Source organism: Leucopleurus acutus (assembly GCF_964270905.1).
Source record: "Leucopleurus acutus genome assembly, chromosome: 19".
NCBI classification, from domain to species: domain Eukaryota; kingdom Metazoa; phylum Chordata; class Mammalia; order Artiodactyla; family Delphinidae; genus Leucopleurus; species Leucopleurus acutus.
Window position 1 is genome coordinate 2436240 of NC_139161.1, and position 72089 is coordinate 2508328.

General features: G+C 43.1%; 1 protein-coding gene across 1 annotated transcript; it reads left to right on the plus strand.

The window, feature by feature from the left end:
• Positions 1-1632: 1632 nt before the first annotated feature.
• On the plus strand, positions 1633-35280 carry MAP2K6 (mitogen-activated protein kinase kinase 6). Its single transcript, XM_082861810.1, has 11 exons — positions 1633-1697; positions 12092-12140; positions 12719-12832; positions 14182-14301; positions 15110-15226; positions 15897-15948; positions 18687-18814; positions 19962-20039; positions 21468-21607; positions 29014-29059; positions 35194-35280. The coding sequence occupies exons 3-11, from the start codon at positions 12794-12796 to the stop codon at positions 35269-35271; spliced, it is 798 nt and encodes a 265-aa protein (XP_082717936.1). The 5' UTR covers positions 1633-1697; positions 12092-12140; positions 12719-12793; the 3' UTR covers positions 35272-35280.
• Positions 35281-72089: the final 36809 nt, after the last annotated feature.

Genomic DNA, 72089 nt, shown 5'->3' on the forward strand with positions numbered 1-72089 from the left:
TTCTTTTATGAGACTGTGCAGCTTGTTTTTTTAAAATGATTATAATTTCATTGCTCTTTCATATGTGTTATCCCATGGTTCTCACATCAGTCCGATATGGTAGGCATTGATGTTACTACACCGTTTTATAGCTGAGGATATCAAGAGTCAGATGAAAAGTGACCCTGGAGGTCTCTTGGTGAGTGAAGGAACTGGATGTAATCTGGTTTTTTTGTTTTGTTTTGTTTTTTGCGGTACGCGGGCCTCTCACTGCTGTGGCCTCTCCCGTTGCGGAGCACAGGCTCCGGACGCGCAGGCCCAGCGGCCATGGCTCACGGGCCCAGCCGCTCCGCGGCATAGTGGGATCTTCCCGGACCGGGGCATGAACCCGTGTCCCCCGCAACGGCAGGCGGACTCTCAACCACTGCGCCGCCAGGGAAGCCCCTGTAATCTGGTTTTTAAAAACTCATAACCCCGTACTCCCCTACCTCATTCTCTCTGGTCACCTCTAAACTTCATCCATTGTGGCACAGAGGAAAGAGTTCCCACCTGAGTGTTTGGAGACCTGGATTCTGATTCTGACTGGGTCATTGCTGGCTCTCTGGTGGTGAGCAGTCACTGAAGTCTTCGGATGTCATTTTCCTGCAAGAGGCTACAGAATATGACTTCTGCAGTTTCTATGCAGCTGCAGATCTCTACTCAGAGCCTTAAGCAGGGTTTGTGTCAGCTCTGTAGTGCTCCCTGCAACGTGGAGAAGAGGTGAGAAAGAATGTAAGCCCACGGGTGCTGTATCCAGCTCTGCTCTGGCGTTTCCTGCTAAGCATGAAGAGATACAGGATGTCTTTAGATGAGGAAAATCCCGAGCCTTTACAAGACTGGATTCTCTATCGCTTCCTGAGCCGTCATTTTTCAGTCTGTTCTTTTAAACCATCAACAAAAGTATTTGAGCCAAGCTCTCTTGTGGTTTCAGCCCCGGGATGATGAACAAACACATTGATTATGTTCCCATCTTGCCCCCAAATAAGCGACAGCCTCCTTGCATGGGCCCATCTGTTATCATAATCCTTTTTGGAACGGGGAAAAAGTAAATAAGTATTACCCTACCCTTCGCTTAGGTGTTTTAACTTACGGCAGGTGGTTGAGAAGAGGAAGGGGAGAACAGTGGGAAAGTATGTTTTATTCTACCTCCATGGTTAACTCTGTCAGCTAATCAAAGATCAGTTTAGAAAACTATGGTATACTAAGAGAAGTGTGGGTACATCTGACATTATAAAGGAAAAAACCCTGTAACTAACACCGTCTACCATGACCATTGTTGTGTACAAGAAAATAAAGAAGTTGGAATGCCGAACTCCCAGCAGGGAGAAAAGGGCAGGTCTTCCTGGGTGTAGAGGATTGGCAGCCTTATACTGACACTGCACCCTGCACTGGTGAAAAACCTCATCCGTGACCTCAGTCTGCACTTGGGAGGCTCTGCTCAGCCTGGTGACTGGCGCTTGTCATTCACAGCCGTCCTGGTAGGAAGTGGAGTTCTGAATGTGGAAATGAGACCTGCGTTCCCAGTTCTGTCCTTTTTCTCTGCTGCAGTCTCTGTCCCTGCTCTCATGCTGTGATTCAGACCTTAACTTTATTCTTCCGTCTTTCCCAACAGGCAAGAAGAGAAACCCTGGCCTTAAAATCCCCAAAGAAGCATTTGAACAACCTCAGACCAGTTCCACGTAAGTCTGGCAGGATCATTGCCTTAATCCAAATGCTTGCACTTTACAGATTTCCAGGGAATGGGAGTTCATTTTTGGACTGGTGAGCAATACCTTAACTATGGAGATAGTTGTTAGAAAGGAGAGCCCTTTAAAGGAGGAAGCCAAGTACTTACTGTTCTGAGACCCCCCAAAAAAATCATAGTCGGTCAGTCGATATGGAATGGGTAGCTTTGAACTCATTGCTAGTTGGTTAAAAATTCTACAAATGCGTTCAGCAGATGGGGTCCTATGTAAATCCAAAAAGGTCACTGGACATGGACTTTTTGCCTTTTCTATATAGATCTGAGCAAACAAGCAAACCCCTGAGAGAGCCACTACTATAAAATTTGGTTTGAGGTAGAAAGATGGTATTTGGTGAGAACTCAGCATCCTGCCACCTAAATCCTGCTCATATAAACAGAAGGCAAGCATGAGACGAAGGACCACTCCTTTGTTAGCTGAGCCTTTGGCCCAAATCCCTAAGGGAGCCCGGGTCCTGGTGAAGCAGGGCACCCTCTCCTGGAGCCTCCACCTCGTCTCTTTGTCTCTCTGTTGGGTGGGGAGGGTATTTCCTGCCTAGCTGGGGGTATGACCACCTATCAAAGCATCTGCATGGGAGGAATGGAAATTCCAAGAAAAACAATTACAGCAGAGGTACCATAAAAGCACAGCAAGTACAATGAGAGGAAACTTAAATGTTTCAGCCTTCTGCTCATCTATAAAAAAGCACCTCCCTTTGTAGAGGTTTCTGACCTTAACCATGATCATTCCCTATCAGACAGTGCACCCCTAGTGTTGGAATGTGCTAATAAAAATGATCATGTTCTGTAAGACTTTGGTCATTGCATCTTATGCAACCATGTAAACACACTTTCCACTGAAGAACCTCTAGGGACGGAGCAGAGGGGAGGGCTGTTCTTCAGCGCCCTGGACTGTGGAGCCAAATTCAAGTGAGAGTGCTCCTTTCATGAGGATCAGCAGGAGGAATTCTTTCCATATCTACTACCAAGACTGGGGTTTCTTTCTTTTTTTTTTCTTTTTTTCGGTCCCTCTGGTTATTTTTCTTCCCTTGGACCTATGAACTATGTAATTAATAACTTTTCCTCTCTGATTGGTTTCTTCTCGTGAGCTTAGGCTCAAACATGTGGCTTCCCTATACGGGACTTCAGGGGGTACACTTCTAAAACTTTATTTTGAAGTAATTGTAGATTCACAGGAGGTGGCAGAGAAATGTACAAAGTCCCCTGTACCCTTCCCCCATCTGTGTCCCCCACAATGTTAACATCTTACACAAACCTAGTATCACATCAAAACCAAGAAAGTGGTGTTGGTGCAAACCATAGAACGTGTTCACATTTCACCAGCAATACAAGCCCTCGTGTGTGTGTGTGTGTGTGTGTGTGTGTGTGTGTGTGTGTGTGTGTGGCTCTGTGCAGTTGTATCACACGTGCAGTCTTGCATAATGACTACCACAATCAAGATACCCGAGTGTGTGGCACTACAAGACCCTCTCCTTTTACTCCCCACCTCTGCCCCCACCCCTGCCGTCCCTAATCCCTGGCCACCACTGATGTGTTCTCCTTTTCCATTTCATTACTTCTTGACTGTGGTGCACATGGAATCATGCGTCTCCATTCTGAGACTGGCCTTTTTCATCCAGCATCACTTCCTTGAGGTTCATTCAAGTTATCGCATGTATCCATAGTTTATTCTTTGTTGTTGCTGACTACCATTCCATGGTATGGACATACCACAGTTTGTTAAACCCTTTAGCCTTTGAAGGAGATACAAGTAGTTTCCAGTTGAGGTATTATGAATACATCTGCTGTGAACATTCCTGTGCAAGTTCTTGCATAGAAACAAGCCTCTGTTTCTCTGGGATATATGTCCAGTAGTGCAATTACTGGGCCACATGGTAAGTCCAGTTTTAGTTTTGAAAGAACTGCCAAGTATTTTCCAGGGTGATTTTACCCATGTACATTCTTACCAAAAATGTATGAATGACCCACTTTCTCTGCATCCCTGTCAGCGTCATCACGGCTTTTCATTTTAGCCGTTCTGGTAGATGAGGGATGCCACTGCAGTTTCAATTTTCATTTCTCTAACGGCTGTTCCATACTTTTGGCATTTATTTCCCATCCCTATATCTTCTTTGGTGAAATGTCTGTGCACTTCTCTGCCTATTATGTAATCAGATTTTTTTTTTTATGTTGAGTTTTGAGAGTTCTGCATATATCCTAGATGCACAGAGTTTGTCAGGTATGTGATTCAAGAACATTGTCTCCCAGTCTGTAATGGGTCTTTTCGTCTATTTTTTAAAAAAAATTATTTATTTATTTATTTTTGGCTGCTCTGGGTCTTCGTTGCTGTGCGCGGGCTTTCTCTAGTTGCGTCAAGCGGGGGCTACTCTTCGTTGCGGTGCACAGGCTTCTCATTGCGGTGGCTTCTCTTGTTGTGGAGCACGGGCTCTAGGCACGCGGGCTCAGTAGCTGTGTCACGCGGGCTCAGTAGTTGTGGCTCATGGGCTCTAGAGCGCAGGCTCAGTAGTTGTGGTGCACAGGCCTAGCTGCTCCACGGCACATGGGATCTTCCTGGACCAGGGCTCGAACCTGTGTCCCCTGCATTGGCAGGCCGATTCTTAACCACTGCGCCACCAGGGAAGCCCTCGTCTTTCTATTTTGATGAAGTCCAATCTATCAGTTTTTCCTCTTATGTGTTATGTTTTTGGTGACAAGTTTAAGAACCCTTTGCCTAGTTCTGGGTCCTACAGATTTTCTCCTATGTTTTTTCTAGAAGTGTTTTAGTTTTACATTTTAGATTTAAGGCTATGTTACATTTCGAGTTTAATTTTTGTACAAGATGTGAGGTTTAGGTTGGGCTTTATTTTTTTTTGCCAATGGATTTCTGGTTGCTCCAGCACCATCTGCTGAAAAGGCTATCCCTCCTCTACTGAATTGCTTTTGCGCCTTTGTCAGATATTAATTGGGCGTATTTGTGTGGATCTATTTCTGGGTTCTCCATTCTGCTCCACTGGTCTCTGAGTCTGTTGCTCTGCCAGTTTGTCATACTGTCTTGATTCCTGCGGCTACATAGTAAGCCTTCACATTGGGAAAAGTGATTCCTTGCACTTTGTTTTTCTTTTTCAAAACTATTTTGGTTACTCTAGGGCTTTCCTCTTTTCATGTTAGTTTTAGAATAAGCTTGTCTATGTCTACAAATAAACTTGCTGAGATTTTTGGTAGGAATTGCGTTTAACCTATAGATCAGTTGAGCGAGCATTGACATCTTTACTGCACTCAGTCTTCCAGTCCATGAATGTGGTAAATTTCTCCAAGCATTTAGATTTTCTTTGATTTCGTCCAACAGTATTTTATAGTTTTCATCATACAGATTCTCTCCATCAGGCTTTGTGAGGATTTATACCTAAGTGTTTCCTTTTTTTGAAGCAATAAAAATTGTATTCCACTTTTGATTTGCATTTGTTTATTGTCAGTATTTAGAAATGCAATTGGTTTTTGAGTTGACTGCATACCCTGTGACCTTACTAAAACTCAATTATTAGTTCCGGGAGCTTTTTTAGTAGATTACTTAGAGTTTCCTGTGTAGATAGCCATACCTTCTGCAAAAAAGACAGTTTTATTTCTTCCTTAACTGTTTTTTTTTTTAACCTTTATTTTCTTACCTTATTTTAGTGGCAAGGATATTTAGTACTATGTTAAATAAGATTGGTGAGAGCAGGCTACCTTGCTTTGTCTCCCATCTTAGAGGGAAAGCATTCAATCTTTCACCATTAAGCATGATGTTAAGTCCTCATAGATGTTGTTTATGAGGTTGAAAAAATTCCTCTCTGGTCGAAGTGTACTCAACATTTTTATCATGAATGTGTGTTGAATTTTGTTGAGTGTTTTTTTTGTGCATCAACTGATGTCATCTTGGAGTTTTCTTCTTTGTCCCTTTGATATGGATTACACTGATGGATTTTTAAAATATCGAACTAGCCTCGCATACCCCCAAAAAATCCCACGTGGTTGGGGTATACTACTTTTTTTATACATTGTTGGATTTAATCTCCTAAAATGTGAAGATTTATGTGTCTTAAATTCATGAGAGATGTTGACCTGTAATGTGTGTGTGTGTGTGTGTGTCTGAGCTATTATGTTCTGGTTTTGGTATTTAAGGTAATACTGACCCTATAAAATGAGTTGGTAAGAGTACCTTCTGTTTTCTGGTAGACATTGTATAAGATAAGCGGTAATTCTTAAAAAAATGTTTTTGAGCTATAACTGACATATAATATTAGTTTCAGGTGTACAAAATAATGATTCGGGGCTTCCCTGGTGGCGGAATGGTTGAGAGTCCGCCTGCTGATGCAGGGGACGCGGGTTCATGCCCCGGTCGGAGCCTGTGCTCTTCAACGGGAGAGGCCGCAGCAGTGAGAGGCCCGCGTACCGCAAAAAAAAAAAAAAATTCCCCCAGGGAAACAAAGTGGCCTTATATATTCCTTTTTCTGGAGCTTTTAAATTACCAATTCATTTTTTTAAATAGTTATAGGGCAACTCAGATAATCTATTTCATTGTGGCTAAGTTTTGGCAGTTTGCAGTGTTCAAGGAATTTCTTCTAAGTTGTTGAATTTATGAAAGTAAAGTTGCTCATAGTATTTCCTGATTCTTCTTTTAATGACTGCAGGATATACTGAGATATCCCCCTCTTTTTTTGCTGGTATTGATAATTTGTGTCTTCTTTCTTTTTATCTGTGTTGGTCTTGCTAGAGGTTTATCAATTTTTATTGAATTTTTAAAAGAGCCAACTTTGTTTTATTTTCCTCCTTTCAATTTTATTGATTTCTGATTTTTTTCTTTGACTTTTCAAATTGACAATGTTATTGAGATAATTGTACAGTCACATCCAGTTGTAAGAAACAATATAGAGAAACTTTATATTCTCTGCCCAATGGTAACATCTTGTGAGACTATAGTATTATAAGCTCAATTGATACTGACAGTGATACAATGTACCCATCTTATTCAGGTTTTCCAGTTTTACTTATATTCACTAGTATGTGTGATGTTAAATTTCTGTACCATTTTTGTCACCTGTGTAGGTTCATGCATTCACCACTACAGTCAAGAAACTGGTTCTGAAACCAATAGGATCCCTAATGTTGCCCTTTTATAATCATGACTGCCTTCCCTCCTCACCTCTCCCAATACTGTTTCTCACCCCTGGCAACCACTAATCTGTTGTCTATTAATTTTTCTCATTAAAAAATATTATTATATAAGTGGGATTATAGTGTGTAACCTTTTGGGACTGGCTTCCGCCACTCCAGCATAATTTCCTGAAGATTGATCCATGCTGTATACATACTTTGCCCCTTTTAATCGCTGAGTAGTATATCTTGCTGAGTTACGCGTGTACATCTGTAAGTGTGCGTGCAGACAGCAGAGTTTAACCACTCACCTACTGAAGACATCTCGGCTGACTCTAGTTTTTGGCTGTTGTAAGTAAGGCTATGAACAATCATGTACAGGTTTTTGTGTGAACATAAACATTTAGTTCTCTGGGAGGAAAATACCCATTAGTGGAATTGCCGGTGGCAGTGCGTGTTTAGTTTTTAAGAGATTGCCCAACTGTTTTCCAGAGTGGCTATATTATTTTGCATTTTCACCGGCAATGTATAAGTGATTCGGTTTCTCTACATCCTGTCCAAGATTTGGTGACGCCACTATTTTTTGTTGTAGCCATCTGAATGGTGTCTTGATATTTTTCTGCTCTTTATCATTTCCTTCGGGATATATTTTCATATCCACTTTCCAGCTGTCTTTTATTCCTTCCCTTTAAAATTTGCTAGTCTTCACCTTCTAATTTATATTAATTTTCTGGGTTTTTTTAATGAATTTTTGAAAACCACCATAAATCCTTGCTTGGTATAAAGAAGTGAATAAAAACCTATGCAAAGGTAAAAGTAGTTTCTTTGTTGTCTTCCCCTCATGTGGTAGAATAAGCCTTGAATGTACTTTTCTGTTTCATCCTGTAAAGCCAAGGTCCCTTCATGACTGTAGACTGTCCCACGTTAGCTCATGGACAGGATTATTGCTGTTGTTGTTGTTATTATTATTTTAATACTGAGGCTGAAATAGGTACTCCTAAAGAAGAAGCTTCCTCATTTTGAGTTTTTCTTGGCAATTTTGTGAGGTTGGCTTGGTTACTCTTGCCATTTATATAGACCCTGCCGCCTTCTGCTGAACTACACACAAATAAATAGACCGGGACAGAGCCCCATTCTTTTTAGGGCCGCGTGTGTGGTCTCTTCACTTGAGTTTTTTCTTTGAGTCACTGATGCCAATGTGTCTTTGACTCAGGTTTCTGGGCTGTTCCCTCACTTGATTGGCAGCAACTGATTCTAAATCGATTCCATGCTAGTCAGTATTCTTTCACTTAATCCTCACAAGAAACTCAGAGGCAGTTGTTATTCCTCTCACTTCATAAGTGAGAAGACAGACCTATACAAGGGTCAGGGGCCCTGCTCAAAGCAGTTGAGCTCCAAGAGGCCAGGTTCTGGTGCTGGAATGCCTGGGTTCCCATCTGATATCTGAACTTCCCCAGCTGGATATCTTAGGCGAGTTACCTAACCCTCTAAGCCTTAGTTCCCCCTTGTGAAAAACGGGAACAAACACTGATGGGGTTGCTATGGGGATCAGATGTCACAGTCCATATTCAGGGTCAAGTTTAGTGCATTTTCCAATGCAATTTCTCAATGAATGTCGCTCTAAGTGTTGTTGTTATTATCATTATTATTTCACTTAATAAGTGGAAGAGGTGGCATACGAACTGAGGGTTCTCTGACCTCAGGCATGCGCTCTTAGCCACACGTAGACTGCTCGTGACTACAGCCAGATGGCCCGTGGCTGTCCACCAGAGGCGGGATCTTTTACTTCTGCAGCTGAGAAGACTTCGTGGTGTCGCTCTGTGTTCCCGTGTCACCATCTCTTTGATGGTATCTCTTAAATTATTTAGTCTGTTTCAATGTCAATTCTTCACATTAAAATAGAGCTAACACCTCTAAGAGTTGTGAAAATTAAAGAAGATATTTGATGTAAAGGGTCTCACATGGTCTCTGGCCCACGTAGATGCTTAATAAATATTATCATTAGGTAATAAGTACACATTGTTATTAATAAACATTATTATAGGTGAATAATAATTATAATAGTAACCAGTAACCTCATTACTCATGGAGAATTATAAATAAATATTTTAATAAACCAGAGCTGGTTGTTTATATAAAAAAGTACTAGCAGGTGACCTTTGGAATACCTTTGGCCTTCCAGGGTTAGGAGTTTCATAATAAGTTTGGTTCTTTCCCCAGAACACTGAAATAGTGAATAAGCAACAGAGAATGTCCACACACAGTTTAAACCTCCTGCACAGACTTGGTGCCCCAGGCAAATGGATATGCCCAGCCCTGGACAGGATACAGTGTCAACTAACCCAATACAAGCTGTCCATTTCAGTCCATCATTTGATGCTTTTGGCAGACTCGCTGAGCCTGTAGGCCTCATGGCGGGTGGGTGGTCATTTTCATTAGAGGAGGCCTGGGTGTGGGGGAAGTTTTCTCTGATTCAGTCAGACTTGGATTGAATCATAGCTTCACCACTTGGGAGCAAGTTAGCTCAAGGTGACACCAAACAGGTTTTGATCTGGAATATGGGAACAATGACACTTTTAGGTAGGGGTGTGTGTGTGTGTGTGTGTGTGTGTGTGTGTGTGTGTGTGTGTGTGTGTGTGTGTGTGTGTGTGTGTGTGTGTGTGTGTGTGTGTGTGTGTGTTTTAATGATAGGAGAAGCGGGTAAAGCACTTAGCCCAGTTTTCAGCCTCTACCCCCTTCTCCTTAGGTCAAGGCCGAGACTTGGGGGACATGAGTTTTATTTTCAGCTCTGTTGAGGACTGTCTGTTCAGCATATCACTGAATTTTTCTGGGTTTCGTTTTTCTCTTTCTGGAAAATGGCGTGAAACCCTCCTGTGAGGTAAAGTTGTCATGCAATGTTAGAATAAAGCTGGAGTCAGCAAACTTTTTGTGCAAAAGACCAGATAGTAGATATTTGGGGCTACCCAGGCCACCATGGCCTCTGCCGAAGATGCTTTGTCGTTTGTTTTTTCCAACCCTTTAAATGTGTAGAATTCACCCACAGCTGGGTCATGGACTGTAATTTGCAGAGCCCTGGTATGAATACTGGAATGTCAGACCTGGAGGAGGTCTCACCCAGCACTCGCGCTGGACGGCAAGCACGTGGACATAGCCCCAAATAACTAGTGACCTTTTCTGTTACTTCATTCTTTTTAAAAGGAAGGGTCTGAACAATTGCAAAGGATTTTTTACTGTTTAGATTAATCACATGTTTCAAATAATATTTGTCTTTATATCAAAGTTCCATTGCAATTACTACAAACAAATTGTGACAACTAAAGAAAAAGAGCTTTGGAGGTTTTAAGAGTGAGAAATCAGGTTTTCAGAAATTTAATTCCTCGGAAAGTGTTTCTGAAGAAAAATCCCCTGCTCAGAAACACAAGATATATGAAAACATCACTGCCGTGTGTGTGTGTGTGTTTGTGTGTGTGCGCGCGCGCGCGCGTGTGTGTTTTCCTCTTTATCCCTCCCTCTCAGTCCTGGTTTTAAGTTACTATAGAAAAACTTTACTTTAGGTTTTCTATACGTTTCAAAGAGATTTTTAAGGTGAGGGAAGGCTTGCCATTAAAACCTTAGATTCACGTGTGTATCTGTGTTTATGTTCCTACATTTTACTTATTGTTTTATTTAGTCACTTTCAGCAGGAGGGGTAGAATTATAATATATTAGGGATGGGGAAAATTGTCATTGGCCAAGGATTTTTTTCTCTCTTCCTTTCTTCGTCCCTTGTATTTTTCTGTGTAATTCTGACCTGGAACGTCCCCTTGGGGACACCTGCATTTCCATCCTTTTTGGTCGCCCTTTGTTCAGGCAACACCGGGATTCTTTTTGTCTTTAGCCTCCTATCGCTTTATTCGTTTGATCATATTAACAAGTTTGTTATGTTGTGTTTGTTATGTGTGTTTTGTTTGTTGTATGTTATGCACAGCCAAAGCCAAATATCTTTCTCGTACATGGACTGTTATCAGCCAAGGTAGCAGTGAAGCAGGGGAAATAAATACACATGAGAAGACTCTGTTTTCTCTAATGGAGACATAAAAGCAGCGAACCTCAGCTGCTGAGATGACCCCTGGGTAGTGAGTACACTGTGTATAGAAGAAATATCACAACTGGGTATGCCAGCCTGGTAGAACAGAAAGGATTCTCACCTGAAAATCAGGAGGCCTGGGTTAGTCGTGACCTTGGGCAAGTCACTTTACCTGTCTGGACCTTTGTTCCATCTTAAAGGCAGGGTTAGATAGATTTGGAATTCCTGTGACTTATGAATTCTGTGAGTTAAAAGAACCGTATTATTGTTTCTTTTTGTTAAGACAGTTGTGGAAAAAGTGGTGGGATAACTGGGCACATGGATGCTCTCGGATGAAAGAAGAGTCTGGTACTTTTACTTCCTTATAAGAATATAATTACTTATACAGGGGCTTACTAGAGTAGTGTAATTATCCACATAACTATATATATATGACTCATAGTCATTGAATATTTACTGTATGCCAGGGATTCTGCTAAGCATGTTACTTAGAATATCTCATTTAATACCCACTCCTACTCCACGAGGTAGTGTACTAATATCTTTGTATTAAAGAAGAAACGGGGGCTTCCCTGGTGGCACAGTGGTTAAGAATCCGCCTGCCAGTGCAGGGGACATGGGTTCGAGCCCTGGTCCAGGAAGATCCCACATGCCGCGGAGCAACTAAGCCCGAGCGCAACTACTGAGCCTGCGCTCTAGAGCCCGTGAGCCACAACTGCTGAGCCCGCAAGCCACAACTACTGAAGCCCATGCGCTCTATAGCCTGCGAGCCACAACTACTGAGCCCACGCGCCTAGAGCCCACGCTCTGCAACAAGAGGAGCCACCATAATGAGAAGCCCATGCACCGCGAGGGAGAGTCGTTCCCGCTCACCTCAACTAGAGAAAGCCCGCACAGAGCAACAAAGACCCAACGCAGCCAAAAATAAATAAATTAAAATAAATTTAAAAAAGAAATGGAAGTTCAGAGATTAAGTGATTTAAATGCAAATGTATTTTATTCCAAATCCCACACTATCAACCCCTTTTTGCTGCTTTATTTTACCCATGAGTTTTCACCTTATTCCGAAGGAAAGATCTCTCCAGTCGCATCTGATTTGGGAAGGTCGTATTTGGCTAAATGTCTCATGTTTTTTTTCCTCCCCTTCTCTTTCTTAGGCCACCTCGAGATTTAGACTCCAAAGCTTGCATTTCTATTGGAAATCAGGTGAGAAAAATCATGTCTGCCAGTTAATATCGTGACCATTTTACATGGATGCTTTCCAACTGGCCAACGAAAAAACTGTATTTTCTGTAACATGCTGTCAGGGGCGGTGGGTCAATAAAGTCTGAATGTAAACGGAAGTGGTCTGTGGAGCTCTTGCTGTTTTGAATGTCGAACTGAAATCGGGCTGTTGTGGTCCTGAGGGAAGGTATTTGAAGCGAGTAGATGGTGCTCTTTGGGGTAGATTCGTCGAAGTCCAGGCCTAGATCTAGCTGCCATCAGCCAACAAACGAGGGGCAGGGCTAAAGAACCCCGGTGCAGAGGTAGCCTTCACCGAGCGATGTGGAGGCTCAGTCGGAGCTGGATGTCTGTATTGCCCGTGACGAGCAGGTGCAGTAGGGTCTACCCATCTCCCATGCACTTCTTGCTTTCAGTAGCTGCTTGGAAAAGCTTCTAGACCAGAAAGTTCTGGACTAGAAAGAGCCCCTAGAACGCTGGGAGAAACTAGAGAGAGGACAAGGTAGCCTGTGTCCAGTTTATTTCCCTTTTTCCTATTGTCTTCTTGCTTTTCTCTCCTGCAGAACTTTGAGGTGAAGGCGGATGACCTGGAGCCTATAGTGGAGCTGGGCCGGGGGGCGTACGGGGTGGTGGAGAAGATGCGGCATGTGCCCAGCGGGCAGATCATGGCGGTGAAGGTAGAGTTCCCCTTCCCCAAACGTTTTCCATCCCTGATTTATGTGTTTGTCCATCTCAAGCACAAACCAGCTCTCTTCATATAAGCAAAACAATCCTCCGTGGGGTGAAACAGAAAAGCTTATTCATAGGGAACAATATTCCCCTCCAAATATGTGAAATATGCTTCCTTGGCATGAGTTACATCAACTAGGTTTTTTTAACTGATAAATCCGACCCCTCCTTTTAATTTTTTGTGCAACCACCGCATCATCATCACACGTCAAAGAATCAATAATAGCTCTTCAACGTCATCTAATAGTTGTTGTTTTTTCTCCTGCTGGTTTTTCAAATCAGAATCCAAACAAGAGCTCACATATGGCATTTGGGTTTTGTGTCTCGCAAGTGTCTTTTTAACCCTTATTCTGTTGCTTTTAAAGAATTGTCCCTGAAAATCAGGAAACCCGAACTGAGGAAGGAAATTGTTTCCGTTTGTGGGAAAAAGGAGTGTAAAATCATCTTGAGCAAATTTGCATAGCTTTCGAGCTATAGAAAGAAATTTAGAATCATTGCAAATTTCTTGAGTAGATGTTGGAAGGACCTTGGAGAATGACCAACGTATTAATTCTAGATGAACTGTTAGGAATGTGGGTGGTCAGATGACTGGGATGCCTCTTTTTTTGGAGAATGGAGATATCTTTCCCTTACCTTGTAGATTTTTCAGTTTCTTCTTCTGCAGGCTCTTTGCTACATAGGCAAAAAATGTGAAAGCCTCGTGATATTATATCGTCTTGTCATTTAATGACATAATCGTGTTTCTATAAGGCTACATTTGCTGGTGTGACAAGTTTCTCTTCTCTCAGAAGCCCTGGGGTAGGAATGAACAGTTTCTCCATTTCGGTTTGATTCCTCCTCTCTCCTTTCCTGAATCAATTCTCTTACAGTTGCTGTTCAGTCCAAATATTCTTACTTGTTCACAAAGAGGGGCTTTTGGCGTTTTTTTATAGGACCCCAAATCAGCCCGAAATCAATTAATACTCTGACCTCTTTGCACTAAACCCACATAATAAATCAGACTGTTTTTATAACTTGGAAATGCATTCCCAAACATTTACACACTCTCCAAAATATATTATCAGTTTGCTCCTTACTGGGGATTATTCGGGAAATCAAATGAATAACGGTCTTCCTTCCTTTTCATTCGTTACAAACAGCTAATCCTTCAGGGTAGATATCTGAAGGGCTGTTTCTGGAAGTTGTGCTGTGGATTTTGGTACTATTCTCAGGATGGGACGCTTCAAGGTCCCTCTGCCTTATTACCAGACTCATCCTCGGAGCAGTAACCATACATTTTTCATGCATTCCCATTCAGCGGATCCGGGCCACAGTAAATAGCCAGGAGCAGAAAAGGTTACTGATGGATTTGGATATTTCCATGAGGACCGTGGACTGTCCTTTTACGGTCACCTTTTATGGCGCACTCTTCCGTGAGGTAGGTGATCCTTCCCTTCAAACTCCAAGCAGAGCGACAGCTTAACAAGAAGTTTCCTTGATCACATAAATGCCATACACAGTCACAGTGCTCTTTCTTGTTTGACGTGTCTTCTGTAGAGTTTCATGCTTGTGAAATGTTGGTGCAAAGTTGGCTTGAAACCACGATATTTTCAAGTGCGTTTAGCCCTTTTAAATGGCTGAGGCCCCCTTTCTCCTTTCTGTTTTGGTTTGTCTATTTTGCCAGAACTGTCTCTATCAAGAGTCTGTAGACTGATTCCTTAAAACCTGAAATCCTCTGGTCTTTTGGCCTCTTGCTATACTTCAGGTAGCCTTGTGTACCATGTGGGCTTACGCTTACCTCTTTGCTCTGCCTCTCTTTTTCACTTCACGATGATGTGGGTTACGATGCTTCATCTCCCTCTTAAAACCAGCCTTTTGATAAACTACCGCCAGCGGTCAGCCTGGGAGGTCAGACACGGAGTAGGTATCCGGACTTAACTCCTGGAGGGCAGTGACAGTAAAGGCTTAGACTTCTGAGTTCTATTGCTTGTGGCTATTAGTGTGTAGATCCTAGTTTGCATTAAGGAGTGGGTGATCACCTGCAAGTCGGCTTGGCTGTCTGCTAGTTTGTTCTTTGGAGGTAATCTTGCCTGTTTATAAATCCCTTTGAGAGCTTGAAGGGATTAGTACATTTCCTCCAAAACTCAAGCAAGAAACGGTCCGTTCTTCCTGACAGGTGTTAACTGTTTCCTCCTTTTTTCCCTTTTCCATCCTCTCTAACCACCTCTGAACCGACCGGCCTCTAGGGGGATGTCTGGATCTGCATGGAGCTCATGGACACGTCCCTAGATAAATTCTACAAACAAGTGATTGATAAAGGCCAAACGATTCCAGAGGACATCTTAGGGAAAATAGCAGTTTCTGTGAGTACATCAGGAACCCTACTTCAAGGAGCATGTGAGAAGTCTGGGCCTTATGTGTCCCTGTACCCCCAGTGTGGGGAAACTACCGGGACCATAGCTCCCATCCCGTACGTGTCTGTTGAATGCGTGAGTGCATCTGTGGATGGAGCAACTAACGCTTTTCTTTCTGGGCATTATGTAAAAGAGTCTACTCCCAACTTGGTTGGGTAAACTCTAGTTAAAGTGCCTCTAAGCAGTACATTCATCTGTTATGACCACGTTCCTGGTGTCTCTGTCCTGATACTAGTTGATTTTGATTTTCATCTGTAGAGTTTTAAATGTTTTCTTAGGATCAATAGGCAGAGGAGGAAGCAGGAGAAAATGAAATGAAGGGCCGCTCCCTTCATGGTTCCTGAGGCCCAGGAGGGTGGAGAGAAAAAATGCTGGAGGCCAAATGAAAATCAAAATGTATGAGTGAGGCATCCTCTCTGCTATGGGGTATAGTCCTCTCTGGTGTGCGGAATCCAATTTGTATGACTTCCTGTGTATTTTCCTGGATAGGAACACCACTATCTGAGAAGATACTTCTCCTTGTGACCTTAAGCCAGGGATGATAAACCTCGATATGCTTAACATTCAGTTTCTTTCCAGTGATGGGGGGAAATAAACCCACCTTGTGTTTCTCTTGCAGATTGTAAAAGCATTAGAACATTTGCACAGTAAGCTCTCTGTCATTCATCGAGGTAAGTATCCATGGAGCTGCCTTGGCTGTTCCTTTTATCAATTTTATTTCTTTTACCTGAGTTTTATCTTTTCTTTTTTATTCCCCAGTGGATGGAATTGAGTCAGGCAAGAGAATGGAGGGGTTTTCCTTTGGGACTGGATAGCAAAATCATATACAAGTTCTTTAACTTGTCTGAGGGCATCAGAAGACGTGGGCTTTATATTAAAACTTGAATATAAAATGCCTGTTACCGAGCAGAGCTGTGGTGTTACCCATTGAGAACTTTAGAGAATAGGATAAAAATTCACCTAATATTGGCCGTCACCCGAGAGCTTGTTAGAAAAGCAGAATCATGGGTCCCAAGACCAACTGAATCAGAATCTGCATTTTAACAAGATTCCCAGGTGATTCTTGTGCACATGAAAGTGGTATAAAGCACAGCCCTTTCAGACAGCAGGAGTCAGGATAAGATGAAAAAATTGGAAGATATGGCTCTTCCTCTTCTCCCTCCTTCCTTTTGTCCCTTCCTGTTATCTTTTCATCCATCCATCCATCCATCCATCCATCCATCCATCCATCCATCCATCCATTCTTTCTTCCATGCCTCCAACCATCCGTATACCTTTTGCAATCACTGTCCAACATCTACACAGCACTATGTTTACACAGCACTATGTTTACACAGCACTCTAATAGATGCCCTGACAGGTATCTGAGAAAAAAATATATTCTTATTCAAATTCTACATAGGGATTCTTGATAGGGAAATAAGAGCAATCTATAACAAACACCTGGGGAAAAAAACCACATTAAAAATATGAATGTACCACATATGGAACTAGTAGAGGTAGAATACAAAACAAGAAGATGATTAGTACTGGGTGACTATAGTCAAGGAAAGCTTCTTGGAAGAGAGATGTTTAATCAGGTCTCTGAAAAAATTTATGGAAAGTATTGATCGCTAATAGGGTATTGTGATTTGATAATTCTTACACTCTCTGAGCCTGAAAGTAATGTAAGATGCTTCAAACAGTATTCCTATTATGACTGTTATTATTATTATTCATTGTTATGATTAAAAATGGGGAAAATAGGGAGGAAGAGGAAAAGAAGAAAGTGGGAAGGAATTCAGATAGGAAGAAGAGTGTGATTATCCACAAATGTGAAACTGAATTTTAAAGGCTTATTCCAAAATTATAAAACGTTTTACTCATAGTAGAGAATGTTTATAAAGTATAAAAAATATTAAAATGAAATTTGTATTATCTGTTGTTTAAGGGAAAAATTATAAAGGATAGCCTTTAAAGTTTTTAGAATAACTTTCTTCTTTTGAGTACATGCCCTTTGGGAAAAGTGTCACTAGGGAAAAAGTTAACTGTAATTTCTAATTCCATTATCGAGACATAACAATGGTTCATCTATTTGGGGAGTGCGTTATCTCTCTCGAGACTGAAGGATTCATTTAAGAACTGTAGAATGAAACTTCTTTATCCACATGTATACTCTGTGACCTGCCTCCTGGTCTGGAATATCTGGGTTTATGATGAGTTAACACCTTGTGGCCTCTGACACACTTCCGGCAGAAGCATCCGTCAAAACTGGCGGCTTTGCTCGCATCTGGTGTATCGTTACGTCACAGTCTGCCTTTTCATTCCACTAAATGCGCAACAGATCATCATGAACCGGGCTTGTCAAACACTATTTTACTGTCACAAGAACACTTAGCATGAGCTCTACCCTCATAACAAATTCTAAGGGGCACAATATAGAATTGTTCATTAGAGGGGCAATGTTGTAACGGCCGATCTCTATCTAGAACTTATTCATCTAACATAACAGAGATGATTGGCCCATGGGGCTAGGCGTTTAATTCAATCATCAATTTTTAAGTTCTTACTGCACGTAGGAGGGCAACGAAGATGAGAAATTAGATAGAGTAAACAGTTTTTTCCATTGATGGATTCCCAATCCGACAAGGACACAACGTGGAATAGAACAGGGGTCCCCAACCCCTGGGCTTTGGACTGGTACCGGTCCGCGGCGCGTTAGGAACTGGGCCGCACAGCAGGAGGTGAGCGGCGGGCGAGCGAGTGAAGCTTAATCTGCCGCTCCCAGTCGCTCCCCACCGCTCCCCACGGCTCCCCACCGCTCCCCATCGCTCGCATTACGGCCTGAACCATCCCCGCCCACCGCCATCCCCTCCCCCCCCCGTGGAAAAATCGTCTTCCACGAAACCGGTCCCTGGTGCCAAAAGGGTTGGGGACCGCTTAAATAGAAAGCAGACTACTAACCCAAGATCCAGCAGAACAAGAATTAATGACATTAGACTGAATGAACTAATGAAAAACATTTTTGTGACTACTCATTCTAAATACTGCTGAAATCATTTTATGGTCTACCTGCCACGTATGTAAGAATGCCCTTTCTCTTTCTTCCAAGCTTTCCGTAATCCAAATCAACTTAGTAAATTCTACTTTTGTAAATTGAAATAAAACATTTGAAAACGATTAAGAAAAAGAAAATCAAGTTGATTTTTTCCCCCCTTTTCTCAGCTTTGATGTTTTACTTACTTTAAAATAATTTTTATTTTATGTTGGAGTAGAGTTGATTTACAATGTTGTATCACAGGGGTGGCGGTTACTTCTGCATTGGGTCTTGAGAAGAAAGTGAAGGGGAAGGAGGAAGGGAGGTTCCAGGGCCCCTGGTGGTAGAGGGATGCTACTACCACCCTGGGCTCCTGACTGTTCTTGCTTTCAGATGTCAAGCCTTCCAATGTGCTCATCAACACCCTGGGCCAGGTGAAGATGTGCGATTTTGGAATCAGCGGCTACCTTGTTGACTCCGTCGCTAAAACTATCGATGCAGGATGCAAACCGTACATGGCCGTAAGTACAGCAGCTGGGGGTAGCATCGAGAATGTAACTGCCTTCAAACCATGCCAGGAAATAGGAAAGGGACGGCCAGGGAGGGAAAACAGACATGTGCCTAAGATGCAAGAAATATTCTGCATCTTCTTTTTTCTTAATATTTCCTGTCTGAAATACTGAATCCCTTCCTTCATATGTATTCTTTATTAAAAAAATCAGGTAAAGGGGACCTCCCCAGCAGTCCAGTGGTTAAGACTTCACACTTCCAATGCATGGGGTGTGGGTTTGATCCCTGGTTGGGGAACTAAGATCCCACATGCTGTTTGGTGTGGCCAAAAAAACACAACAAAACAAAAAACCTTACACAATGTTATATGTCAACTATATCTCAATAAAACTGGAAAAATAAAATAAAATTTAAAACTATGCAATGAATTACGTTGCCTATGTTTCTACAAATCACTCTTTAAAAATATCAGGCAAAGAGGTATATTCTTTGAAAAAGCAGGTGGGTAATACACAGAGCCCACACAATTTTCCACACTGTGTTACAAGGGAATGCTGCCTTGTTTGTTGAGAACAGAACAGAAGTAAGAATTTAAATTCCCCAAACAAGTCAGTTAAGTGAGTCCTGAAGGAACCTCATAGCTATGAAGGTTCATTGTCGTTAGCAGAGACTCCCTTTAACTTAAGGGACTTCTACTGTAAATATTCTACTTGGAAATGAACCTGCTCTTAGAATTGAAAAGCTTTCTGTCCATGTTTAGCTAAAAGTTGTTGAGGTCTATTAACACCAGACAGTAGCCCAGCGACTCTTATTGACTCTTTTTACTGAGTTCTGGACCATTGGTCTTTTAAACAAGCCAACTTCTAGGCTGACAAAGTAATTTTGTAATGTATGTCATGTTCTTCATAAGGCAGAATTGAAACTGCTTTTGAATTGAGAGGGGACTTTGATCCATTACTGTCTCCAAGAAAAGACGTGTGGAGAATGAGGAAAATCCCATGGAGACGTTGTTATTTATTGTAGTTAGTGAGCCTCTTGGCCTGGGAGGTATGTTAACAGCTCACAGCAACTCACTGGGCAGCTGGTGACACTCTCAGCCCTGAGCCTTTATGGAGCCAGGAATGTCCTCTCAGCTGTCTTTTTCTGTCTCCTTTCCAGCCCGAGAGAATAAACCCAGAGCTCAACCAGAAGGGATACAGCGTGAAGTCTGACATTTGGAGTCTGGGCATCACCATGGTAGTGTATGATAACCATCGTGGGCCAGGGTGTTCAGGGCATGAAGTTGGAATGGGGTGAACCTGGAGAACAAGAGGCAGGTGCCCGAGGCGCCGGTCTGAGAGCAGGAGATTTGGAGCGACACTGTTGGCAGTGTGGTGTAGCAGAAATACGGAGCTGGGGTTGGACAAAACGCACTTCCCTTGATTCCGCCTCCAAGTAGCTGCGTGCCCGATTCACTGATGGGATCACAGACTGTCTCACTGCCCTCATCTGTAAAATGAGAGGGTCCGACTACCGTTCCTCATAGTTTTCTTTATGGTTTAAAATTAAATTATTCTAATCAAGGCATGCAGAAGCTTAAGCTACTCAAAGAGCGCTAATGTGTGTGGACCCTGGTGGAGCTTTTTATTTCTTTTTCAATTTTTAGTTTATATTAGAGCATAGGTGATTAACAATGTTGTGTTAGTTTCATGTATACAGCAAGGTGGTTCAGTTACACATGTATCTATTCTTATTCGAATTCTTTTCCCATTTAGGTTATTAGAGAATATTGAGCAGAGTTCCCTGTGCTGTACAGCAGGTCCTTGTTATGTTTTAAATATAGCAGTGTGTACATGTCAATCCCGAACTCCAAATCTATCCCCCGCCCAGACCCTGATAGAGCTTTGTCATCCAGGACATGGGCTCAGCTTCCCAGAACATGGTTAGGACAGAAGTCTTGGCCGCTGAGTACAGGCATAGCCCAAACTCATAGGAGCGCATAGGATAATTTTCTCAGGCACAGGCCTAAAGGTACACAATGAGTGCCTGATTTGTAACTTTGCTGATTATAAATTTTCAGTGTATCACCGAGGTCTGGAATGATCCATGGTGGTCCTGTTTCCTTCCCAGACACAGCAGCTGATTAAATCCTGTGAGTTATTTCACATCCCTGCCCAGAAAGCACGTGATCTTGTCAAAGCAAAGTGGCCTTTACTCAAGTCCAAAAAAAGATCAGTCATTTGGTCCTAGTTAGTTTGTTTGTGTTTAATTCTAGCACGCCCCCAGCAGATGGCAGCAGATGTACAGCTCTGTAAGAGTCTTAGGGTGAGAATCACTTTTTACACTCAGCATTTGAAAACCTGGTCGCTTTGCATCCTGAAGTCTCGTACTGCTGGCTTACAATTTTATGATGTGCCGCACCAGGTGTCAGGGAGGACCCAGTTTTAAGTAGGCTTAAGTGGCTGTCTCCGGTACGACGCAATCTGCAAACCCCTAGCACTAGGACTTGGAGGAAAACTGCTAGAGAACACAGCATTAGTTTTCCCCCTCCCGCCAGTTTACCTGATGGTCACCATCGTGCCTCCCTCTGGCTCTCCTGGAGCCAAGTGGATTCCCTAGCGGACCCCCTCTTTACCTAAGCACCCCGTGTAAGCTCCTGTCTCCTTGTGTCCCTCTCCCCTCTAGATCGAGCTGGCCATCCTTCGGTTTCCCTATGATTCGTGGGGAACTCCTTTTCAGCAGCTCAAACAGGTGGTGGAGGAGCCGTCACCACAACTCCCCGCAGACAAGTTCTCCGAAGAGTTTGCTGACTTTACCTCACAGTGGTAAGACAGCCTGTCTCTCAGAGGCCAGCGTGAAGAAACAAGAGGAGTTCTCATGACTTTCCCCCGTCGTTTTAATCCACGATGCATGCATCCATCCCCAAAGCACTGACGGGCCTGTCCTTGCTGCTGAGCAACAAAGATGGCTCTGCCCCTCCCCCGCTGAGCTCAGAGCCAAGGAGGGCGTGTCCACAGGCAGTCATTCTAGTCCACACTGCAAGTCCAGACATGGAGACATGCACAGGGTATTTGGGGGACGCAGAGGAACAGCGCTGGGTTGAGTTTCTGGAGGAAATAAATGCTGGGCTGGGACCCTGTGAGGTACGTCCAAGCGAAAGGGAAACAGGGGAGGAAGAGGTATTCCAGGCAGAAGGGACTCCGTGCATCATATCGCAAAAGGGAGAAACTCTTTTATGGGAATTTTAAGCCCTGTGATGTTGACCGGAGCATAAAGAGAAAGGTGGGCGACCCCCGGAGGGTTAGGAATGAAAAGTAGGTATGACACAAAGAACCACCCTGGATAAGAAGACAGAGGCTACTTTCAGAGCCTTCCTTAGGTACCTAGAAGTCTTACAAAGCAGTTCTAGTGTCTGTAGGCTGATTCTTACAGAACACTTGCTAACTTACGGACGTGCTTGCCCGTAAGTGTACAGTGGGCAGTACTGGGCGGGGGGGTCTGAGAAGGGAAAATAAACAAGTCGGAAGGAACCGCGCTAATGCTGCAAACTTTGTTTTCATGGAAATTGAAAGTGGAATTGAGGAAACTTGGAGAGGGGATTGTTTTCTCCAGAAAATCTAGTGATTTCCGTCTGCGTAGGGAACATGATGCTTGGCATGCTTTGACACTAATGACCATCGCAAGTGATGCTGGAAAGAGGAGGCTGCGTTGGAGATGAGGTGGTTTATCTGGGCGCCTCCGGAGCAGATGAGACTTGGGGGAAGGGACTCAGAGGTGGCGAGAAGCCCAGCTGCGATCCTTGGAGAAGGGCAGTCGGGCTGCTGGCTGCTAAGGGAGGGGCTGGTGTTCTGAAGGCTGCTGAGAGTCTGGCTTCCTCAAGGTTATCGTTCCTTGGCCTCCACGCCCTTTGGAAGAAGCCTTCTGAATATGGCTTTTATTAGGAAACATGATTAAGACCAAGCAGCTGCCTAATGCTTATGAAACTAAGGCCCTTAGACTTTTCAGCGGCTCTAAGCCCATGTCACCCCGGGGACTTTTCCTGAAGGATATATGAGGCTGAGCTGCCACAGTTTGTTTCTGGTGCAGTTTTGGCTGAATGGCCAGAGAGGGCTGTAGGACAGTGTGCTGCTGGGTCCTCCTAATACGTGCATCCTCTGGGCTCTGGGGGTGCATCCTCCTCTCTGCTCTCCTTGCCTGAGTATGCAGGGAGTGGTGGTACACCTGCCAGGCTGAGATGGCTTCCGGCTTTTGCCTTCTGGTTTTGAGAACTTGGTTTTTGGTTTTGATTTTTGTTTTCCTTACCCTCAAATGTTTAAAGGTCACCTAGGAAATGGACTGAGGCATCTTTGACAGTTCACACCGACAGTTCTCCAGAAGGGTGATAGTGGAGAAGGAGCTTCTGTAAGGAAGCCTTTTCCAGCTCTGCACTATGTAAGCTTTCTCCCACCTGACCCCCTTTCCCAAGACTCTGGGAACTTCAGGAAGCCTTGCTAAGAGCAAGGCTGGTGTGAAAGGTCTGAGAAAGCCACGCTGCCTGTTGTGAACCAGCGGTTTAATCCGACAGTTCTCAACTCCGGCTGCTCGTTTCTAAGATGGGCCGTCACCTAGGCCTCGGACTCAGAGACTTTGATCTAATTGGCCTGGGGAGCGTCCAGAATATCAGTCCTGTTCAAATGTTCTCAAATCCTTCTACTCTAGGGCTGCGGTGAGAACCCATGAGTCACATCTATGCTCTAGGGACCCGTTATTAACTGCTTCCTATTCAGAAAGCTCCTTTTCATCTGCAATTTATTGAAAAATCGCTGGATGACTTTTTCTTTTACCAGTTTTCTTCTCCTACTTAGAACTTCCCCTAAAGAGTCAGAGTGTTAAAGCTTTTTACAGATATTTTAAAAATGAAAGCTTTGGAAAAAATACATGTTTTCTAACTTTAGCGCACGCACACGTTTGTGGAAGGTGCAGACACCTGTGTTACTGCAGTTCACGTAGCAGCCGCCCTGGCCGGCCCTCCCCGCCGCACAGCATAAGAGTGTCCTCATGGCCACCCTCTGAGGTCTCTGTTTCCCTCTCGTTTTCTCTCATTTTTAGTCCCAGCTACTATGGTTCATTAATTAAAAAATTTTGAGCCATAAACATTTTCCAGCTTTCTAGGAATTGTTAATTCCGTTAATACTGTTGATTCTTTGTCATTTCATTTGCACTCAAGTCAGCCAGTCTAGCTTGTTTATGGGCTTACTTAAAATAATAATAATAATTGAAACAAAACTCAAATCGCTTTAACTTTGAAGTTGTCAAAGAATAAACTCTTCCTCAGACTTTTGAGTGTGGTAGCTCCCGTAGAATCTGATACCTAAGATCAATTGTGTAAAATAGTCATTTTTGTTGGTATGAGAATCGAGAAGTTGAAGGGGAGCATTAATTCTGAATTTTATGAGCATTCCTACTTATCCTCAGTCGGATTTGTTGAGAGCCCCAGGCTCTCCTGTTTCAGATGCCAGGTGCGTCGTTCTTTGCCTACCGTAAACCACCAATATATTTTCTTTGATACCCCCTTAGTGTGAACATTGTTTTGAAGTCAACTGAGCTGGGAAAGTTGTCTAATACTTCAAAAAAGTATATTGATTTTTGGGGGGATTTTATGAATGGCTTAGATCTTTATGGAGGCAATTTTACTTTTCACATGTATTAGCATACAGATACACACCTGCCCACAATAGCAGTCTAGGTATTCACTTGTTTTATTACTGACAGTTTTAAGTTTGATTTGGGGCTGGGTGGAAAGAATGGAAAAATGATCATTACCTATAAAACACCTCTTTTATTTCTTGATGAAAGAAAGATGTAGCCTATGAGTGTTATCTCCCTTTTATACTCGGTTCCTCCATTTTCCTGTGTACTTTTGAGGCACATCTTCATGAAAGGACCCCTTTTTGAGTGACCTCTGTGTGTATTTTTATGATATAGTCAGGCTATGATCCTTCAGGACTTCTCAAAAAGCCCAACTCTTTGTGGAAAGTGGGGAAGAAGGACTACAGATTTGGACAGTGAAAAACTTAATCTCAAATTTTGGGAAAGATGCATCTGTGCTTTTATTTCCTACATCTGTCTTTGGGTTAAATGTAGAACAAGAAGAAAAAGGGTGCATTACTCACGGCTTAGGTGACCTGTCAGGGTATCTGTGACCTTCCGTGGGAAGCGTCCACCGTAAGCATCTGATGACATCGCAGCCACGCACCTTCATCCAGGGCATCAACTTGGTAGTCACTCTCCTCTGGTCACTGCTGGTCAGTTGACAGTAAAGTGCAGTTTGAGGGGTGGAGTAGAGGCACTTACTGGCTATCACTGTCATATCCAAAGTTATGATATGATAGAGCCCAGAGATCCGGCTGGTATCTTTCTTTTGTAGCAGCATCAGAGAAACGTTATCCTCTGAGTTGGGGTAAGGGGTGCGGGGAGGAGAGAAAAGAAAAGAAAAGAAAGTTAAGGCGTTTATTCCTTATGGACTTGAAGAAAACAACAACAGCAACGATACCTTACAAACCCCTCCTTTCTGTACTGATTTTGAAACAGGACCAGCGAATGACATTTTCTTCCTCTTTTTTCCCTACACTTGGCTTTCTTATCTTAGGGCTTCTGAAGAGTTCCTGGAGCCAGGGAGGCTCACCATCTAGGCCTTGTTTGGGGATTCACGGTAGAGAAATCGAATAGAAAAGCCTTACATTCTAGTCCTACAAAAGGTTTCACAACTGACTTTCTCCAGAAAATGGAATCTTGGCAGGCTTAGAGTTTTTCACCATAACTTCTTTCGATAGGTTATAGGCGTGGGGACTGAGGGAAGGTCATTGGGGACCAGCTCTGCGAAGGGCCCAAACAGCTTGACTTCCTTCTTGCTGTGCCTTTAGGCCTATTTAAGAGCTCAGCGCCCAGTCCACCAGCCCAATGTCCATCGGAGACGGTTAGAGGCCCACCCAGATGTTGATACTGTGTGAACTAGTACAAAAGAGACACAAACAGATATAGCTCCTGACTTGTTCAGGAAGGACAGTAAAAAGAGGCACTGGATATTTATTTAGCTTATGACCAATGTATGGCTCGGAAGGCGCATTGCGTGTTTATTCTGTGGACGCACCAAAGAGCCCTTCTTGGAAACAGTCAGGGGGAATTCAAATAGGCAGAAATCCTCTGGTCAGCACAAACTCCAAGCTAGCAATGCTCAAGGCGGCATAAAGCTGTTTTTCAGTGTCAGCTACGGTCAGGAGTGTGTGTTGTGGCATTTGGAAGAGCAATTAGGGCAGTTAGCTAATTGCACGCTTGAAAATGACAAGCCACTTGAAAATCAAAAGTCTGACTCAAATCCAAAAAGAAATTGGTGTAGCTTTGAACTCCACAGTTGTTATTTTGTACTGAATTTCAAGCACTTCCTATTAAACATGGAAAATCTGCTTTTTTCCTATAACCTTATCCTGAGTATTCTGCTATTCTTAGCCCATGTTTTGAAGTGTTCTTGATTTAAAAGATGGAGAGAATGGGTTATATCAGTTATATTAATTCAATAAACAGCCTTGGTTTGCTGTGTAAATATTTTCCAACAGTACTCTGCGGTAGTGCTTGTGGTACATTCTGAGATTTCTCATCAGAGGCCGTAGGTCAAGAAATAGTCTATTGACAGCGATCTCTGAGGTTTTAGGAATTCTTAGTGCTTTATGACGGTCAACTTGGGGTATTTTCCCTACATTTCCTTTATACAAAAAAATCTGGAGAAACTTTCATAAACTTCCACAAGTGAAAAGATAAGATGTCCTGACTTAAAATGACCTCTCCTTAAAAAAATAAGTATTTAATTTCTTCTACGTGATGAGAAGAGAGAGTATCATTTCATTATGTACTAAATAGAAGGTCAAAAATCAGCTATATCACAAAGAACTCAGGTTGGTAAAAGAGGGCATTGTTCGTTTGAATCACTTGAGAGGCAAGCTTTTCCTTCTATCATTTCCTTGGTTCAGGGTTGACCAGTGAGAGGTGGGAATGGAAAGCTGGGGTGTGGTCTTCAAGGAGACTTTTTCAGAGTCTGTGTAGGTTTAGGGTTTGATGCTTGATTGATGGTCCATCTAAATAGGACACTTGAAATCAACCACTTGACTACCGAGTGTGGATTTAACGTTGCACGTGTGCTTTTCCTTACTGATTTTAGGAGGATAAATTGTTCAGATTATAGAGAAGACTTTCTGCTTCTTGATTCGAGTTGAACAATAGCCGAAATTCAGGGCTTTTGTACATTAGTCTGTTTGCTTTTTTCCCTAGGGTCTCTGTGCAAGTCAGCCACGCACGTGGGATCACATCTCTTCCGTGTTTCTTTCTAGATGAACTAGCTCTTGAACTTAGAAAGACTTTTGTTTCCTGGGGTGGAAGGCAGGGAGGGGAGGTAGACATGAGGATATGCCCAAAAGAGAGATGAACCAGCTGGAGATGACTGTAAGCCAACTTCATTTCAGAGAAGGAGCTAGAGGGGGCAGTGAGGAGGAATGCCCTAGGACACATAGCCCAGGGTTTCCCGACCTCGGCACTAGTGACATTTTGGACTGGATCATTCTTTATCGTTGGGTGACCTTAGCAGCATCCTTGGCCTCTTCCTATTAGTACCAATAACCCCCCCCCCCCCACCAGCTGCATCAACCAGAAGTGCCTCCAGACATGGCCGAGCATCCCCTGGAGGGCAAGACCACCTGCAGTTGAGAACCACCAACAGAGCCTTTTAGAATCTCAGGACATAGGTGCACATGGCGTCATCAGTGGGAGCTACAATGTCTCATTCATTTCACTCAGGCACATCTTCCCACGTCAACCCAGCTGTGACAGTCGATAAGTCCTCTTTCTAATTCGATCTTATTTTTATCCTCAGTTGAGATGAAACTTTCTCTCTTAGGTTGTCTGGGCTGTGAGGTCACTAGGGTCCTAGATCTGCCCTCAGTTCCAGGTTGAAACTTCTGTCCTCACATCTACTGTACCCTGTCTCAGGTTCCCTGGCTTCTACCCACAGCATTGCCTGGAGTCGACGGGTAGGCTGCTTTAAGTTGTTCTGGTTCAAAGGCTTCCTTTTTTTTTTCTTTTTTTCATTTCATGTTGTTTTAAACCATAGTTTTTCCAAGCATCTCAGCTGTTTCACTCTCTGGTTCTGTATCTGGCCCTCCCCTCAATTGTTAGCCTCTGTGGGTGGAACAGAGCTCATGTCACACATACTAGGTCTCATTTTCTCAAAATGATCCATTAGCACGAACCCCAGCCACCCAGTAATCAGTCACTTTTTGGTTCCTTCAACGCCAGGCAAACCTCCTTTCCATCCATGTATGATTTTATGGCCCAGGGCACAGGAGTCTGTAGGATGCCTTGCAAATCATACTTTTCAAAATCATTCTTTTCTCCATTCTGTAACCTGGGATTCCAACTCCAAATAAACTGCTTCTTTTCTTTTTTTTTTTCCATTTTAAGGCTGCGGGTGGATAAAGGGGTGGGTCAAGAACAGGGGTGAGGGGTTGGTCTCTTCATACTGCAGTTTTATGACTATTGCCTCCAGTATCAAATGTGATTAAGATGTCTGTGTGTACAGACAGCTGAATGAATGGGAGCCACTTGACAGTAGCGTATGACCACCAAGCACTGGTATTTCTAAGAAGAATAACTGCTAAGTCCTTGGCTGCGTGTGCTCTTTCCTCAGCCGAGGTCGTAAACCAGCAGCGTGACCTTAGACATGTGTGTGTATTGCTTCTCTCTCAAGCAGGTTCAGCAAGGAGTAGATAAAAGCAAACTATACATGCAAGGGGCCAGAGGCAAAGAGAACGAGGTACTGAAGATAGCGAGGAGATAATGCATGTTATAGAAGAAATACCTGCCAATTTCTCTGCAAGTGGGGGTGGATTAAACGCTGTTTTGAAGGAAAGGAGACATGTATTTTGATATATAATTAAAGTTGGTTTTTCTGTCATTGGTAAAGTGTCATAACACACACACACACTCTCTCTCTCTCTCTCTCATTCTTCCCATTAAGGTACACCCAGAGTGATTTAAAACATAACTGGTAAGACTAACTAAAGAGGAAAGTCAAGACGGGAGATTTATGTTTTCAGTACATTTTTAAAGGTGGTTCTGTTTAGTCTTCTACAGGTTCTGAAATCCTAGTCTAGTGAAAATACAGATGGTTTCTAGATTTTAATGTGATCTTCTTTTTTTCTTTAAGCTTGAAGAAGAATTCCAAAGAGAGGCCAACATATCCAGAGCTTATGGTGAGTATTGTTAGTGGTGTAAATGTGTCCAGACTAATAGCGAGTACAGGGAAAATGACTGACACCTAAATTATAATCAAACAGCTGTATTGGAAGTGCTGATTCACTGAGACATTGGTAAGTGAGGTTAAACTAAGAAAAAAAGAGCTGAGGCTTTCGTGTGCCCTATACTCATCCTTAGTATAACCAGGCTGTGTCACCAGTCTTAGCAATTTTTTACATGATAATAAAACCTATCATCGTATAGACCAAATTATGTCTGTGAAATTTATATTTTAAAGACATTAGGAGTCACCAAGGAACACAAATAGAAGGAAACCATAATTTAAAGGATTTCAATAATGAGAGAAACTTAAGTGCTACATGATTGATCAATTTTTGATAAAATATTTAGGATTCGTTGGATGAAGCTCTTTTTGGTGGGAGTTTAGGGAGGAAAGAATCACTTTGTTTTCTCCTGGTTTCACTTTAGTGGAAAAAAGTAAGACAAAGCCTTATTAATTTGAATCATCCTACCTCAGCATTCACAGTTTATTATTTGCGCTATCGGTAAAAAAGGTGAAGATAAGACCTCAGGGTTGTTGTTTTTAAATAGTTTCTTTTAAATTATGGAGACTGCAATTCTAAGCTAGTTACAGATGATTCTTAAATAGACATAGTAGGGACCTATACTTGGCAATTCTTATCTACGCGTATGTTGAATGCGGGAGAGACATTTTTTTTTGAAATATAAAATTCAGGCTATTTACTGATTTGTGTTAATCCCTCCCTCGATGTGTTTCAATTATTAAGGTTTTAATTTTAGCAAGGAAAGGAAGAATTCTGTTTGTGCACAACTGCAAAAGACATAAGAGCAAACCTTGGCACCATTTCTAACTGGAGCGTAGTTATTCAGCAGGTGTTAAATGCTTGCTCCCATCCCATCCCACCCACAAGCAGCGCTCAATCTTCAGGACCAGCTCCGGGCAGGTGACAGAAGTACAGGTTCCTGATATCTCTTAACAAACGGGGTGGTGAAGTGGCTCCAGCCTGGAGAAGTATAGCTTGTTACCTACTTGTGTGTCTTCTTTGGAAGAATGTCTAGTCAGCTCCTCTGTCCGTTTTTAACTTGGATTATTGGGGTTTTCTGCTATTGAGTTGTATGATTTATAGCTTGTTACCTACTTGTGTGTCTTCTTTGGAAGAATGTCTAGTCAGGTCCTCTGTCCGTTTTTAACTTGGATTATTGGGGTTTTCTGCTACTGAGTTGTATGATTTTTTGTGTTTTTTTTGGCTGCACCATGCAGCATGCATGCCAGGATCCTAGTTCTCTGACCAGGGATGGAACCCGCACCCCCTGCAGTGGAAGTGGGGAGTCTTAACCACTGCACCACCAGGGAAGTCCCCCCCCTTTTTTTTTGAGTCCCTTATATATTTTGGATAATAACCCCGTATCAGAGATATGGTTTGCAAATATTTTCTCCCGTTCCACAGACTGCCTTTTCAGTCTGTTGTTTCTTTGCCGTGCAGAAGCATTTTAGTTTGATGTAGTCCCACTTGTTGATTTTTTTCCAACAAGTACATGGAAAGGTATCACTAGTCATCAGGGAAATACACATCAAAACCGCAGTCAGATATCACCTCACACCTGTTAGAGGGGTGTGAAAGATAAGAGATGAACACTGGTGAAGATGCAGAGAAAAGGGAGTCCTTGTACAAGATTGGTGGGAATGTAAACTGGTACAGCCAGTATAGAAAACAGTTACGGAGGTTCCTCACAAAATTAAAGACAGAACTATCTTATGATTAACAATTCCACTTCTGGGCATATATCTGAAGGAAATGAAATCACTATCTTGAAGAGATATCTGCACCCCCATGTTCACTGCAGCAGTATTTATAACAGCCAAGACGTGGAAACAATCTAAGTGCCCAATGATGGATGAACAGATAAAGATAAATATATATATATATACACACACACACAATGGAATATTATTCAAGCATTAAAAAAGGAAATCCTGCCATTTACGACAACATGGGTGAAGCCGGAGGACATTATTCTAAGTGAAATAAGTCAGACAGAAAAAAACAAATAGTGTATGAACTAACTTAAATGTGGAATCTTAAAAAAATTGAACTTAAAGAAACAGAGAGTAGATTGGTGGTTGCCAGGGGTGGGTGGGTTGGGGGACTGGATAAAGGTGGTTAAAGAATACAGATTTCTAGTTACAAGATGAATAAGTTCTGGGGGTAGAATATATAGCATGGGGACTAGAGCTGACAACAATGTATTACATATATTCGAAAGTTCCCAGGGAAGTAGAAAGCATATCTGGTTAGTCACAGCTTATCATGTGGATTTTTAGTTCTGTTGGTTAAGCGTGGATTTAAGTCTGAACCATGCATCAACTGTGTGACTGTGAAAGAGTTCTGGGAAGAGTCTGACAAGAGACAAGGCATCCTCCTTGGGCTTCTTTGTCCTCTTTAAAAAGGCAGCCCCTGGGACTCAGCGTTCAACTAAGCTTTATTCAACTAATACTCGCAATTGAGGCAGAAAAGGAGATGAGTAATGCTTGAAAAAATCTTAGCATACTGCCTGTTTGGGTTAAATATTTCCTCTCTGATTATGTTTATAATAGCCAGTCAGGGGCCTTTTCAACCCTGGCTACTCTTTTCTGGTTTTCTTCTGCAACCCCCAGAGTATTTTAAAATTAATGTCACATAAAGGGCAATAGGCATAGAGCGATTCCTGTGGGGTCCTATGGAGCCTGTACTCCTATTGTAAAGTTGCCTTGTTCGTCAGTCTTTTTAGATACAAAAATATTTTCTGTATATGTCTGGTGATTTAAAATGCATGACATTTTTTTCCCCCTTCCAAGTGACTTATCAGAGGTTTCAATGGAACACCCTTGAGAAAAAATGCTGAGTCCTAGCTTAATATCCATTGGTAGCTGATGCTGAATTCTACTTTTCCAATTTATTCTAACACTATGGTCTATTATGGTCTACATATTAATGTTGTAAGATCGTGTGGGTCTCCCCTCCCCCCCCCCCGCCCCCGCCTTTTATGGCATTCATCTTTGTGGTCCTGGAAACGGACTTGCCTTTTAAGGCCATAACTACTCCTTGGTTTTCTGTGGAATTGAGGTTTTTCAATGGAAAATCTGAGTCCAAACTCTTTGACTGTAGCTTTGGGAAAACACATGCTGAGAGGCTATTGTTTAGGTTGTGGGAGTTGGTGAAGAGGTAGAAAGGAAAAAAACCCTCCTTTTTTCCAGGTGAAGAACAGTATAATTAAGGCCCCAACCCAGGCATGTGCCTCTTATAGAAATTCCATATATTTTGCCCTGTTTGGCTTGAGGAGTGGACATGCTTTAAGATCATTTCATTTGCTTATTCTCTCAAATGTCCATGGGGGGACATGACTCGGTAGGAACTGTTCTTCTGGGGTAGGGGACCAGCCAGTGTTTTTGTCAAGGATTAGACAGTAAATATTTTAGGCTTTGTGGGCTGTCACAACAACTTGACTCTGCTGTTTCGGTGTGAGAGCCGCCATATTCAATAGGTAAACAGAAGGGTGTGGCTGTGTTCCAATAAAACTTTATTTCAGAAATAGGCAGTGAGCCAGACGTGGCCGCTGGTCCATCAATTGCTGACCCCTGTCCTAGACGATAACCACGAGAAATGAAAACCAGGTGACTGCCCAGTGAGGTGATTATGTTCCCTGAATGTCCCGGGAAGTCCTAGACTGAATCACAGTGTTAAACGGGGATGAGCGAACACAGAGGAAACCGCTGTCTTGAGGGATGAGGTGTCTGCAGGGGATCTGGAGACTCTTGGTGATGGCAGCGATGCTCCGGCAGTACGTTCAAGTCCCCCCTTCCTGTGCCTGGCCCCTCTTTGGAGAACCTCAGCCTGGGCCTATCGTCTGGGATGATTCCATGTGCCCCTTCGCTGTCTCCTGGCTGCTGTCCTTGCTATTCTTAGCTGATTGCTTCTAGAAGGCACTGGCTCCCTCCCAGCCTTTACAGCCTCAAAACCCACGCAAGAAGACGAGCCACACTTTCCGTTTTCGCAGGCCCGCCTGCTTGCCCCTGCCCCTGCCCTCTGGCTCTCACAGCATTTTCCCGGCCTGAGAATAAACTGAAAGGTGCCTGAGGATTTTTTATTTTTTAAGGCTCCAGGTCAGGTTATTGAATCAGTCACAGACCCGGGCTACGTACACTGAGCCAAGAACCACCAGCAGAACCAGAGGCAGGACAGGACTGGCAGGCATTGAAAGCAGTCGCTGAGACAATCCAAGGCTTGACGTGTCCTGTTTTGATAGTAAAAAGCTTTAAAGGACATAAAATGATCTCTAAGTGTCAAGATGATGTGGGAAAGCTAATAAGCATGATGGTAACACTTGGTAAGTATGCTGTGTAAGTGGTTAGTAATCAAAAGTAATGCTTCTATTTATTTATCCAAGGAGCTCAAGAGGAAGGGCCCAGCACCTAGAGCTTCAGTTAATCCCATGGATATGAAACTCTGGAGCAGCACCCAACCTGTATCTTCAGATGGGCAAAGGCAGAAAACCTTTTTTTTTTTTTTTTTCAGTCATGATCCTTAATGGTGACCACCTACCTTCTTTGGGGCTTTATTTCTTTGTTCCTTTCCCATTTGCATTGTTTTCTAAAACTTCCACGGGTGGGCATTCAGTTTCCCACAGGGCTGACTCATCCAGCCCTCTGCTGTCAGGTTTAAAACAAATATAATTAGAAAACCTACAGCTAGGCAACGTGAAAGTTGTAAACTAAAATCCTCAAAGTCGGGGAAGCCGAGTGAGTCATCTACATGTCTGCGTGCAAAAACACTCATATTTAGCTGTTCAACTAGTCCTTGAGAACAATGCCCCCAGACAATCAGGGAGAGGGCCCTCCTAGCTCGGGGGCATGTGGCACTAGGTGCTACCTGAAGGAACTGTCCTTTTTGGTTTGTTCGGTTTGTTCTGTTTCCACTGGGAGAACTGTGGATCATGAGCTGATGTGTCTACTTCTAACTAGAGGTGTAAGGTTCCAGTGTGACGGCCAGGCACTTCCTGTAACAAAATTGAGCAATTTGGGGAGGACTGCCCTGCTGCAGAGCAAATGGCTTCTTTTCCTTCAGAATTGTTTTGAAATGTGTGGCTTCCTGTATTGGACCGTGCTTATTCCCCCAGCAAAGAACAAGACTTGGTGTAAAGTTTACTTAATTGGAGCTGCATGAATAGAGACCATTTTTTGCTTTTCAGTTTTTCAATTCCAAGTTGAATTTTCTCTGCCCATACCTCGAGTTGGTCAGGCTACATTATTTTCCAAATGGATCAAATCATCATGGAGAGACATATGCATCACTTGTAGATGTGGCTTAAAAAGCAGCATTGTTAACTGTCTCAGTCCAAACCACCTCTCCTGGTATTTTAAAAATTGGTTTCTCACTCTGCCACCCATTTCTTGAGAACTGAATGTACATAAGCCTCTGAAATTTCTAACTCTTTTACTACTGTATCTGTCTAGAAATGACTTTGTAAGGGACAGGGTTATTTGTAAATCGGAGCCTTGGACCATCTTTGCTATTCCTTGTATTTTACCAGGAATGGATGTGTATAGCTCGTTACATGTGTGTATTTTAAAGCAGTGGATACACTGTCATGGAAATATATACCAAAATGGGAGGAGCAGCAGCTAAGCAATATCTTTAAAAAGTTTGCACAGGGGAGGGCGGGATGAACTGGGAGATTCGGTTTGACATAAATACACTACCGTGTGTAAAATACACAGCTAGTGGGAAGCTGCTGTAGAGCACAGCGAGCTCAGCTCGGTGCTGTGATGACCTAGAAGGGTGGGATTGGGAGGGGGGAGGTCCAAGAGGGAGGGGATATATGTATACATAGAGCTGATTCACTTCACTGTACAGCAGAAACTAACACAACATTGTAAAGCAATTATACTCCAATTAAAAAAAGAAAGTTTGCATCACTAGATGTGTACTTGGTTTGGGAGGGGGTAGGAAGAGTCCAGTTTAGCCCTGATAGGGGTACTTAATTTGTTGACTAGCCAGATCTGTTAACTTGGTAATCTCATGCATTGTCAGTGACAGATATTAATATCAGGTATTTTTCTTTTCTCTACCAGCAACATCCATTTTTCACCCTACACGAATCCAAAGCGACAGATGTGGCATCTTTTGTAAAATCGATTCTTGGAGACTAAAAACAACGGACTCCATCAGTTGACCCTCCTGTGGACTGGTGGGTTTAACGGGGTGAAGCAAGTTCACTAAAGCGCCAACAGAAACTCATCTTTGAGATAATTTAACCCTGCCTCTCAGAAGGTTTTTTTCTCCCCATTTTTTTTTTTCCCCTCCAAAGGGGGCCTTGGAATCTATAGTATAGAATGAACTGTCTAGATGGAAGAAATATGATAAAGGCTTAGGACTTAAAAAAGGTGATTAAATATTTAATGATGTATCATATGAGTCCTTAGGCTTTTCAGACTTCTCTTGTTCTTTACAAAATGAATGCATTGGCCCTGGTAAAAAGGTGCTACAGTGGTGATGAAATTGTAAGTAGATCTGTGGTTTGTCCCACTTATTATTTTAATATTTATGTTTAAGCGCTTGGTTGAAAAGATTCCATTTTATGCAAGGAGGGAGAGATAAAAGACAAGATTGGGTTGGCAGTATTTAAAGGCTTTTTCATTTTTTAAGTTCAGTCGCGTCTGTGGTCCAGAAGAAGTTATTTAATGTGCATCTTTAAGAGTATTATAAAAGTATCCACCAGGAGCTCTTGTGAAGTATCTGTCCCAGCTGTTGTGGCTGCTGCCGTGTTCCTAAATTTCTGCTCCATCCTGGGGAATAACCACATTTTCTGGTGAAGTGGCAAGGTATCCTGGTCATACTCTTTTCCCAACTTTGGAAAACATAAAATCACTTTTATCACAGCTCGAAGAGTCACAGATTTGGTTCTCTTGACATTTGTGTTACACTATTAATGGAATGTGACTTGTGATGTGATTTTCTATCATCTGTCTATCCTTCTACACGTGCACGCGCATGTGTATGCTTGTATTTGATGTCACAAATTCTGCCAAATGGCTCTTATAAATAACGTCTAATATCTATAAATACCATCTAAGGAGGACGTTTGTCAGTCCTAAGGGGAAATACGTCATACCACACAGAGAATCAGTGCCTTCCTCTGCTTTTCCCCCTCCTACGATGTATAAGCCCCAAGGATTGCCTTTGTTGTTACTGTACTCTTGCTTTTTTTTTTTGGTTTTGTTTTCTGTTCAGTGAAGAAGCCTTACTATAAATGCAAGGGCTGCAGTAGAAGAAAATTAAAGGCAGTGAGTCGTTCTCTGATAAGGTGAGAAGATAATGGGAAGGGCTGAATGAATTCCTGGAAGTAGAGGCCACATTTCCACAGGCCGAGTTCAAGGCACGTCCTTCTTCAGCAGTGGATCACTCCACGGTGGGAGGCCAGCTCCATGGTGGATTCCTAACAGGCGGACGAGGCAACAAAAGCTCTTTCTCATGGCCAGATACACCCACGGGTTCTCTGATCTGGGGCTTGAGGTTCCTCAAAGGTCAAAGAGTGAAGTGGTCCACAGGGAAAATACGACTGAGAACCACCAGGAAAACACTGTGTTAATACAAAGCCACTCTTGCAGCACAAGGGCAGAGAACTTTTATTAAAAGAAAAAAGAACACACTCTGTTGTTCCTTTCTTTGCCTCAAGTTCACAAATATGGAGAGAAGACTGCTCCCTTGAATACTCCGCTTTTCCCCCTTTTAGATTGTGAGGGGCAATCATATCTTTTTCTCTTTGCATGTTTCCCTTGTTCTTGGCATCCAGCTCATGCCCAGAGAGGGTATGGCTCGTCCATACACTTCTTCATCTTCAGTTCCAAGACATACCTGTTTGATAAACATCAAGTTCATCTGCTTTGATGCTACCCCGGTCTTCATCTTTCTCCAGCCAGAAAAAAGGGTATTATCCCAGTTATTAGTGCCATTCACTTTCCTACCCTTCTTTCTAAATCTGGAAGTTTCTCTCTTTGAGACCCAGAGAAAAAAATCAAAACTGTATTCATTCATCTTCTGAGAAAAGAAAGTAGCAGAAAAATATCTGAGGCCATTTCATGACCGTTTGTGGTGACATATGTAAAGCAAGACGCCCGTCTGGTCTGGCTCAGATACTCTTGCCGCTCGTTCAGTGTGATTTCTACTTTGACATTTTCTTAACTAACTGTGTGTCTCATGTGTACCCATCTCCAGTCTGTGAGCCCGGGGCCTGGAATCACAAAACAAGTACACCCGGGGAGAGGAGTTAGTCAACGGTTCTCAACCCTGGTGCACACTGGCATCACTGGGAGCTTGTGAACGCTGTTAATGCCAAGGCCCCAGAGAGTCTCACTTAACTGGTCAGGGTAGGACCTAGGAGCAGGCAGTTTTCACAGGCCACTGCTGTGATTCTGATGTGCAGCAGGGTTGACAGCATGGTCTACTACCCCCTAAGGAGAGAGACGGAATACTGATTTGAAATTTGGGATACCTTTTCCCCATAGAAACGATGTTCTACATGGTGATTAGGTATCTTACATACTAAAGTAGAATGGCCTGATAGCCTTACAAGTCTAAAGTTTAGGATTTTTTTTAGAACTGTGTTATAAGTTCTAAACAACTAATTTTAAAATAAATATAGAGATGCATAAACTATATTTAAGTTGATGTAAGTTGGGAGTCTCCTGTACATACATACGTGTGTGTGTGTGTGTGTGTGTGTGTGTGTGTGTGTGTGTGTAGAGAGAGAGAGAGAGAGAGAGAGAGAGAAGAAATCCCTGTCCAGGGATGATACTCAAAATATTTCATGTGCTACCAGCATGGACCATCTGAATATTAGCCTTGCCTATAATTATCAGTGTATCAGAAAGTCAATATATCTCTATAAAAGAGATCATGCTCTTTTTTCCACAAATGTATTTGATTTGGTGTGATATAATTACCCACATTATATATTGTCTTTATGTTGATAAAAATATCCATTTCTCTATATGTTGTTGGCTTCAGAGGTATGCCAGAAAAGTAATGTGAATGACTTTTAGGACAATTGCCGTTTACGTGTGTGTATCAGTAAGGATTGCCCTTCAGAGGAAACACTTTCAGGATTCTTTAATGTGAATAATGCTACTAAATATCTTGGCCACTTCTCTTTCAGAAAAGGCTTCAGAATCCACTTCCTCCCCCATACGTGTTACATGTAGAATCATCATTTTATAATTATTCCTTAGTTGTTTGTTTGTTTTTACAAAAATCCTTACCAGGTATTTTCCTCTTTGTTTTACCCACCTTGTGTATCAGACTTAGCACCAAGCTGTGCTTGGCAACTTCTAGAAGTCAAATTTGCCCTCAGAGCTGGACTTTCATCATTGACAACTTTTTTTTTTTTTTTTTTTTTATGGTACGCGGGCCTCTCACTGCTGCGGCCTCTCCTGTTGCGGAGCACAGGCTCCTGACGCACAGGCTCAGCGGCCATGGCTCAGGGGCCTAGCCGCTCCGTGGCATGTGGGATCTTCCCAGACCGGGGCACGAACCCGTGTCCCCCGCATTGGCAGGCGGACTCTCAACCACTGCGCCACCAGGGAAGCCCCATCATTGACAACTTTTAAATGTCTTTTTAGAAGATCATGCATTGGCTCTGAAGATAATTTCAAATGTAGATTTCTCAAAAAAGCACATGCTCGTTTTTAAGCAAAGTCAACCTCCCCGGAGTAAGTATAGAGCCTCCCCAGTGGTGACTAAAGGAGAAGGAAATCACACAGATGTGTGTACTTCATGATAAAATATCAGAGAGCCCCCAGTTTCCCAGCTGGCAACTTCTATCAGCCCCGATGTGGAAGAACCGTCCGTTCTTCTAGTGTCTGTGTTTGGTCACACTGATGTAATCAGAACAAATTGGTTACATACGCCGCTTCTCTCGTGCTTACACAGTCTGAGATGGAAAATGAGTATGTGTGTGTACAGCTCAGAACTGTCTGTCTTTTACCGTGCTTGTATATCCTCCAAGCCTAACCCAAAAATGTATGTGCCAGAGATTCCCAAACATCCTCCGTTCAGGGTGCCATTGATTGTCTTAGTAACTTTTTCCACGGTGCCCTAGGCCAAAAGAAATACTTAATAGTTCCATTTATTAAGTCGTTAGGTCCACAAAACTTTTTTTGTCTTCATGTTAAAACAGTTTATTAAACTAGCAAGGAGAAGTCGGTAATTGAAATGACAATAAACAGTACCATTTACAGGAGCATCAAAAACCTCAAAATGCTTAGGGACAGATTTAGCAAAATAGACACAACACCTGAACAGTGAAAACTATACAATGTTTCAGAGAGAAATGAAGGAGACCTGAATAAATGGAACGAAATATTATGTTCCTGCGTTGGAAGATACTGTTTTCATATCAGTTCTTTCCAAATTGATTTATAGAATCAATGCACTCTCAATAAAAATTCCAGCAGGTTTTAAAAATATATAAATTGACAAGTTGATTCTAAAATTTATATAGAAGCACAAAAGATCTTAATAGCTCAAACAGTTCTGAAGTAAAAGAGCAAAGTTGGAGGACTTACACAGTTGTCCCTGGTACCCTTGGGGGACTGGTTCCAGGACACCCCACGGGTACCAAAATCCATGGATGCTCAAGTCCGTTTTATAAAATGGTATAATATTTGCGTATAACCTGTGCACATCCTCCCATACGAGGTCTACACAACTTAATTGTAGTAGTTTGCAGGATGTCCTACAGATGCCGCTGTGGTTCCCTTGAAAAGTTATGATATCTTGTGTCCCTAGGAGTTTTCTGTGGAGTCTCAGGGTGTCTCAGCACACAGTTTGGGAACCACAAGTGTATGGTTTTTTTTGCTCTGTCTACAGTTCGTGACCCTGAAAACGCAACTCTTGGTTACTCACTCCTCTGTGCGACTTCACTGTTGTGTCTCATTACTGTTGCCGCTTGCCTCTCATTGATTAGGTTTTTAATTGAGGCCCTACCCTTCTTTGCTGTTCGCCAGCCCTGCGACCCTGATGTCATGGTCTAGAAAGTGAAACATTCCTTTGCCCCAGCATTGGAGGAGGTCAGCCTTGAGGCTAAAGAGGCACTGTTTTCTGCTAATGCAGTTGATTTAGTGTCTTTGAAACAGAATCACAAAGGAGGCAGAGAGGGGCGAATGTTTTTGCAGTTTAACTCTAAAAATGCTTTTGTTGACCAAGAGGCTTCACCAGCTCTGCTCAGGGAAACTGCTCTGTTTCTCTCAAAGGTGTCGAACAAAACACTTTATCTTTGGCCTGAAAGTGCAGTGGATACCTACTTCTTGATTTCCCAATCCCAATGCTTTTTTAGCTATGTAACGCCCTCTGACCTCGAAGGAGGATTCTTATTTTCATAAAATTCATTGGAGCTGGTGGTCAGATCTAGTAAAATGAATTAAACCTCTACTGTGCTGGGGATTTTGCCTTCTTAATGTCTATCTATGATTTAAAGGGAGATTTCCTAGCTTAAAGGAATCTTCCATTTTTATTAGCAAGTAGAAGGTGCAGTTTTCAATCCAACCCCTGATGATTTACATATTCAGATGGGAAAATGCCAGAGTAAAATCTAGGAAGAGGAAGTTACCAAACCTGATAGAATAGACAAAAGGTATTTTACTGTAGAAGGTCCATGTTCCTCTTATCTGGGTGTGTGTGTGTGTGTGTGTGTGTGTGTGTGTGTGTGTGTGTGTGTGTGTGTGTGTGTGTGTGTGTGTGTGTGTGTGTGTAGCACTGTTTAATGTGCTAAGGATACTCTTTAGTTTTCTTTGGCTTTAAGTGGGGTACTCTGGATTGCTTTGAGACTCTGTTGAAAGCTAGGACCTTTTCCCTAGGAAAATGTACACTGTACATAGTTTTGCAAACATTTTTCGTTGTGGGAGAGGGGAGTAGAGTACAATCCCATATGATCAACAACTTCTGGCTCTGTAGAATGTGGACTGTGACACCCCAGACCAGGGGTTGGCAAACTTTTTCTGTATAAAGGGCCAGATAGTAAATATTTCTGGATTTGTGTGCCATGCAGTCTCTGTTGCAACGATTCAAGTCTGCTGTCAGAGAGTGAAAGCATCCATAAACAATATGTAAATGGATGAGCACAGTGCTGTGTTCCAATAAAACTTTATTTACAAAATCAGGCAATGGGCCAGGCCATGGTTTTCCATAACCTGTTCTAGACCATCAAATACAAAACTGCAATTGATTAATTCTACGTATAGAGTTCTTCCATTTAGTATTTAGCTCAACTGCTGTTGAGGCAGATTAGGAAGGTGGACATAGGAAAATGAATTCTGAAAAGATGGGGACTGTTCAATCCCATGAAAATTGCCTCTTACTTTCCTCAGGTAAGTATTCTGCTCTGGAAGCCAATGGGACAATTTTCTTCAGAGTAAGTTGAGTATCCACCTTTTGCATTTCTATGCAATAACTTACTTCGTAACATGGAAATAAAGGCACACTTCTCCCAGACGTTCACTGCATTCTTGTCTCTTAGCTTTGCATTTTGTTTCTCTTTGTGGTGTGATTCATGTGCAAGGAGAATCATGAACCCAGACACAAATCATCCGGTTTTCCTTCTTCCTGAACTGCATCAGGATTTGAGAAGCTGGGAGGCCACTTTAACCTCAGAAGTAGAAGGTAGATAGAATTCTTAAAATCTTCCAATTCATCCACCTCATCTGTTCGGCTGTCTTTGAAGAGAGTGATAAAGAATAGTTTGGGGTCAAAATACTTGTTCTCAGGTAGACTTAGCGCTATAGGAGACGCAGACCTACCCCTTGAGTGCTGTCCCTGGGCTTGGAGAGAGGAGACCGCTTTACCTTCCTCCTTTTTCAAGGGGTCTATGCTGGATGCCTCCTTTCTGATGTGACTGTCTTGGGTTGCCAGCCTTGCTTGAATCTCTGGGCTCCACAGCCCTCGGTGAAAGCTCTGTTTTCTCCATGGGACTGTAACAACTGTATAATTTGCTTTGCTTCTGTCAGTAATTATCCTCTTTGCTGTACAGAATGCTATACAAATAACAGTCTGCCAGTTACCTAAGCTGTCTCTATTTTCTTCTTCCAGGACAACACATCCTCCTTAAAGCTACAGTCTCTTTACTATTCAGGAACTTTTTTTTTTTTTCCTGCTACACCATCGGGCAAACATAAAGTACAGTTAAAATGATACCCGGAAACTCCTCATGGGAGCATATTTAAGTATTTGCTCTGGCAATTTACCTAAAAGAATGTTTTCTCTTCACCTAGGGAAATAAAACCTGAATTCCTGAGCCTTCAAAGTGAAACTATCCTTCTGGGGGAAGCATATTGCCACCAAATACATCACGCACCACCTGTTCCTGGTTTCTGCAAAGAAGATGTGTCATTTTTCTGAGGTTTAGAGAGTCTGTGTTTACAGCTCTACAAATATCATTCTACCATTGCAGGTTTTCTAATGGAGCCATTTGGAATCAAGACTTCAGCTGGGGTTTATTCTTTTCAGTTCCTGACCCAAACTCCTATTGAAAGCGACATTTCTCTAAAAGCCTTTTTTGTATCTGAGGGAAGAAAACTGAGGGAAGAGAACTGGGCCTCAGAAAAAACATAAAGCAAGGTCAAGGACTTTGTGATAGGGATTCTTTTCTTTAAAAAGAAGCCGATAGCACCTCATAACACAAACATGTGTTAACAGAATTTAAAAATATCCAGCCTTGTTCCCTTGGACTGTCAGTATCTTGACATCACTTTTATTTGTCATTTGAACTAGGATATCAAGCCCTTCATTCTTGGGAGTTTACAGTTAGATTTTGGGAGATTTGCATTGTATTTCTTTCTTACAGTTGTCAGTATGGACATATGTCTCTGTGGACACTTAATCCTGACACACGTGAGTTTTGCCCAGGTTACACTTTTGCATTTCTGGGTTTCAAGGTCTCTTTCGAGGAATGAGGCTAATGCTCTTATGACTTGGAGACTGAGTTCAGGGAAAGCACGGGGCAGTTTAGGCACTTACTTGTGTCTTAATATAGGAAAAAACAAAACAAAACAAAACAGAACTTCCTAAGTAATCCCCAGGGTTTGTGGCTTCGGCCAGGCCATCAGGGTCTTTTCTGTTTTTCTTGAGTGCATTTGCTTGCTATTCCTCTGCCGGTTACAGATGAACTGGGCTGACTTAACACTTCTGTGGAAAGGAAGTGATCCAACCATTTTCATATATCAAAAGTCAGAATCAGCAGTTTTGCATTGGTCTTGCCTACGTGGACTCTATTGTTCTCAGATCGTGAAATGGTGAGGGACAGCTAAGAGAACTTGTAGCAAAGCTCTCATTCACAATATTAAGACCTTATAATAAAACTTCCATTTGGCCTTTAAAGAAGAGCAGCTGGGTTGGCTACGTCTTCCTCCAAAGTCACATTCTACTGTGGCCAGGAATGAACAATTAGCATCATTTGGTCACTACCAGTGTTTGTGTTGGAGCCTGCAAGCTATTTCAATAGAGCAAGTCAAGCCACTGCCCTAGGGGACTGTCATCGGACTTTGTAGTTTCAGGCTAAACAGTGATGTGAAATTGTGCTTGGGGCCTCGAAGAAAAGATAAATGCAAAGGGCTGGCACCCCATGGAAGAGCAAGCTGATAAGAGAAGCAGACAGATATATCCCTTAATTTATTTTCAGTAATACTATAAAGATGATCTCCTATGGGAAAATCTATCAAAAAGCCAAGCCTTTATTATTATTTTTTTTCTTCAAAATACTGAACTATAAGAGGATTCAGAAAGTGGCATAGATTTGGATATCAGAGAATTTTCTCTTGTTTCCCTAGTGTTACTGATTCTACAGAGACCATTTAAACTGATGGCGCCCAGAAAAGAAGGTGCATGATTAGAGGGGTGATAAAGCATTTTGAGAGTATGCAACCCATCTATCAGCTGCCTTCTGGGTAAAGAAAAATGAACACAAAACCGAGCCTCCTAACGTTTAGTTCCGGGGGCAAACATTTTTAAGAAAGGTGGACACCAAAGGTTATCTGATGAGCATACTTTTTTCACAATGCAGAGAACTGTGAATGTTCATAGAAATACACTACAGGTCTTCACCAGAAGAGCTAGAATTTATAATTAAAAAAAAAAAAAGCTAGTTTGAATTTTCAGAAGCAGTGTCGAAGAAGTGGTTGTTCTATTTTCTTTTCTTCTGATCTCAAGTGGCCTACTGTATGTTCAATTCTGGGGGAGGTAAGAGTTAAGGGCACAGAAGTTGTTTCCAGACTATATTCACTGGTGCTTCTGGGGGGGAGGGGTCTCGTCGAAGGGGGAGGGAAGAGAGTGTGATAAAGGTCAACCTTGCCTATCTGAAACCCCTGTCAAACTCCAATCAGAATATTTGGCTATCAATATTGTTCCCTTTAACTGGAAGTCTCTGTGGCTATTAAAGCCTTGGGAACTTAGGATGGAATGACCCATCGAGGACCACAAATAGCCCAAGAACCTGGGAGCTGTGTCTTCAACAATATCTGTGCGTCCCTGATGTTTGCTGTCTGGAGTATGCTAACAGGACTTGGAAGCAGAAGGGCAAGAGAGGGTCATGTATGTTCATTTTCAAGCATGAATCATTTGAAAGAAAGCGTAGACATTGACCTGTGACGGCCGTGCCTACAGATCCTTAAGTTGGTTACTACTGTAAAGTGGCTGAGGGTAACCTGATCTCAGTGACAAGGAAGTGTTGTCACTGGGATCTTGATGGGCAGTGGAATTTCTAAATTTCTACATTTGCAGAGGCGGGAACTGTCATTTTTGTTCATTGACACACAGGAAAAAAATGAAGCTCTTTGGACAGTGTTAGCACGGAGAAGGGTGCGTTCTGAGGCTCAAGCTGAAGGTCACCACTGCTGGGTTTACAAAGGCTGCAGGTGGAGAACAGGAGTGGGTCCCAGGGTGGCCCATGGGAGCTGGAAACTGAGACAGTGTATCTGTCGTGGATGGAACGCAAGGGAACATTCAGACATCAAACGGATCGTATCAGGTGCCTTCTGCACACTCATCAAAAATCTGCGGTGAATTTTGACAGTGGTACCTTTGCCATCAAACCAAATTTAACAGCTGGGGTTCCAAAGCAGCCATTTCAGAACAACTATTTGTGTCAAAAAGTTACATGTGGCAACAATTTGTCGCGTTCGCAGCCAATCTGTGTGCGAAAGCCACCCGAGGAGGCTCGATTAAGAAAATTCAGACAATTTATCCGTCACCTTATCCATGTGTTTGTTTTATTCTCTAGTCTCAAATTTATTTTCTGAGTGGAGTGATTTTTCTCTATGAACTGGAATGATGAAGTGATGTTTTAATAAAATAGGTATTTTTAGAGGAAAAATGTTTCCCTTCTGTAATTAACTTCCACAATTGGGACATATTTCCTACACTACGGAATCATCACGTGGGGTCATTTAAAGCTGAAAGAGGGGTTGGGGTATATCAATAGTTCAAATTGTTTATTTAAATACATGAACATTTTTCTATATATTTTGTGAAAATATTGATGAGATACTAGATATATACCTACTATATGGAATTGAACTTTACAAGAACTTTAGTTTGATAAGTGGGGTTCCCCAGATTCCTTTGTGCCTCAGTTTTACTGCTGAAAATGCTGCTTTCATTTATTAATCTGGTCTTTGTATGAAAAAAAAAAAACCCCACCTTTTCTTACCTTGTGTGAATTTTATGAGAGGCCTTTTTTATTTGTATATATGATTGATTGTTTTCCTGTGTTGCACCCCAACTTTGGTTTTAAGCCATGTTTATTGTAAAGACAGCTGTTGGGCAAGTGGAAACATGCCTGGTCTTTACAATCCCTTGATGCTAGAAGGAAGTAATTCTAGATGCTGATTATTAGGAGGCCCTGCTATCTCTTCCTGGAACCTGATATATTCTGAAAGGAGATCGGAGAGGTTTCGAAACCCGTCTCTGGCTCTGTGTCTCTGGAGAGTGTGAAATAGAAGACTGACTCCATTTTGTGGATTCCCTCATCTTTCCTGCCATGTAGAGCACACTGCTACCTTTCCTGGTGAAACTCATCTCTTCTTTGTGGATTGCCGTATCTTTTCTTTATGGCTGAGGTGGGCTGGGCTGTAAAGTATGCAATTCATTGTAAGTTTATCCAGTAAAGACCTCTGAAGACTGTGGGTAGAATGTTTCCATGCCTTTGAGGTGCATGTTACATCTATGTTTTGGCCTTGGGGACTTTTTGCTTGTGAGCTGAAGAAGGAAAGAAGAACTTGGGGGTCTATCCTTAACTCTGTGTGTGTTTTTCTACATGGAAATGTGTGCGGCAGCTTCCTTAAGGGGACAACCTTCCTAACCATTGTATAGGGAAAGGGGAATTATGAATATCAATCGATAACTTCCAGCCAAAGCTTCAGTATTGTATGTAAAAATACCTGTTTTGAGGGGATGTGTACCTTTTGTTGTCTTTCCCGTGTTAGCTTTGGCGGGGGCGGGACAGGCATTTTCATTTTAGCTTAGCTTTCCTGTTACCCAGGTTGTGTGCACTGCTGTTGTTGTTTTCATTTAAACTACCGCTTATTGTAATTGGTGATGTTATCTCAAAATCTCGAAACCAAGGAAAAATACTGGGCTGGCCAAAAAGTTTGTTCCTGGAAGCTAATGCGCAGAACTTGAGGTAGATGCAAGTATTAGCGTTGACGTAGGTTAAGTTTTAATAGAGTTACCAGAAATATCCTGGATTGAGGGATAAAGTGGCTTTAAAGAGGTCACGGTTGTTTTTAATATTGGGAGAAGCCACCTGTCCTAGGTCCTTATTCTTGAGAAATTCATCTTTTCATGTAAATACCATTGGTGGGCATACTTCATAGCCTGGATGGTTGGCCCCTAGCAATCAGTAAACAAGGAGTTATAATAATTGCCAAAGGTGGGAGTAATTTTCTCTGACATAGGTCATTCAGTGGTGAAATTTCCAATCAGACTATCATGCACAAAGCATAACTTTATAATCCCCCCCACCCTTTCTGATCTGAGAGCACAGGAAACGAAGAACAAGGTTCTGATGTGCCGCGGAACAGTTCTTTGAATGTGTGTTTTTGACCAAGGAAATGGCTGAGGTGTCGAACCATGTGATTATTACGTGGCTAGTACGGCAACCGCTCTGGCCTCCCTCCCACCACCTCAAGGAAACTGAGAATTTTCAAAGGAAAATGAAATCGGGAGATTAGGTCACACTTGGACTCCTCTGTGGATGAAGAGCTGACACTGATTTCCTATCTCAGGATAGTCTTCGGTTTCCTACTGCTGCTGAGAACGGGCTGCAGACACTGTATCTGGTCTCCGGATGTTTGTGCTTGTGTGTGTAAGGCTTCACTCCAGGGGTGTTGTTTTCCATGTCGGGTCAATCTATGAACTGACTCGATAACGTGATGAAGATGGAGAAGATAGTGACAATGTCAAATGACAGCCCGCCACCTCTTTCCGTCAAAGTGCTTGCCCTGTGTTCATGGCTAGGACAAAGAACTAAGTCTGCAGGAGCCAGGTGTCCTCAAAAGAAAGGGTGTGTTGATCTCACAGGAAAATGTACAACCAATAAAAGACATTTCAAAAAGGGCAGTGAATCTATATTAATTGGGTTGTTTGTGGAAATCCTTTGTTCCAGAAATGCTGCTTTTATGTGTAAATGCCCTGCAGGTAAAAGCTTTGCTGGAACTCTATTTCTCTTGTTCTCTCATCCATACTACCCCACTTCCAAAACATGGAACAAAACATAACAAAACAACAGCATCACAGTCTTGAAGACTCATTAGAAAGCCATTTCATCTGCAGGGAACTTCAGACTCGATATTCCTAGGTTAGAAGTGAAGGCCATTATTTCATTATTAAAATCAGATGGCTTGTGGTGGGGATGAGTCCAGATGGCTGAAATGAAAAGATGAAGACCAAGACTTTCTGGCTTCCATGTGTTCCTGACACTGAACAATGGTGAACAATAGCCCATCTAGTTATTTGAGTTTTTCCTGGTCCTATACGTAATGCATGTAATATTAGGAAATTTGTCTTACACCTCTGGGTAATGCCGCTGCCTGTAATGTAGATGTTCTGGGAAAGAACATGTTATTACATTACAGGTAAACAGGGATGGGTCTGCAGAGTTCTCTGATTTCTCCTGTAAACCGAGTGGCTAGACCTAATTGACTTGTATCCACATTACTCCAGTTTAGAGAAGAATTGCTAGATCTTAATGTTAACAGTTTGAGCGGATCACCAATTGCATCCGGAGGCACACACTCACCTCTCTCTTGCTTGTTGCTTAAACAAGTTGGCGTTGCTGAATCAGGAGTTGACTCTTTTAGAAGTCCCTAGGATTTCACCTCAGATTTACATCCCTTCTACAGGCTGCTGGAATACCAAGTGGAGGGCTCACCTTACTTCTGCCGACATCATTCAAATGACTTTCCAATGACAACACACTCTCTTGTGCTGATTGTGAAGTCCTTCTCCCCCTGGAGTGTATTAAGATTGCTGCAGTCCATCATCTTTCTTAGGTGATGGGCCTTCCTTGGCTTTAGGAATTTTAAGTTCCTCTAAGGGGTGCAGGTGTGTGAAGGGGAACAGCATGAACACACACAAGATTCTCAGGCATCATATATGAAAGTTATTTTACCCATTTCTCCATTTTCCACAGGAATTTACAGCCATTCCATATTTTCATACCTTAACATATCAGATAGTTAAAATGTGTTTCTTTTGATGGGGATAAGGCTTCTTTCTTTCTTTCTGATTGTTTTGGGAAAGTTGTAAAGAGCTGAAGGGCCTCAAACACTTTCCCTAGTGCTGAATATCAACAAAGGTTTCACTTTGCCTCAACACAGCTGTCTCCTTCCATTATTCTGGTGCTCACCTCTCTCATCCCTTAGTTTAAGGTCCAGCCTTAAACTAAGAGATCAGACTTGTCGGGCAATAAACCCAAATCAGAAACGTCTAGTGCTGGGGCCTCTGCTCACACAATGGTGTCCTGGTGGTCATTCAAGAAATAAGCTGGAGTGTAAGAAATCTCTTTCATGAATATCCACAGAGGAAGGTAGCAGCGTGAAGAACTTAAAGAAAAAGGACAGAGTGTAAGGACACGGAACCAGAATCTGCATCTAAGAAGCAAAAGGTTGCTTAAAAAAAAAACACAACCTTTTTGCAGTTTTGGTATAATTATTATACAATGCCAGGAAAAGGCAAGAGCAGACTTTCCAGTTGGTCTGGTGGGCACTCTTCATGAAGTCAGAGCTAGAACTCTACAAGCAAAACCAATCCTCACTCACCCAATGGGCATTAGCTCTGGAATCCCTTTTCAGACGTGAGGTGGCCATGCTAGTCTGGAGAAGCTCTGCCCTACCCTAGAATTTGCCTCCTGGGACCTTGCTCTTCAATGCCATCGTCTGGGAGCTTGTTGACAGCCCACGGAAGAACCTGGAGGGCAATACTATCCCCAAGTGATTCATATTCACGTTGTAGCTTGAGAAGGAGTCTTGGTCTATCCAGCTCATCCAATTCTGAAGTTTCAGTTGTCAGACCTCAAATCTCGTTGCAATGCTTTCAACATTTACCCTATGTTACAGACAAAAGATGCCTCAGATTTATAAAGTAGAATATCTATATTGGATGGAGGAATATATGTGTGAAAGTGTATTTAAATATATCAGCACTCTGATGTTTGGTTAAATACAGCTCCACTCCCCTCCCTTTTTTTTTCATTGCAGGATTATTGAAAGGAAGTATCGTGAAGGGGAAAAATAACCCTTAAGCTTGAACGCCTTTATACCAGTTATAGACGAACAGGGTTTTATCGATTCCAAATGGAATGCTGCTTTAGGTATGCAGAGCGTTGTGTAGGCTTCACAGTGAAGGAGGTGGTGACCATGAAGTTTAGAGAATGACCTGAAAGAAATTGCTTCCAAGTTTCCAAATTCAGTGACTTTCTGGTATTATCTGGGCCTTCATGCACCTCACTGTGGGTTTCTCTGCACTGACAGTGTATCCAGAAATTTCTTTGGTAAGTGGTGGCTCTCTGTGTCCCAAGGGAGGTGGAGTCAGCGCTTCATGCTACTCGCCTTAGTCAGCTGAGCTCAGGGCAGTTCATTTTACTACATTCTAGAGTGAGCCTGTGGCCTGGGAGGCAAAGAGCTGTCCGTAGACAAGAACTTGCTAAACCACTTGACCTTTTCAACAGCTGCAGAACTGCTTACTGAGAACATGCCATCTCTCTCGACTCCTCCAATTTGGCAGCCAGGAAAGTCAAGCCAGTGACATTGCGTGATTTTGATAACCTCTGAACAATTCACAACTTTCACTGTAAAAGGGCTAGATCGGTCTCGCTAGTCAGATAGTGATCTTTGGATAGGCTCTCCTCTCCTTGACTCATTCACTGGAATCAACAAAAATACCAATTTGCCAGATTCCCTGAACTATAAACAAGAATAGGAGCTTCCCTGGTGGCGCAGTGGTTGAGAGTCCGCCTGCCGATGCAGGGGACGCGGCTTCGTGCCCCGGTCCGGGAAGATCCCGCGTGCCGCGGAGCGGCTGGGCCCGTGAGCCATGGCCGCTGAGCCTGCGCGTCCGGAGCCTGTGCTCCGCAGCGGGAGAGGCCACAGCAGTGAGAGGCCCGCGTACTGGGAAAAAAAAAAAAAAAAAAAAAAGAATAGACGAGGTCTGTTTCAAGCCACAGATGCAGGGCAAGTGGCAACGTCTGTTTGCCGATAGCAAAGAACATGAATTCTGTTCATGCATGTAAGCCATTTCTCGAAAATCAAGGAGCCCGTGAGTTTTAATCTCGCTTGTCTGAAAATTATGCGTGCAAAAATACCTATGATTCACGACATACTTCCGCAGGATAATCTGAGTTGAAGTGCGACTTGATCATGCTCATAAAATGCGTGAAGAATTATTTTAAAATAGTGAAAGAAAGTGTGAAGCAACTGAGCATGAGATAAGCTTTGAGTTGGTGGAAACAAGGAGAATGTCCCCAGGCTAGAGCCACGCTGTCTCCATCTCTTACTCGCTGTGTGACCTAGGACACACGTCCTCAGCTCTCTGTCCTTCAGTTTACTCCTTCTTAAAACAGAATAATAATAAGGCCTACTTTAGAGAGTGCTTGTGAGAATTAAGTGAAACGTAGCCTGTAAAGCACTTAGTCCAGTGACTGCCGCATCGTCACTCAATAAGTTTCTCTTAATGTCATCCTCTGATCACATCCTTTTTCAACAAATATAACTGAACAGAAATGCGGGTATTTTAGACCATCTAACCCAATGCATCGCGATAATTCTTGGCTTGTGTTGGCTGAACATGCAGGAGTCCAGACACTGAAGCCAAATCTCATTTTGTCACAAACAAATGTTCACATTTTTCAGTTTGTATCTCAGATTAAAAACTTTGCTCACCTCCTCACATCAGTGAGAAAACCAGCATTTTTACTTCTGCAAACCTTGCTTTGCGAGATTAAAACAGTGACATAACCACGTTTGAAACGGCAAATCCAACATATATTGAAAGAAATTTTCAAGGTATTCATTAAGATTGAAATAAGATATATCAGGAAAAAAGGCTACAGATAATAAAATAGTATAGATTGCTGGAATATGCTTTAAATACTGAAAACATAGAAATAATTTTAAATAAAAAGTTCTTTGCAGTTTATCCAATACTTGAGAAAGCATTCCATGTGGGTCAAGACCTTAAAAATCATACGTATTTTGTTTTTTTAAATTGAAGTATAGTTGACTTACAATGTTGTGTGAGTTTCAGGTGTAAAGCAAAGTGATTCAGTTATATATATATATATATATATTCTTTTCCTGATTTTTTTCTATTATACATTACTATAAGATATTGAATATAATTCCCTGTGCTATACAGTAGGTCCTCGTTGTTTATCTTTTTTTTTTTTTTTTTGTGGTACGCGGGCCTCTCACTGTTGTGGCCTCTCCTGTTGCAGAGCACAGGCTCCGTACGTGCAGGCTCAGCGGCCATGGCTCACGGGCCCAGCCGCTCCGCGGCATGTGGGATCTTCCCGGACCGGGGCACGAACCCGTGTCCCCTGCATCGGCAGGCGGACTCTCAACCATGGCGCCACCAGGGAAGCCCTGTTTATCTATTTTATACACGGTAATGTACATCTGCTAATCCCAAACTCCTAATTTATCTCTTTTCCCCTCTTTCCCCTTTGGTAACCATAAGTTTATTTTCTAAGTCTGTGAGTCTATTTTGCAAATAAGTTCACTTGTATCATGTTTTAGATTCCACATATAAGTGATATCATATGATATTTGTCTTTTTCTGTCTCACTTCACTTTGTGTGATAATCTCTAGGTTCATACATGTTGCTGCATTATTTTATTCTTTTTTATGGCTGAGTAATATTCCATTGGTATATACCATTGGTATATGGTATATAGCATATCCTCTTTGTCCATTCATCTGTCAATGGACATTTAGGTTGCTTCCATATCTTGGCTATTGTGAATAGTGCTGCTATGAACACTGGGGTGCATGGGTCTTTTCGAATTAGACTTTTCATCTTTTTCAGATATATGCCCAGGAGTAGGATTGCTAGATCATATGGCAACTCTCTTTTTAGTTTTTTAATGAACCTTCATACTGTTCTCCATAGTGGCTGCACCGATTTACATCGCCAGCAACAGTGCAGGAGGGTTCCCTTTTCTCCACACCCTCTTCAGTATTTATTATTTGTAGACTTTTTAATGATAGCCATTCTGACCCGTGTAAGGTGATACCTCACTGTAGTTTTGATTTGCATTTCTCCAGTAATTAGCAATGCTGAACAGCCTTTCATGTGCCTGTTGGCCATCTGTGCAGACATTGTTGTTCTACTTTATTCTCAGAGAAAGCACCAAACATATATCGGTGGGAAGCATGTGGTCTTTGATGCCATCTAGACTTGGGTTTGAATCTCAGCTCTACTAACTGCTAGCTTTGGGGTCTAGGAAAATTTCCTAAACATCCTAAGACTTAGTTCTCTACCAAAAAAGAGGGAAACCAGTAAGAACATTATGGAGGGGGGAGTGAGAATTGTAAGGATATGAAATAAAGAATCTAACACTGCACCTGGTGTATACAGATAGTCCTTGTTTTGCTGTGGTGACATCAGTGGTCAAGCAACCATGCAAAGTGAGGACTCGGTTCCCACATGCATGCATGTGAGTTAACACAGCACCATGCAGAGTGAGAAGTGTCTGGAGTAAAATTTCAATACATGACACAGCTCTATGTAATTTTGATACATTGAAAATGTCCATAAGAAAGCTTAACATTTTGCTTTAAAAAGAAACATCTGAAACGACAATAACATTATGACATAGCATTATTTCATTAAATCCTTCCAAGAGGTCAGGCAGGTGTGCACCGTGGGCACTCCCACCTTACAAGTGGAGCAATGGTGTTGGATGAGGTCATTGAGAGGGTGTGATCACAGGGTGACCCTTGAGCTGGACCCAGGAGAACAAAGGCTCCTCACCCCTCCCCCATCCCTGGAATGTACACCCTCACAGGGTTCCCACCATGGGAACCATTTTCAAGGATGCAGCCCTGAGAGAGAACATGATGTTGACCCCATCAGGACTCAATATGGGACTGAACCCCATCAAGGCCTCTGCATAAGCTTTTAAGATTCTGGCAGGCAGGCGGGTGCAGAGGTCTCCTGGTCTCTCTGTGCCCAAGACAAGCCTCGTATGTAAGCTCCCTTCTTCCTAAACCTGCCTCCTCCCAATCTGGAGGGGCTGCCCTTTCTTCCGTCTCTCCTTGCCGTCTGTGTTCGAGGCCCTGTTTCAGATTCCACCCCAAAGCTCCTGAGGTTTCAAACCAACAGAGACCAGCAAGTTCAGTGACCTGCTGAGGACAAGTTCAGGACCTCGTTTACACAGCCATGTGGAGGCGCTAGACATCAGACTCCCTCCAGAAGGGGCTGGTCTCTATCGTGTACCATTTAGATTTGCATTAAAACAAAGAAAATGGGTTCTAACTTTTTTGACCCTGAGAGTAATTTTTCGGTCTTTCCATTGTTGCCAAGGAAACCAGAGTTTTAAATGGTCCAATCTGGGGAGCTGGGTTAACCAGGACCTTGGAACCCTGTGTGATCCCGGGAAGGCAGAGGAAAGAGTTGCAGACTAAACTCCAGAAGATCCAGGACTGGCCTGGCCAGTCAAACTGCAGGGGTGGGACGCGGGGAGTCAGGTGGGCAGATGTTATGCCAGTGGGCGGGGGGGGGGGGGCGATCACCGGGACTTTAGCGGTTGGACTGGCTTTAAGGTGCTGCCTTGTTTTGTTAGAGTGGAATCAGGTAGACTAGAGATTTGGATCCTAGTCAGGACTGAGGAAAGGGAGTGTCAGTAGAAACCTAGGTCGGGGGACCAATCGAAGAGAGACAGAGGAGAATGGCAGGCAAGCCAGGAGAACTGAACTTGTCCCTGTGTGCTTGATCCCATGTAAGGATGCACTGCAGGAGACTGTGGGCAACCCAGTAACTCTGCGGTTACTATGACATGTCACCGCGTCTGGGAGTGGGGCTGTAACTCAACTCCCCAGCGTAAAGGAGTGCAGAGAAGCCAAACGCAAAAGAGGCCAGCCACCCAGTTATTCTGCTCTTACGACTGGGAGGCTGGGACTGAACCTTCAGGTAGAAAGGACTGGTGGATCCAGCTAGGAAAACGTAGGAGAATGCGGACCGGGAACCAGAACCCACCGTCGTAAGAGCCTGAAGCTCTGGCAAAATTTCCATTTCCCCAGCTGGAGAGGCTGAACGATCCCACACCCACCCTGTGTAAAGTGTAGGTCAAGGTGCTTGGGAGGAAGAGATCTCAGATCATTTGTCCTTCACTTTCAGGAACTCCTTAAGAAACGTCTAAGGCGGGGGCCGTTGCCTTGCAAGGTGGGCTTACCCTTTGGAACTCGGGGTTTGTTAGTAGGCAACTCTGTGCCATTCAGATGGAACATGAAAAACCAGGCCCATCTGTTGAGACCAGTGGCTGTAGAGCATATAAACTACTTTTATTCCCTGATTCAAAGGACAGAAAGAAAGAAATGCATTCTTTAAGGGCCGTGGCAAAGACAAATTCTACCGCCGTTCAGAAATGCAATCATGCTTCGAGGCTGGGTAAATACCCCTTTGGCTCCTTTAACCTGTGATGGTGACTGTCTTTTTCTAACATCAGATTGACAGATCTGGGACAGGAGAGGGTGGAGGTGGGGCTCAGCCTCCCCAAACACACAGCCCTCCCTGATGGACATGGAAACAACCTCCTGTGTCACATGTAGTGTGACATGCAGTGAACGAAGGTCTCTCTGGTGATCAGAGTAAGTTATGGGAATGTAAACTTAACATCTTTTGCATGTGAATAGAGAGCTCATTCAGAGCGAAGTGACACCAAACGTTTACTAGGTGTGTGGGGGGTGGACAGGCAGGGAGAGGTAGGAAGATGTAGCTGGGAAGAGATCTACTGCGACTCCCCACTTACCCTCTCGTTAATCTGTACCAGACTTTTTTGGCCTTCTCGTATGGAAACTTCAGAAGTAGATGGAAATATTTTAAGATGTATAATACACATGGGCCTGTTACGTGAATTTCCATTTTCCTTATAAGAGTGAACACAGGGAAGTTCTGCATTGTCCTTTGGAGGTTAGCAAAAATTCAAAGGGGAAATAATATTTTATGCTAAAGGCTTCTAGGCGGTTTAGAAATATTGTCTGATTTGCAAACAGTATAACACCACAAAGTGCTTCAGTTCTTCCCATTATATTTCAAAGGTCAATGGTCAGCTTTATATCAGGTAGTTGATACTCCTAACCTTGGGCAACAACTCAGCGAATTCGGCAAACTTCTTTTTCCCCCTCCCCCTTAAAGAATTAGATCTTTTGAGGCAAGAAATTGTCAAGCGCACAGGAAATAGAATAACCATCTCAATTTTTCATCAGAGAACGAACTGTATCCGTTTCAGATTGTAAAATTATCTTTGGTAAGATATCCTGATTTCAATGATTCCCTGAGGGTGTAGCACATTCTTAAGGGAAAAAAAAGAGTTTGTATTGGTGTATCAGCAGCATCACCATAATAATACCTAAAAATAAAATCTATATGCAGCATGTTCACGGACCTATGAATAGAGAAATAAGACCACCTTAACACCAGAAAATGATGAATGAAATTCACACATACCATCCACGAATCACAGTCAGGAGCTCAGCTTTGCGCCTCTTATGGCCACTTACCAGTAACTGAAACCCACTCTCCTGCTTGGCCTGGGGGGCTTGCGTTCTCCTGGTCAGGTCAGCGTGAGGGGCCTCATTGGTGCTGAATGGACAGCTCTGGATACGGTCAGATCAGGCTGTCACGGGTGCTTTGGGACCCATGGGTGGTTTCAAACGGGCTGTGAATGTGACAAAATAAAATGTAAAATTGTATGTGTAGCATGTATGCACATTTTTCTGAGAGGATCTATAGCAGTGCAACTTTGTAATCAAAAAAAAAAAAAAGGATGAAATCTGTTGCTTTACTCCTATCAAAAGAAATGCTATTTTCACAGAACTTACAATATTTATTTTAAATGTTAGTAACGTGACCGGTCTCATATCCAGATCAGATCACTAAATGATTTTAACCCATCAACACCCAAATATCTATGTCAACTTTTCCACCAAGGCAAACAAGGTCTCTTTATGCACTATGTATAGGGCTTATGTTAAATATAGCTTATAATATTTTTGCTGACCCAGAGGCAGTTTATCCCACCACTTAAAGTGTCTCCCATTTCTTAGTATTATTTATTTATTTTTTTGGCTGCACCTTGCAGCATGTGGGATCTTAGTTCCCCGGCCAGGGATCGAACCCATGCCCCCTGCAGTGGGTGTGCGCAGTCTTAACCGCTGAACCGCCAGGGAAGTCTCAAAACGTTTCCCACTTTTAATGTAAGTTGGAGTGAAAGAGAGTAAATTTTCACAAAAGAGAGATCTACAAAAGAGCAAAAAAATCATTTTCAATGTTTGATTACTGGTATTTCACAGTACACAATTGTAGCTCTTAAAAAATTTGTTTTTGATGTGCTTGGTGAAGCTGGGGGGGAAAGCCTTCCTAGTGTTAGGGTATGTTTTGGGGATGGTGAGAATAGGAATAAACATTAAAAAGTTGTAAAGAAGAGACTGATAAATGTTTAACTAATGGTTTTAAACTAGTCAGTAAAATTTTCCTCTTAAAAATTTCAGGTATATGTTGGCCAGTCCCCACTTTAGTAGTGTTTTGTCATTCCATTTTTCTGTTAACCTCTCAGTGATGGTGGAGGTTAATAGAAAACCTGTTAACCTCTCAGTGATGGTGGACCTCACTAGCAGTTCTACAGCACTGATGAACAAACTATATTAAAATAACTCAAAGCTTCTTTCTTATGCCTTCTCTATTTAAAATATTAAAATTATTTAACATTTTCATGAAAAGCAGGTTACGCAGTGATGTTTATAATTCTCCTCCTGTCCCTTTCAATATAATGTTCTATTTATGTTAATAACATGGTGAATGATCAAGCTCCAATACTAAACTCTGGAAGAAAAGAAATAACTTTACATGTAGAAGTTTCAAACCAGAGATCCCTTTTGAATGCAGTTGAGAATTCAGTCATAGCTCAATTAAAATTCAGTGTGCTAGTGTATATATATACTTTTTTACATTGATGATGATGGTACAAAGAATGCATACTTGGTCCTCTGAAGAGAGGAGTTTTAATTGGAAATTTAATTGGAAATTTTTTTATCACTTGAAATAAAGAAATTTAAGATGGCCACAAGGGGACAGCAAAATACACTGGATTTGCTTTACGTGCTGCAGCAACAATCTTCTGCTATCCGGCTCCAGGGATACAATGAAGGCAAATGAGCAAGCTAATTGAAGTACCTGGCACATGAGCACGTCTAGCAAAAGCACAGTGAGACAAGTACCGGGGACCATACTTCCTAGGATAACAATACGTGAGACACCAGCTTTCTCAGCGTATCCTATAAAGGGCGACTGGTGATGTGCACACAGAGAGGGCTAAAACTCGGCAGTGGTTCACTGTACTTCCCATCGGAGGGAGCAGGTTATGAATTCCCCTTCCCCTATTAATATTTTCCAGTATTTAAGGGAAGAATAACAATAGGGTAAAATTTCAAAAAGATTTAATTTTTGAAAATAGGGAAACAGACTCTCTTCAAAAGAAGCAGTAAATACTTGTGAACCACTTATTACTAGGCTCTCTTCAGCAGGGAGCCTTACAAAATGCAGTAGAGTTCAAGGTACTGGAAAACCCTGAATTCTGTGGTCAGAATTCCTGGGTGTGGAACTGGTTACCTTGGGCAGATTTCTTAACCTCTATAGCTGTCGTAGGTTCTTCACCCATAACATGAGGGTAATGCAAGAGGCTGTTTCAAAGATCCAGTAAAAGAATGTATGTCACCCACTTAGCTCGGAGCCTGGCATGTGGTAAGAATTCAAGGAAGTTAGCAGCTATAAAATTATTACAATAAATGAGTGGCATACAGCAGTGCTTGGTAACTATTTCTTGACTACCTGGTTATACCTTATCTCATTTAATTCTTACCACTAGTGTGAGAGCTAGGTGTTACTTTCTTCCATTTTTATAGATGAGAAAATTGAGGTTCAGAGACACTAGTCACCTGGCTAACAGCATAAATTAAATAGAAGAGCTGAAATTCGAACCTATGATTTTCTGATTCTAAGCCCATGTACTTTTTACCACACTTGGGACAGACAGACTACTGTCATTTTTCCCCCCTGCTTTTGGTAACTCCTACAGTCACCTGACAGTGCTTGGAAATGACTCAGCAGTTTGGCTAGGCCAGCACAGGACACAGAATCGTATGACTTTTCCCATGGGCTAATCAGACCAATAGAGGTTATAGGGATTTCTTGAAATCATGGAGGAAGAAATTGTTACTTAAATGTCTCAAACGTCCAAACCAGCCTCAACTAGGAAATCAGTCTAAGGCAACGTACCTCAGACTCGTGATCACACACATTTGTGCATCTCTCACTTTACCCAGAACAATTCCTGTCTACAGGAACAAGTGATTGTTGAAATAAGTGGACCCATCTATGGTAAAAAATACATGCATGTCTGGGATCAGAATATGGTCTTGAGGTCTTTGTAAGAAATGTAAATTCATAGAATTTGCTGTGGCTGGTCTCTCTCAATATGGTGTATATAACCCCTCTCTTTTCATGAAAGGAGGCAAGACTCCCCTTTCCACTTTTAACTGGAGATGCCACCCTCACAGGCTTACAGACACACACCCCTCCCTGTGAGCACTGGAGAAACACACTGACTGTACATTCTAAATTAAAAATACAAACATACGAACAAACAAAAATCAAAACAAAACAAGGGGCTTCCCTGGTGCCTCAGTGGTTGGGAATCCATCTGCCAATGTAGGGGATGTGGGTTTGAGCCCTGGTCAGGGAAGATCCCACATGCCGCGGAGCAACGAGGCCCGTGTGCCACAACTACTGAGCCTGCGCTCTAGAGCCTGTGAGCCACAACTACTGAGCCCACATGCCACAACTACTGAAGCCCGCATGCCTAGAGCCTGTACTCTGCAACAAGAGAAGCCAACGCAATGAGAAGCCCGTGCACCGCAACGAAGAGTAGCCCCTGCTCATCACAACTAGAGAAAGCCCGCGTGCAGCAATGAAGTCCCAATGCAGCCAAAAATAAATAAATTAAATAAATAAATTAAAAAACAAAACAGAACTAAAAAGCCAATCTCCTCTGGTTAAAATAGCTTGGTACTCCACAAACTGTTATTTTAGGTCAGAAATTTTTCCCATGAGAGAAGGGAACAGCACAAAACTACAAGCAGAAAGGCCACTAACCTATATACACTCTTATCCCCTGAGAACAGAATTATGGAAATGACATGAGATTTCCTTTAGTACCTATTTATCTTCAAAAATTATTTGACGAAAATCCTGGTGTGCCCCCAAAAGAATAAACGCTGTGTTCAGATCCCAACTCCTTCACGTTGTAACATGAGCATCTGCTGGAGAAGGTCGTGTGTCCTTCAAGAGGATGTGTCCGTGGGGTGACCCATGAGCTGGGCCAGGGCAGCTGGAAGCCCCTCACCCCTGCACCTGTCCTTGGAATATACGTTCTTCCCACCGTTATCACAGTGGGAGCCGTTTTCAAGGATGCAGCCTTGAGAGAACAATGTGTTGTGGGGACCATCTGGATGGCGTACCCGACTGAACCCCATTAAGGCCTCTGTACAAACTTTTAAGATTCTGGTGGGTGGGCGCGGAGATCTCCTCCTCCTCCGGTGCCCAAGATAAGTCTCATACTGAAGTTCCCTCTCTCTTAAGCTTTCCACCTACCATTCTGGAGTGGCTGCCTCTTTCTTTGGTTTCTCCTTGCTTTTCCAGCGTGGGGTTTGGTTTACAAACCAACAATTGGCCAGGCAGCCAGGAGACCGAAAAAAAAAAGGGCCTTGGGAAAGAGGCCTCTGTGGAGGAAATCCCGAAGTGGCCATTGACCTGAGAGTGGGTAGGAGTGGCCAGATGTTAGATGCTTATGGACTGCCAGGTGAGTAGCAGGATGCCCCCAAAATGCCCGCTGGCCTGATGCACTTGTTTGGGGAGCTGTACATAGCGCACTGTGGCAAAAATGGGAAAGGAATGGCTGTGCAGTGCACTGGTGTCTGCTGTGGTCAGTTCAGGTGGACACCAATGCCCAACGAGAGCTGGAGTTAGAAAGCTGGGAGGAAATAATTGAGAGAAGGACACGTGGGTGTCCACGACTCTGCTAGCTTTGGGGGCTGGCAGACAAGGTGGGGACGGGATAATAAGCTGGAGAGCTTAGCATGCCTTTTTGCAAAGCCAGGAGGACACAAGGTGACGCAGACTAAGATCCAGCGCTCGTGACAAAAGCCGGCTGAGATGCTGAGAGGCTGAACCTCTGAGAAAGTGAGGAGAAGGAGGGGGAGGATGCCGTGGCGATTGGCTGTGAAGCAGACCAAGTGCCCCATGCAGTCGGACCCCTAATACGAAGGAAGCGTGTACACTCTAATTACTCCAGACTTCTGGTAATAGAGAAATAAACCCCCAAACTCCTAAGAGAAAATCTGTATTCTTTCTCCATTTCTTGAAGATGTAAATCTTATCAGGTCTTTGAAATATAAACACCCCAGGAGATAATAAAACACTGCCCACAGAGAAAGAAAAAAAAGAATAGAGGCTTTTAAAAATACAGACTGGTATAGAAATCTAGTCCACAGCCTCCACAAGATGACCTGTCAAAGGCAAATACAAATCTAAAAAGCCTTCTCCACAAACAGTAGAAAATTCTAGCCATTTGAGGAGTTGGATTCAACTATTATTTATAAACTAATGGGTTTTGTATTGTTTACATGATTCATGGCTAAAATTTTGGAATGAAAGCTATAGCGTTTCTGTGTGTGTGTGTGTCTGTTTATGTATATCTATAAATGGCATGTTATGTATCTGTGATATTTTTCTACCTCTAGATGATATTTTAAAAATTAATTTTTAAAAGAGGCCTATTTACTTGGCTTAAAGAAAAATAAACTTTAATATCAGTAGTATACTTATATAAAACTAAATTTTCTTTCATCTGCCAGAAGGACAAGCTTTTCTTGGAATATCCATCTGTTTTTGATAAGATTGTGAAAAGGTACTCTTTACTTTTAAGTAATTTGCCTAGAAAACAAAGATTCTGTGTTTTATTAAAACAAGTTCCTGTGTCTTTATCAGGTCTTTGATGACTTAAGAAAACGGAGTCTCCTCTATTAAAGCTAAGTTCTTTTGCAAGTATGTAGCTTTCTGTATTTGCCTTCAGTCATTGTCACTTTTGGTTAGATGGATAACTAAGTATGACCTATGAGCCTATTTAATCGAATTTTAAAATCTTTTGATACTTTTGATAAACTTCTCCAAAATCAAATTCTAAAGCAAGTCTTTTTGACCTAGAACTTTGGAATTTTCCAGAAGGCTGATGGAACATCTCAAAATATTTGTTCTCTCTCCTTATAAAAAAGAAATATTAAACAAATTGGGCTCATTTGATATATTAAATTACATGGAAAGCACTGTCAAATAAGAAACGATGCCAAACTTCAAGTTACATTTACATGAAATTCCTAAAATCTGATATGTATGTTATCAATCATAATTCTAATTGTTATTTTTAAAAGGATGTAAGAGAAATAACCAAATTCCCTTGTCAGTTGCATTATAACGAACTCTTATCACATCTTTAGCTATGGCCATTTTTAAGCCTTTTGTCATTTACAGACAGTTACTGTTTTATTCTGATGCTTTTGCAAAAGTGTTCCTACAAAACTGCTTCATTTTCAGGGAGATTCATAAAAAAGACTCTGACGAGTGTAAGCTTCTGATAACTCAGATCAACTTGCCTTCGCGTGGCAGGGGCAACAATGCACCTTTCAAGGGCTTCTCCAAGGCTACCTGCACAGCCCCACCATGCTTCAGGGCACGGCAGCCTGAGATCTGCCCCTGTTCTTCTTCCCACATCAGTAAAACGGGCCCATTTCACTGATACAATGTTAACACGTGGAGACTGGCCTCCGCTGCAGGACCCTCTGCAGACTTTGCTGGAACATCGGTGAGGGAGAGGATGGGTGGGGGCCCCTCAGAACATCCAAGGTCCAGCCACCCTCGTAAAGTTTTGGGGGAGTCCTCTGGTTGGGTGAGATGTGTGCTGTCCCAGAAGTTGTGATCGGTAAGATGTGCGCCTATTCAACCCCTATGAACATGAAGGAGTTGCAAGCCTTTGCAGGGATTTGGGGTTTGGGAGGACTTTTATTCCCCACCTTTAACAGGGCCTCCGTCCCTTTACCAGTACATAAAGAAAGAGCATGTGTGGGACTGGAGACCAGAGCAGCAAGCTGCCTTCTGGACGGCAAGAATACCAGTGAAGCAGATGAAAGCTCTGGGCATCCCCCAAGCAGGGCTACCGTCTGCGTTAGATGTCTGTGACTTTGGAAAGTACAGGGGGGCATGATGACAGAAGGAGAGAAAACCCCCAGGACTGCCCTCTGAAAGGTGGCAAACACCTGATACACCACCATAGAACGACTCCTAGCAACCTACACAATTGCTAGAACCTCTCACGAAGAGACAGCATATCACGGTAAGAACTTTCCTTCCTATCAAGGGCTGAACTGAAAATAGGTTCCATTGATCCCCCGTCATGGCTCAAACTCCCATTCTGACTAAGCGGCCTGTTTACAGCAGAGAAGCACCCTGCCTGCCAGCCCACTGCCTCTAGAAACGCAGGTGCTACGAAGCCCTGTAGATCCTCCCAATGCCCTATTCCTGCGGTGGTCCCTGCGGCTGCAGAGAAGGAATGGAAGAAATTCTGTCCGATGCCCTTGAAATACAGTGACTTGGTTAATGCTTGTCCTGTGTGTTCTAAAAAGTGCCCAAGGCAACTGCCCAGAGTCTGGGGCCCTCCACTGGGAACTTCCAGCCAGTGAGGGATTGGCAAATGGATTACATTGACGCCTTCCCTCTAAACATGCCTGGGCTTACGTGGACACTGCATGTGGCCTAAACCAAGCTTTCCCCTGTCATTGTGCAAACCAGGCTCTCAGGGGAATTAAAGAAGCTGAGTGTCACCTACAGATACCTTCACCCAATGGACCGTGATTGGGGATCACATTTCAAAGGTCATGCTATGCAAGACTGGGAAAAGAACACAGCATGGGAGGGTCCATCTCCCGCATAACCCACAGGCAACAACACTGACAGAAACGGAGAATGGGCTATTAAAGCAGCAGATTAAATTACTAACAGGTAAAACCACCTGGGCTGGGTAGACTAAAGTACTTTCCCAGGCTTTAATACATTTGAAAGATCAGCCAGGAGGGCCTGTTGTCCCATAGGCCAGACTGGGAACCCCTGCCAGGACCCCCAAGGCTGTTACCGGCATGGAAATCACGGAAGCGCCACTGCCCTGACTCTCACCATGGATCAACGCGCCGTGCTGCCGAGAACACCAGGCCCCATCACGCCTGGGAATGGGACGCAATGGGACGTTTGCTGGGATTTGCAGTGGGACGCCCCACTGGGATGGTTGAGTTACTTCACACCCCTGGGTGAGGGGGAACCAATCTCCACCGGGACCCCACCGTCCGGCTGCAAGCGGGGCTGTTGGAAACACACTGCACCTGGCATAGAACACGCACCTTGGAAAGAGGGGAGAAGATGGGGGTCCCGGTCGGGCACGCCTCCCCCCCCAGTCCACCTCCTCTCGCCAGGCAGAGCTGCCTCCCCAGGCCGACATGCACGGTCTGCACCGCCAGGTCACGTCCCTAAAACTGCCACCTCCCGCCCGTCAAGGACAGCTGAGCATTTTTTCCCACGGGGACGACCACTGGCGCCGGCGTGGTTCCTCTCTCGGCCTAGAGGGCGTTAAGCGCACACACAGCCCCTACTGAATCCACCCAGCCACGCATCCGTGACAGCCCACCAGGCTCGTCTTTACCACACACGACAGTGTCTCTAATGAGAAAGGCCGTCCTCCCAAATAGGATGACCTCGGACGTGATTACTGCCTTGCCAGGAGGTACCTGTGCCCTCGTCCAAACAATGCCGCAGGCAGAGCTCATTAACAACTCCCGGGAAATACAAACAGAATCTAGGTCATAAAGCCTAACCTTGTTTTTTCTCTTCCTTCGGGCTTAGTCTACTTTCACGTGCTCAGAGCGTGCCGAAACTTTGCACCCGGGCGGGAGTTCCTAGTACAAAATGGCGCCACCCACACCTCCGCTCGGCGGGCCGTGCTCAGAAGCTGCGCACGACACCTCAATCCAAGATGGCGCTGGCGGGCCGTGTGCAGAGAGGCCTCGCCCATCGCCGCCTGGAGCCAGAGCCGCACAGCTGCCCCCGCCCCGCGAGAACTCCGCCTTGTCCTCGCGAGAACCCCGCCCCTTCCGCCCGCTGACAGAACCCTGCGAAGCAGCCTGTCCCCAGCCGCGCGCCTGAGGGCTTGTGCTCGAAGGTGGAGCTCACACCTGTCCCATCTCTGTTCCAAGGGTAACGCTTACCTTGGCTTCTGAGCTGAACTTGGTCTCCTTCTATTGGCGAAAAGGATGCTGCGCAGGAGGACCCTTGCTGGGCCTTGACTTGGGAGGGCTGGTAACAATCCCTGATGAGTCCGCTCCGGTGTCATCTTTATTCAATCCCACGAGGACGGTCGTGAACACCCTGCGTGATCAGACCCCCCCAGCCTAGGGGACTTAAGAAATCAGTGGTTCCGGCCGTGGGGCTCTTGGTGGGAGAAACTAACTTATTTCGGGAATCAGTTATCTTCCTCTGTGTTTCCTCTCGCCTGTGCCTGTATTTTTGCTGTGGCATCCGCCTCCCGTGCAGCCGCATAGCTGCCGAAGGGTCCACCTCCATGCTGATGAGACCCCTGGCTGATGGCTCAGGGCACCTCGTGGGGGGCGTGTGAGACTGTGGGAGCCGGTGCGGAACTTGGAGGGGGTCGCTGAGAGGGTGTGACCGCCTGCTGACCCCCGGAGCTGGATCCGGGCAGTGGGAGGCTCCTCACCCCTCCCCCGTCCTTGGACCGTACATCCCGCCCACGGGTCCCGCGGTGGGAGCCATTTTCAAGGATGCAGGCTGGAGCGAGCGATTTGTTATCAGCTGTGGACTGAACACGTGCCTGAACCCCGTTAAGGCTTCTAGACGATCTTCTAAGATTATGGCCGTGGATGTGAAGACCTGCTCTTCTCTCTGTGCCCAGGACAAGCCTCGCATGTAAGTCCCCTGCTTCCTAACCCTGCCACCGCCCAGCCTGGAGGGGCTCTTTCTTCGGGCCCTCCTTGCCCTCGGGGTCCCATTTCAGATGTCCCCCGGGAAAGGTCCCGAGGTTTCCGAACCTATAGCATCACCCATGCAAACCGGGTCAGAGGAACACGCATCCTGCCTGGTAAATATTCTACTGTGGAGTGTGACCCCGTGGGACTTGGCCACCCGGACACCAGTTTCCAAAAGTGAGGGCCAAATGGAGAATGCCCTTAAAATAGCTTCTGGATTTTTATCTGTTGACTTTAAAAAAGGTATTTACAAGAAGTGTTCATTTTAATTCTAAACGTAAATGATCTTTACTCTTCAGTGCGGTTGGCATTGACGTGCCCTGGTTTGGGGAAAATTCTCAGTGGATTCTGTTCTTACTGAGGATGAGCCTGGGGAAGCACAGCGCTTTCTGCACCTTTGTCTTTCTCCAGGGGAGGCGGTCTCAGCGATCATGTCAGCAGGTGCCGGGGGCGTTAGGGAAGCAGAGAGCTTCAGGTTCAAAAGCCTCAGGTTTCCTTCCACTCGTTAGCTTATTCTAGGGCTAGACCTATACTCTGAAGAGTACTGAATCTTACTCTGAGAAATAGTTCCCTAATGTTTCTTTTGGTATCAGATATTTGCAAATGAAACTACTGTGAAGCGTCATCATATCACGTTCGGTAGATTTTTACGTGACTTGTGTCTGCTTAAGTCTATGGGAAGGAAGTCTATCTACAACATAGATACATGGCATAGCAGATATGGGAAATATATAAATTCCACTTTGTAGAGAGGGTCTTGTACTCACTCCTGTTACACTGTAGAATCCTGCTTCCCATCTCACCTTGGGCTTTAATTTCAAACATGCAATGATACACTTGTAAATTTTTGTAAAGGAGATTTTTAGGTCAGCCTTTGAAAGGGGAACATGTTCCTGCCCAAAGAATAAATCAAAACGGACATTTGTTTATATAATCAGAAATGTGTCTGTACAGCTCTACCCTGAAGCTGCCTGGAGTGCTTACTAGCATAACTAACACTAAGAAGTAGCCTTCATAGGTGAACTTCAGTAGAAAAGGAACCAGGGAGATAATCACTGATGGTTTTTCCTCCCGTCCCCTCCCTCCCCCCCTTTCTTTTACTCCTTTCTTTTCTTTTCCTCCCCTACTGTTCCCTTCCCCCTCCTCTCTTTTCTTTTCCTCCCCCACTGTTCCCTTCCCCCCTCCTTTCTTTAATTCCTTTCTTTTCTTTTCCTCCCCTACTGTTCCCTTACCCCCTCCTTTCTTTAATTCCTTTCTTTTCTTTTCCTCCCCTACTGTTCCCTTCCCCCCTCCTTTCTTTAATTCCTTTCTTTTCTTTTCCTCCCCTACTGTTCCCTTACCCCCCTCCTTTCTTTTACTCCTTTCTTTTCTTTTCCTCCCCTACTGTTCCCTTCCCCCTCCTCTCTTTTCTTTTCCTCCCCCACTGTTCCCTTCCCCCTCTTTTCCTCCCCCCACTGTTCCCTTCCCCCTCCTCTCTTCTTTTCCTCCCCCACTGTTCCCTTCCTCTCTTTTCCTCCTTACCCCCGTTCCCTCCCTTTTCTTTCTTTCCTCCTACTCCTCCCTCTCCTCTTTCTCCTCCTTCTTCTTTAAGAAATGACATAATTTAAGGCACTGCCACAGATGATTTAAAACATGTACTTACCTTCCTATTTTGGAAATGACCTAAAAGGAAAAAATGATGTAAAGGAAGAAAACGACAGATTAGAATAGTTCACCTTCTCTGTGTGAGAATGAATTTTCTGAGCTGAAAGAATGGTCTCTAGTAGCATGACAGGACGGTAGCTGGAGGCTCTCTGTTCATTGTCAGGGTGATGTTTGGTCCTGGTTTGGAAAATGAAAAGATAATTTAATTGTGTGTGTGTGTGTATGTGTGTGTGTGCATGTGTTTTAGCAGAATTACCCCCATAGTGCCATGAGGCTGGCAGAGTAAGGATCTCGTCCCAATGGCCTAAGGACATACAATTATGGAAGCGGAGGGATGTGTGGTGCCTGCCAGCCAGTCTGGAACTTTGATTGTATTCACAACAGTCCATTCAACACCCTTAATCCTTGCCCAGGCGGTAGACCTCTTCTGTGTTATTTTGACTTTCCAACCCGAGGTGGTTTTCTTCCCCCAAAGGCAGGTAAGAACAGCTCCATCAGGTCAGCAGGAAAACATGAACAAAATGGGAGAATCTGGAATTGTATTCAGGAGAGGTCCCGTTTGTCTATGAAGTTACACATATCTTGAATAGCCTGACCTGTAAAACAACGAGCAAACAAGCAAAAAATAAATAAGAACCAGAAACAGAGAAAAAAATAAAAATAGTAATAATCAAAACAAACCAAAAACTGTCCTCTGCTTCTCTGGGTTGCTAATTTTTTAACATAATAAAAAATTATTATAAAAATAAGAGATTTTCATGAAGGAAATGTAGATAAGCAAGAAGAAGAAAATGAAAATCACTTCTAATTCTAGCATTCAGAAAAAACATATAGTGTTTACATTTTGGGGAATGGACTTTCAGTATGTTTGTGTGTGTTTGTGTGTGTGTCTTTCTCTGCTTTATGCATCCAATACACACAATATATAAATTTATATAATAGATAAAGTTTACAAAATACATATTTACAAAAATGAAACATTTTTGTTTTTCTTTCTCTTAATAAGCATACCCATCCTTTAATAACTGCAGAGTATATGATTGAATAAATATACTCTTGTCACTGGCCATTATTATTGGATAAGGTGTTTTTCAATTTTCCCTTCTTATTAATTATTTTATAAAAGTGTCTTGTAGCCGCATCTTTGTGACATGACCGATGTTTACTTAGGATAAATTCCTAGAAGTAGGATTTCTATGTTAAAGGTTAAGAATATTTTAAATAGCATTTAAATCTTTAACATTCTATCAGGAGCAGTGTATGAGATTGCCCAGTTTCATTTACTATTCCTGAGTATAATCATTAAAGTTAAAATATCTAAAAGTGAATTGTTTAAGAAGAATAACTAGGCAGTTTAATGCTGCCATTTTGGAGAGTCCAACTTCATTGCAGAACCAAAGGTCCCTTTCAGGAATTCACTTGTTACCAAATGACATAGAACTGTGTTCAAGGCAGAAGTCCACAGTGGTCTTGCCAAAGGGTTGTACATTCATTTGTAAGAAAGGTCACGTCTTTCTGGCTTAATTCAAAGGAGCGGAAGCTGGCTTGCTTCCAGGTAGGATATCCTGATTGGAAGTCAGCTCCGACATTCAGCTTTGCTCCTTCCTTACCATCGTTTTGGTGTAAATTCCTTAAAGAGGAGTGTGGTGTCTACACATGCTGGTTTGCACACACACAGTGCGACAGACACATGATCTACTTTAGTCACCCTGCGCCACTTCGGGGCCCAAGGGGAGGAGGGGATAGGAAACAGGCTGAGAAAACTGGAAGTTCTTCCTGGAAAATCCATATCAAATGCTAAGTGTTTGGCCCACAGACAAGTATTCCATCTATTATTCCTATCAACAACAGTGAGTAGTAATTAAAAAAAATCATGTGTGCCTGCCAGCACTACATTACATGCTATACAATATGCTTAGGTCGAAGTCCTTGCTAGACCTTTTATTGTAGCCTTGAAAATGATGTCTTAAACGTTTGCAAAGCTCTTTAGAGTTGACAGAGTGTTTTCACATCAGTAAGCTCACGTATGGTGCGATGTCAGGTTTGGTGGCGCATTTGCAAAGCTCTTTAGAGTTGACAGAGTGTTTTCACATTAATAAGCTCACGTATGGTGAGTTGTCAGGTTTGGTGGGGCTTTTCTGCTGTTACCTGTCTTTGAAAAATGCTCCGTTTTGGACCTTCTGGAGATTCCTTGTGTTTCAGGTTTGTGATTTAAATCCTTATGGAAAAAGCAATGATGGGCTCGAATCTTTTATCCTATTTCTTAACGGGCTGCGATAAACTAGCAGATGTGGGGAGCTGTTATGACACATTTAAATAAGTAAAAAATGCATAAAAGTCAGACTGGGGCAAGATATGCTTTCATTCAGTGCCTTGTCCCCTGGAAGGCAACAAGAAAAAGTCCTGTGGGCCCTGGATTAGAAAAATCCCCAAACATCTTCCATGCATGGCTGGAAGTGTAAGACTTGGTGTCCTGGCCCTAGTCCAGGGCAAAGGGGAATTTCAAAAGCTGGTTCACATACTTGTAATTTTCCAGTTTGAAGCACACACTTCCTATCCTGGCCATTTGTGCTGTCTGAGAGCAGCCAGCAAACTGGTTGTGAAGAGGGCAGAAGCTTCTTGATATCTTAAAACCATAAAGTGCTGTGGGATGTTTTTGGATGAAGAGTTCACAGAGATGATTAATTTTGTGACCACTCCGTGGTCATTAGTGCAGTTCTAGACTTACAGTGTTTCATTAGTGTGGTTTGCATTATTAGTTTACTTGGACAATCATGAATTATTGATGTGGTTGTTCTACGATGGGGAAGCCTAGTAAACTGGAGGAAATAAAAAGGCATAGATTTTTGTTGTTGTTTTTAATCCTAGTTTATGAGCTGCAGTGCTCTAAGTGCTTGGGAAAGCTACAGCAAGATTTGTTAATTCCCAAAAGGAGATGCTGGTGCAAAGGGCAAGCAGAGGAGTCCCAGAGGGTCTTTGAGCAGCAAAATTGTAGCAGGAGCCACAAAATGATTGAAATGGAGGATTCTCTCAAAAGTTAGGAGGCAGTGGGTTAAAAAGATAAAACCAAGAGCCATTTGACTCTGCAGGTTAGGAATAGCTTTTAAAAAGCTGGAGCTAAAACTAAGCCCATGCGCCACAACTACAGAGCCTGAGCTCTAGATCCCGCGAGCCACAACTACTGGACCCGTGCGCCACAGCTGCTGAAGCCCGCGCGCCTAGAGCCCGTGCTCTGCCACAAGAGAAGCCACCGCAATGAGAAGCCTGCGCACCGCAGCGAAGAGCAGCCCCCGCTCGCTGCAACTAGAGAAAGCCCACGTGCAGCAACAAAGACCCAACGCAGCCAAAAAAAAAAAAAAGCTGGAGCTAAGTGCTAAGAGAAAGCTCCCAAGAAGAGGGACACATGTGGTGTGTCCTACCTGGGCTGCATGGCCATCATGGGTGCTTGGTGGGTGTCGTCATGAGCGGCTGCTCTGTTCATTGGCTCCTGTGACTGGGCAGAAATCCCAGGTCGGGGAGGGGACCGGAGCGGAGGGTATTTGCTTAAGAAATGGATCAGTACTTTCTCCTTTGAAAAAACTTACAAATAAAGCCACAGCCTTGTTGATTGCTACCCTCAATCCCAGCATTCTCTCCAGATCTGCTTATCCTTCTGGCTGGTTTCTGTGCTCTTTTGTGATTTTGGCTTTCAGTAAATGGTACCATAACACACACATGAACTAAAACTTGCTTGAAGCATGGCCAATGTCTCATGAAGCTCTTTCCATGTCAGTTGATACAGAACCATGTTTTGTTTGAAACTGCTGTGCTGCATCCCACGGAATACTCTATATATGCAGTCATTCTGCTATAAATGGATATCTAGGCTTTTCTGATGACGCCTGTCCAGTAAGAACAATGTTGTGGATTCCAGGTGTGTGCTCTCAGTTATTTTCTGCCCAGGCAGGGAGAGAAGAAATGATATTCCAGGAATGTCTAAGATTGGTGGGCTGGGACTGTCAGACACATTTTTTGGATGTTTATTTGCGTGAGTAGACCTCTTGCTTAGACCGAGAGGCAAATGACCCCACTAGAGTGTTGACTGATTTGTATGTGACCAATCAGAGGCCGCTTGTATAGGACAGTTAGATTATTATATTAACATTTTTCTGTTTTCTCCTTTCTGTAAGGGTGAGAGAAAAAGTAATTTTTAATGTATATTTTAGACTTCAGTGAGAACTTTCTTTTCTACCCACCCTTTTATTATTTCTGGTTTTCAATACAGGTATACCTCCTTTTGCTAAAATTCTATTTATTGTGCTTCACAGATATGTAGATTAATAGAAACACCTATGCAAACTTAATGTTTTGGCATTAGTTTATGGCAAAGCTTAGAACATGTTCTTTACAGCCAAAGGTGTTCGTGTTGATTTCTGATTTTTAATGACTG

What these genes read in the sequence shown, in the direction of transcription:
- MAP2K6 (XM_082861810.1), top strand. Translation starts at nt 12,794, where the DNA reads ATGCGGCATGTGCCCAGCGGGCAGATCATGGCGGTGAAG. An exon ending in ATGGCGCACTCTTCCGTGAG is followed by an intron (nt 14,302 to 15,109) that starts GTAGGTGATCCT and finishes ACCGGCCTCTAG; the next exon opens with GGGGATGTCTGGATCTGCAT. An exon ending in CAACATATCCAGAGCTTATG is followed by an intron (nt 29,060 to 35,193) that starts GTGAGTATTGTT and finishes TTTCTCTACCAG; the next exon opens with CAACATCCATTTTTCACCCT.